This window comes from Nicotiana tabacum, chromosome 7 (genome assembly GCF_000715075.1).
Source record: "Nicotiana tabacum cultivar K326 chromosome 7, ASM71507v2, whole genome shotgun sequence".
NCBI lineage: Eukaryota > Viridiplantae > Streptophyta > Magnoliopsida > Solanales > Solanaceae > Nicotiana > Nicotiana tabacum.
In genome coordinates, this window is record NC_134086.1 from 32,023,006 (window position 1) to 32,095,094 (window position 72,089).

Consider the following 72,089-nt stretch of genomic DNA (forward strand, 5'->3'; position numbering starts at 1 on the left):
TAATAAAAGGGGAACTGCTTTTTATTGGATGATGAAAGATAACAAGGTTTTGCACACTTCAAACAAACTGTAAGATAAGCTTTGGGATTACAACCCTGAAGTAACCCAAACAAACTGAAAGAAAATCAAAATAAACTACCAAGACTCCTTTCGAATTGGGAGAGGAGTGGCTTTCCAATTACTGAGCTTTGTTTCTGGCCCAACGAATTGAACTTCTGCGTTGCTACACCCTTCTCCGCTTTCCAACATATTCACATCACTAAATAATTTCTCGAATCTTTCAATTAATTCCTCCTCAGGATTGACCTGGGACTTAGGAATTGTTGTTATCAGGCGATTTTTAGCACCGATCTTGACAAAAGACTTTGACAGATGTGGGACTGGTTTTGGAAGAACCCATGCTTGGTGTTTCAGCTTCCTAGCCCTTATCACGTCATTGGCAGTGGGTATGAATCCCAAACCGAATGTTCCCCAGTTCTCAGAGAGAGATACTGGTTGTATAATTCCTTGCAAAGATAAACCCAGACCTTTGCCGGGTATAAAGTCATTCTTTAACATTTCATAAGCTACCATGACTGATGCAGAGGATATCTTTGGATTTGGAAGGTATTTCCCCTCTGGAATTTTCTCTATCGACACTGTGTCGGTCACTTGGTATACCCATGGTCCCTGGTCATTTTCTGTTCCCTCGACCGGTACAATGGTACTGCTGTGAGCATTTAAACTTTCTTCTCCATGCACAACTACTTCTTGATGATCCCATTCAAACTTGACAGCTTGATGTAGTGTTGACGGGACTGCTTTAGCAGCATGGATCCATGGTCGACCCAACAACAAGTTGTAAGAAACAGTTATGTCCAACACTTGGAATTCCATTGTGAATTCAACTGGCCCTATTGTTAGTTCTAACACTATGTCGCCAAATGAATCTCTGCTTCCACCGTCAAATCCCCGTACGCAAATACTATTCTTCTGGATCCTCTCCTCTTTAATTGTTAATGTGCTTAAAGTGGAGAGAGGGCAGATATTTGCACTTGACCCATTGTCAACCAATACTCGGGTTACTACGGAGTTTTCACATTTCACGGTGAGGTGAAGAGCTCTGTTGTGCTTAGTACCTTCCACAGGTAATTCGTCATCAACAAATGTAATTCTGTTTGTCTCAAAGATTCTGTTGGCTATTTTTCCCAAATGATTTACAGAGATCTTTTCAGGAACATGAGCCTCATTCAGGATTTTCATCAAAGCCAGACGGTGCTCCTCTGAATGGATCAGTAATGACAATAATGAAATTTGAGCGGGGGTCTTCTTTAATTGATCCACAACAGAATAATCATGGAGTTTCATTTTTCTTAAAAAATCTTCCGCCTCTTCTTCCGTCACAGCTCTCTTTGTTGGCGTTGGATTGTTTTTAGTTTTTCTTAACTCTTCGGGAGTAAAACATCTTCCCGAACGAGTCAAGCCTTGCACCTCACACACTTCTTCCTTGATTTCTTTGCCCTTGTACATTACAGTCACCCGTTCATAGTTCCATGGGATGGCTTTGTTGTTGATGACCGGCAGCTGGATTACAGGTGCAATAATAACCCGATCTGTACGGGCTCCTTCCACGAATACAATGGGTTTGTTAGCAACCCCTGGTACTATCACTTTCGGCCTTTCTTGTTTTGCAGCAACTTTGCTCGATGATCCCTCATCGACTATCATAGATGGTTCATCACCATTTTTGTTCTGCTTAGACACCGGCTTCTCCTCTATTAACTGCTTATCTGGCTTGGTTTCATGAGACTTGATCATCATGACAGTTTGTGACGGCTTCTTTGTCTCCCCATCAGCTTGTATGATTTCTATCATATTAGCCTCTTGATGGGCTGGCATTGGATTTCTATTGATATTTGGGGCTTCGGGGGTTTGAACCTCGATTTTATTAGTATCAATCAGCTCTTGTATTGCATTTTTCAAATGCCAGCATTTCTCCGTATCATGGCCTGATGCACCGGAGCAATATTCACAGCTAATGGTGTAATCCAGATTCTTTGGAGGAGGATTGGGTAGTTTGGATTGTATTGGTCTCAGCATGTCTAGCTGTCTCAGCCTGTGGAACAGACTAGTGTAAGACTCTCCCAATGGAGTGTAAGTTTTCTTTTTCTGTTCCCTTTCTCCCCTGAATGCTGGCCTAGGCCTGAAACCTGGTCCGGGATAGGCTCGTGGGTAAGTATTTGGTGTGACAGGAGCACGCCAATTGGTGTGAATAGGTGGCTGATTGTATGCTTGAGCATGGTTAATGGAAAAATGAGGCTCTGAAGGGTGATAATAGTGTTGGGATGAATCATGGTGGTAAGCTGATTGGCGAGGTCGTTGTTGATTATAGTAAAGCGGTGAACCTCTGGGTCCCGGCCAAATTCCTGAATCAACTACTGCTGCTTCCTCCCTCTTCTTTCTTCTCGATTCCTCCTACCCCGCCTTGAATAGCTTGAGTAGTTGCCTTAATTGCTGAATAGCTCATGATTTTATTTGTCTTGAGGCCTTCTTCCACCATACCTCCCAACTTCACTACTTCGTTGAATGATTTCCCAACTGCTGAAACCAAATGTGCATAGTAAGTCGGTTCCAAGGCTTGGAGGAAGTAGTCTACCATTTCGCTCTCCTTCATAGGAGGATCCACTCTTGCTTCCTGTTCTCTCCACCGAAAACCATACTCTCTAAAACTTTCATTGTGTTTCTTCTCAAATTTTGTCAAAGATAATCGATCTGGGATGATTTCCAGATTGTATTGGAAATGGTATGCGAATGCCTGTGCCAGGTCATCCCAGGTGTACCATCTCCCATGGTCCTGGCGTGTATACCACTCCAAAGCTGATCCGTTTAAACTTTGACTGAAGTAAGCCATCAATAATTCATCCTTTCCCCCAGCTCCTCGCATCTTGCTACAGAAACCCCTTAAGTGGGCTACTGGGTCGCCGTGCCCGCTGTATAGGTCAAATTTGGGCATCTTGAAGCCAACTGACAATTGTACATTGGGGAATAAGCATAAATCTTTGTATGCTACACTGACTTACCCGCCTAATCCTCGCATGTCTCTGAACGATTGTTCTAGACTCTTGACCTTCCTGAACATCTCTTCTTGTTCAACATTTTTAGCTGGCTTGTCAATTTCGGTTGGGAGATCAAAACGAGGAGTAGTTGAATGAATTTCGGAAGCTTTGAGGGTGGGCTCCGGGGGGCAATATTGGTTGTCCTGGGCCTGGAATGTAGGCTCACTAGGAGATTTGTGGAATGTAGCAAGGGGAGGTGCTACGAAAACAGGAGTCATAGGTGGAGGAAAGTATGGAACTGGTTTCGGAGGTGGAGACTGTGGTGTCTGAGAGGTGGTGCCTCGGTAGTGCTGGTAAATGGGGAAGTTTGGGGATAATTCAGTGGTAATATTATCCTGAGTTTGGGTCATTGATGGAGCAGGGTTATTTGGGTAAGATGGGGGTAACTGTCCTGTAGACCAGGCTTGGTACATCTCAGCCATTTGCTGCTTGAGCTTAAACATCTCTTCTTTCATTTTCCCGACATCCATCTCCTCTATCTCCATACCTGTGTCAACATCTGGGATAGACATACTTTCGGGTATTGGTCCTTTTGATCTTGTGTGATAGTGATAATATGCCAGTATACTCTTTAGAGAAACTAACTGCTTGAATTCTGAAAATGAACAAACTTGTTAGTTTTGAGAGTTTAACATATATATAATCACACGTTGAGATGCAATGCTCCTAGACAAATAATCCCTTTCTATTATGCATTTGCTCGGCTGCTTGTGTCGTCCCAGCTTTCTTGAAATTTTTATTGTCATTCACTTTTATTTATTATATATATCTTTTATCGTGGTGGTCGAATCTTAGAGATTGCCTACGTATCATGCCTTACATGAATCAGACCTTGCGTAGTTCGGACTAAAGGCAATCACTTTTATTCATTACACAAAGATGGAATTACATTTGAAAACTTTAAGAAAATGGCTTGAAACACACACACTTAAATCAAAATAAAAGATACAATTCTTAACATCTCACAACGTGCCCCACTTTCCACTTGTGTTGTATATTATTAGACTATTTGTTCAATGTGGAGCTTGACCTGGATGTCCTCCCAGCGTACGATACATCCTTTCCAATTCCAATGCTAGATGACGGGCAAAAGTGGGTGCATGTTCTGTAAACTTTTCATAGTCCATTCCCTGACAGTTTACGTAACTCTGAGAAGTGTAGACTGCCAAGTCGTGGATTTGTGCCCTGAAATCTTGGAGACGTTGGTCTTGGTTCTGCAATTGCTGCTGACGAGTGGTGGCTATATCTCTAACATGATTTTCCCGATCTAGAGCTGATTCTAATAGAGCTCGGAGTCTGGCCTGCTCTAATCTTGCTTGCGCTCTTTCCCTGTCGAGGTCTGCTTGTTGGTGTTCTCTGTTGCATCTTCTTGCCTCTTCTAGTTGTGCACGAAGCTGGTCTTCTGATTGCATCCAATAGTCTTTTTCCTTCTTGAATTGTGCCTTGTCTTTTTCGGATTGCCTATCTTGGCGTTCCTTGTTAGATCTGGCTTCTTCGTTTAATTGTTGGATCCGTTCTTTTTCTTTGCTCAATGCCCTTTCGTTTTCCGCAAGAATGGAATCATAATCTTGCATTCTTTCAAAGAGATTGGCGATGGTTTTTTGATCCTTCCAGCTCCTCTTTGGCGTTTCAGAAACTCTTTTCATTTTTTGGAATCGGGCATGAAGACTTTCATTTTCCCAAGCTAGACTCTTCTTCTCGCCTTTGGCTTCTTGTGTTTGCAGATCTTTCTCCAAACTGAGGCTTCTTAGATTTTCTTTTAGGGCATGGATAGTTTCTTTGTACCCTTTTTCCTTTTCTCCCCAGATCAACCGATCTTGGATTTTATCATTGAAGTTTTGAACATGGGGTCTTTTTGTTGGCCTTCTTAGCTCAGGCTCTGGTACATCATCCACGCGAGACCGTTTTTCAAACCACCTTGCATATCTAGGATTTATCTCACCCTTTGTAGCGTCTGGGACTTGAGTATCACTTTTCAAGTATCGGCACCCATTCCACATCTGCTGAAGTAGAGCCTCGGGAATAGTGGCTTCTGGGTGTAATTCGATTACTTGCACACTCAAATCTTCATCATCAGGAACTATTTGATATCTCCCTAATTGCCTTAGGACTCTCAGTGGTGCATACGGCTGAATGCTTCTCAATCCTAATAGTAGTAGATAACTATTTGAGGTTGACATGTGTATTACTTCCCTCATCGGGAGCCATCCCAGAGTCCATTCAATTTGATTTGCCGTTAAAGCCTTTAGATGAGATACCCATGCTTCTATCCCTTCTGGAGCTTGATAATTTTTTGTTCTTTCCTCATAGCTCTCGATGCAATTATCATTGTTTGACCCATACTGTATGACCTTGGGCTGTTGTTGGAGATGCTCCATCACCCACATTTGCAACAAAATTTTACATCCTTCGAAGACCTTTGCTCCTGATTTACATAAAGTTAAAGCCCGATAAATATCTGATAGAATGATGGGGACAAGGGTGTGATTTTCTTTGGTCGTGAGGATTTGCACAATTTTTGCGGTGCGAATATCAATTGTTCGCTCTTTGTTTGGAAAGACCATGACTCCTAGAAAAGCCATCATGAAAGCAAAGTGACGGTGAATCTGCCAAGTGTCTTTGTTTTGCTTATTGGTAAGGCCTTTCTCATGAATTTCGAACCCATCTGACTTTCCGAACCTTGAATACAAAAAGTTGAAGGAACAACATCCATTGATGACATTGCTTTTCCTGATTTGACTGTTGATGTTCAGAAGACCGAAGAATCGATGTACCGAAGGAGCTTTTGTGAATATCAAGCTTTGATTTCTTAGACTTCCGTCAAAACCAGCATATCCAACTATCTCCTCTAATGTAGGAGTAAGCTCGAAGTCAGAGAAACGAAAGACATTGTGAGCAGGGTCCCAAAAAGTTACTAACGCTGCAATCAGATCATTACGGGGTTTAACTTTCATAATGTCCGTGAGATTTCCCAAATGCTTGACGACCCATTTTTGACCATCTTCGCCTAAATCATACCACCACATTTGAAGTTGAAATAGAAATTCTTCTGTACTCGTGGATGAGGGGCTTTGTGTGGTGCTCATTTTGTATCTGAAATTTAATTTTAATAAAGTCAAAATTCATTTTGAAAATTTATACTAAAAAAAATCATTTTCGAATTTTTTATTTATTTATTAAATACCTTTATTTCAAGATTTAAAACTATTTTTTTTTTGAATTTTTTTGATTTTTTTTTTAAAACAACCCATTTTATTCTTCTCTTCTCACCATGATTTCATTTAAGCTGGTCAACAAGCATGTTCGAGGCAAATGAATGCACAAGTAGCAAGTAGGATGCATCATGATGGTCTTTTTATTTCGGGTTCACCTGTCCTAGACAGACCCAACCCCTGTGTTGAGTCTCCAAGGCCAAATGTACATGATGCAAATATACGTTCCTACTAGGGATCCGGTACATGGCTGAGTTATTCTAAGTGAAAAACCTGAGGTTGATTGTTCTAAACCTGGCTTACCCAAACGGACAGTTTGAGCCGAAGCGGGGGAAACGTACCGGGAGCACGAAAGTCTGCCCGGCCTAGTTACTTGTCCCAACTCCATCTTATTTGGTATGACTTTAACAGAAAGGTGGGTCACGTGCACGTGTACACCATAAATTCAGAAGACTCAGAAAGAAGGGGGTTTCGTAGCAGTTGTATATATTCACAATTCAAATAATATTAAAGCGGTAAAAAGCAACATTTAGCATATTAGCATATAAACAGTTGAAAATCATATAGTAAATAAAGCCAATTAACACAGATATTTTAAGCTCGAATTCTTTAAACCCTGAACCAATGGTTCTGGGTTACAGTAACAGTTGATCCCCAGCAGAGTCGCCAGAGCTGTCGCACCTCCTTTTTACCGCGCCCGCGAGGGTACAAGGGAGTTTTCTCCAATTGAAGGACAGTCGAAACGGGATTTATTTAATTACTTCAGAGTCGCCACCTGGGAATTTTAATGCGTCCCAAGTCACCTGTTTTAATCCCTGAATCGAGGAGAATATGACTCTGTTTATTATTCTGCGAACCAAAATCCTGAGTAAGGAATTCTGTTAATCTGGAAGAAGGTGTTAGGCATTTCCGAATTCCGTGGTTCTAGCACGGTCGCTTAACTGTTTTTATTATTGGCTTAATTATCTTTGACTTTTACTAAATGCGTCCTTATTGCATGATTTTTACTACCGCTTTTATTTATATTGCTTGTGATTAAAGGCCCTTCTTTGAATCGAATCACGCGTACGTATATTCGTGTTATAAATTAAAAAAAATGCGGAATTGTGTCACGCGCACGTGTACACGATAATCTTGAAAATATATTTATTAAAAAACAATGATTTTTCAAAATTGTGTTGAATCAAGAATATTCGTCTTTCTTAAATAGTGAACCGCACATCTCGGGTTTTATGAAATAAATTTAATATTTTTTCAAAGAAATTCGTTTTTTTATTAAATATTCACTCGAAATTGCGCGTACGCATAATCCGAATTTTTGCTTTTAAAAATATAATCAGGGTGCGCGAACGCATCCCTGATTGCGTAAAATCTTTGTTAATAATATTATGGATTTTCCACAAAATTGTTTATTATATCTACACATTTTTTATATGAAATTCCTGTAAAATTCATATTTTAGGGGATGCCTTTAAATTCTTAAAAGAATTCACGATTTATTAAATATTGCCCGTTGACTATAATTTCCGGGTATTAATTATGTTCATCCCAAGACTATTCAAATTCAAAGTAAAATAAGAACATGATAAAAAATTAATACTATTCTTCACAAATACAACATATACATACACCAAAGGATGAATGCCATATGAAACTCACAAAAATAATTTATGAAGGAAAGAAGTATTTTTTTTTGAACAATTTTTATTTATCTTAATTAATGCAAATTCTACTTTTATTTACCATTGATATAAAGTGTTGCGATTTTGTTCTTATACGTCTCATCTCATGTACTTGTTTTTAATCTAATAGGCGAATTTTTTTTTTATTAAATTGTTTACGGTGGCAGATAAGCACCAAATTGCTAAGAAAGGGAATTATTATGCAAATCGATTAATAATATTGCCTTACATGCAACATAGTTGAACGTTTGAAACATCCATAGTATTTTAACATCGTAATGAGCTGTTCAACTCAACTCACCATCCATTAATGGTTCTGTATATACCTGCTATCTTATACATGAAAATAATACCAACACCATTTTTACGTTATTTAACAATAGATATCACTACTGTAGTTTTCTTGATACTTCTACATCACTTCTTACTTAGCTAACAACAAAAATTAAATAATGACCAACATTCATGCCATATTCCCTACTTTGACAATTTAATTATATCTTCCGCTAATGAAAATTTAGAAATTAACCTTATTACAACATTTCGAGCAACTTCAAGAAATGACATTTAATTTACAGTCGTTACGTCAAAATATACTACTATTAAACCAACGCGAAACAAAGCTGAAATTTAAACTAATGAACTTGAGCGAATAGAAGACAGAATTACAATTCGAGCTTCATCTTTGTTATACTCAAGGCTCTTCACAACATGAGTTTTAAGAATATGTACCTGAAAACGAGGGAATAAGAAGTGAATTTCAGCAGTAATGGCAGCAAAAAATAGGCAGAAAATGCCAAATAACGCAGTTGATTTTGAGCACAATCAACGAGTCCCGTGAAACTAGACCAATAGTAACAGAGATTTGAGAAAAAATTTCAGATTTAAACCACACAGTATTAATAAACAAACACGGACAGATTCCAGGAAAAATATGTTTCGGGTTTTTCTTTCCTTTTTCTATATCTGTTTCAGATTCACTGTGTGTGTGTGTGTGTGCGAATACTCTCTTTTGGTTTCTTTTCTGTTTCTTCTTCCTCTTCAGATTCCAAGAGGAATCTGATTTTTCTGCTTGATTTTCTCTTTTATCTCTCTCTAGGTGTATTTTTCTTAAATTCTCTTTCAAAATCTGTTCTAAAAATCTGATTTTTTCTTCTTTCAAAATCTGTCTCTCTAAGCTCTCTTTGAAAACTGATCTCTCTTTCAAAATCTCTCTGAAAACTCCTCCAAACTCTCCTAAAGTCTGCCTCTAAATCAGTCCAGCTCCCTGTATTTATACAGGCCTGTCCCTTTCTTTTTTCCTGGACCCCCTTTTTGTTATCTAAGGCAGATTTTCCCTTAAAATCTGCCACTGAACTGTTTTTTCTTATTCAAACAGCACTAAAGATACCTTTACTTTATTTTCAGCCCCTCCACTTCCTTTGGTTTCCTATTATCCTATTAGATTAACAGCCACTAACATTCCACTTCCAGCACACTAGCACTAACACGGTTTTTTACTGTTTCATTCCCAGAAATGCCCTGAAATCCTACTGTTATTACTGCCCATTAATACAAGATCAAAATCTATTATGAAACAGATTTAAAAATCTGTTCAAACCTAATTATCAACCTGATTTAAAACAGCTAATACCAATTCTCTTAAGTTCCTAACACAGTTGTATCTACCCAACAATTGTGAAATTGAATTTATCTAACATCTCAACAACATTATACTGAATTTCATCATAACAAATTACACTGAACTTCAACTTTGAACTAAAATCAAACAAACTCAGGAGCACTGTCAATATATTGACAATGCCCTGAAACTCAATGCTCAGAAATCAACACTCATACATCATCCATTTGATGGATTTTATTGAACTATAAACAAAGATGATTTAATTGACGAGTATTAATTAAACTGATTATCAAATAAGAATCAACTGATTACAACAAAATAATCCATCCAAAACAGGTTGTTTCAGTCAACATTTTCAGAAACAAGATTTATAATACAACTAATCGACGAACTTAATCGAGTCGATTACACACATTGTAATTAATCACAACCAACAGAAACAATTCACATTCGGATCAAGTAGATGGGTAGGAGGCAGAATCACGGAATTAAACAAAAATATGCAACATTACACAGGTTACTGAAACAAACATATAGAATACAAAAAGGAAATAGAAAAAGCATACCTCTGAATCTTTAAATTTAACCGGACTCAAACTCAACTTGGATTCGGATTTTTTTGAAATCAAACAGACCTTAGTCGAAGTATTTTCAACTGAAAATACTTCGACTAAGGTCGATTAAACCTCAATCCTTCGTTTGAATTGAAAAAATCCCAAGATTGGAAATTTTTTAGGGTTTCAGAATTTGGATCTTAAATCCGAACACTTCTGGGCAGATTCGAATCAAACCAACGGTATTCTAGGCACGAGGGAGGTCAGGGGGGTAACTGGTGTGAGTTTGAGGTAGGTTGGGATAGGGTCAGGTTTTACTCGAATCTTCAAATGAAGATTCGAGTAGTTCTAGTAGGATTCGAGCCATGCAACCAACAGATCCGTGGTGAGGGTATTTAGGGGAAGCTATGGTGTTATTTTGGGGGTCATCGGAGAAAGTTGATTTTTCAGGCCAACCTTCAATCGAAGATTCGAGACATTGGGGCCTGATTCAAGGTATATGGGTTATGGAATTGGAACGGGGAGGTTGAGAGGAGTCGAGGGTGTTAAGGTGGGGTGGTTTGGACTACCGGAACCGCCGTGAGGCGATTTTCGGTAGGCGGTGTACGGTGGTGAAGGGCGGAGTTCATCAGATCTCTTTGAAAGAGATGATGAACAGGACCGGGGGTGGGGTGTTTGGTTTGGGGGGCTGGGGTGTGGATTAGAGTTATATACGAGTGGGGTGGATTGATCTCATCCGTTGGATCAATTAAGATGCACGGTTGAGATCAATTCACTTAACCAAACGACATCGTTTGGTTTAAGTTGGGGGAAAGGGGTCAGCCCGGGGGTGATATGGATCGGGTTTGGATGAGTTCCTGAGGCCGTTGGATCAAGATAGATGAACGGTTCAGATCTAGTTGCCCTAAACGTCGTCGTTTCATTTATGCAGGGGATGAACTGGACCGTTTGATTGCAATGAATCAACGACCCAGATTAAAAATCCAGAAGCGACGTCGTTTGAGTCCCGTATGGGACTGGTTGACATGGACCGGGTCCTTTGCGTGATTGGGCCTGATGTTTTTTTTAAGAAAAAATCTTTGGCCCAGGTCCGTTTTTTCATCATTTCCCATTCTTTTATTTTCTAATTAAATTCCTAATTGTTGAATTCCTAAAAATTATAAAAAATAAAATTATCCTTGCAAAGATAAATTACCTATTAATACATAGACAACACATTAATCACACATTGAAATATTAAAACTAGAACAGACACATATTTTTGTGATTTTATTTTTTCGAATCAATTATTAAATGCATAATCAAATCCTAGATATGCATGCAACATATATTTTTATTTTTATTTTCATTTTGTTATGACAAAGTAAACATTTACGGATATAAGACAAATATTTAACAAACATCACGCAAATTCAAAAATTGCACAGTAAAAGAAATTTATTTTATTTTTGATTTATTTTGGAGTAGTTTTTCGTAATGCAAAAATCACGTGCTCACAGCTGCCCCTCTTTGTGCGGAAACTCGAAGAGTTTTCGTGCAAAGATAAAGTGAGCGGACACGAGCGATTTTTGCCCGTTCAAATACTCCGTGGGAAGCATTTTTTGAAAGATTTGACCGAACCTCTGCTTCAAAGGTTTCCTACATATCCTTGGCTATAAAGGAATCAGGTCAATGTAGTTCGGGAAGTTTTTGGTAGCTGGGACTACCGTGGGACTGTGATGTTACTGATGCTTCGAAACATTGCGACCAACTTTGGTCGCTATTTTGGTCAAATAGTCAAAACTTATATAGCTACCAAAATGACGACCAAAGTTGGTCGCTAGTTTTAAATCCAGAGTCAAAATCGGGTTTCCTTTCCCATTCTCTTATTTTCTTCCCAATATTTTCCCAAACTCTCTCTAAACATATTTTCCTCCCCTTCTCTATTTCCCTGACACAAATCAATTCCCCCACCCCTTGCCACCACTGTGACCGCGCGCCACCACGCCGGAGCTGCTGCTAAATCTGTCGCCGAAGCCGTTGTCCGCAGCTAGCACTGTCGCCGGAGCCGCTGTCCCCCACCCCTTGCCACCACTGCTTTTTAATCCTCCTTTTAATATACCAAGGTTAGTAATCTACCTTATTAGCTTTTTAATTTTTAATTTTTGCTATATAATTTTATGTAATTTTTTAGAGTTTTTGTCTATTTAGTATTAGGGTTTTTGGTTTGAACTACATTAGATTTATGAACTTAAGGTAGAAATTATGATCTTTTGGTTCTTGTATTAATTTATATTGAGTTCAATTGTGAAAAGAAACAATTCATACATTAGCAATACCTAAATAAGAGTACTTGTAAATTCATTGTCTTAGAAGAGGAGCAATACCTAAATAAGTACCTAAATTCATGCTTTAAACTATGCATTATACATTTATAAGATAAGAAAAAAGAATTAAAGGAAGGAGTTTATTAATGTATTAATTATGAACTTAAGGTCATATTGGACTTTTAGGATATGAATTGGAATTTTAGTTAACTAAAAAAAGATTAAGATATGAATTAAATAAATTAATTTGTTCTTGCTTTATTTATATAGATGGAACATCGTACTTGGATGTACAATAGGAATTATCCTAATTGGCGGGGATTGCGGGAAGATTTTGTAGAAGGGGTTGATGGCTTTATTAGACATGCAATGTCACTTCCGCCATACCGAAATGAAGGAGTAATTAGGTGCCCTTATGTTAGGTGTGACTGTATGAAGTTTGGAAAACCGGAGGAAGTTAAGGTTCATCCTTATAGTAAGGGGTTTATAGCGAATTACTTTGTGTGGACTAATCATGGAGAGATCGATGGTAGCCATGGGATATTTCATAACATGGTTGTTGGTGAAAGTAGTAGGTCGGTGGAGAATATAAATCACGATTCCAGAATTCATGATATGGTTGCGGATGCTTTTGGAATGAACTTAGGGGGTGAGCCCAATGAAAATGTTGAACAAACTCCTAATGATGAAGCAAAATATTTTTATGAACAGTTAGAGGAAGCTAGTCTTCCACTATGTAAAGGAAGTCCGCACTCTGAGTTGTCTGTTGCAGTTAGATTACTAAGTATCAAATCTGATTGGAATATTTCTCAAGGAGCCATGGACTCTTTCATTGACCTTATGTGTGAACTAGTTGACTCCGATATTGAATTACCTGGTGATTTCTATAAGGCAAAGAGATTAGTTTCTAAGTTATGACTTTCGTCAATGAGAATTGATTGTTGTGAAGATGGTTGCATGCTATATTATAAAGATGATGCAAATTTAAGCAGTTGTAAATTTTGCGAAAAGCCTCGTTTCAAGAGGCTTTCCAGTGGGAAGATGGTCGTTATCAAGACGATGCATTATTTACCTCTTATACCTAGGCTAAAGAGGTTATATGCGTCGATGAGTTCTGCTCCTCATATGAGATGACACTTTGAAAATAGAAGACCACCTGGTGTTATGTGTCATCCTTCAGATGGAGAAGCTTAGAAGCACTTTGATAGGACATATCCAGATTTTGCTAGTGAACCAAGGACTTCATCTGGGACTCTAGAAGCTTGGAAGCACTTTCATCTGGGACTCCACCTATTTCAGGCCTTCGCCTGTGAGATACTAGCTCTGACCCCCTACACCTTCCACACATGCCTCTGATATACATGCTTCGGACGGTGACGCTGATGATGACGAGGAGGTGCATTATGATCAATATGGCAAGATCATCATAGTCCCTGAGGGTGATGAGTAAGAGTTATTTGTTATTTTTACGTTTATTGTTTTGTACAGTTTTACTAAGATATTAATGTGTTTTTTTTTATTAAATTGCAGGTTCATCCCTAGTAATATTACTACAAGAATAATCACCAAAGCCACCAGAAAGCTTTATGATGGCCCTTATGCGACTTGGAGTGATTTTCCATTCGCGCTGGAGGAGCAAATTTTCAATCAATTTAAGGTATAAATGTTCTTTTAAGCAGTACAATTATTTATATTTATGATATTTCCATCTAAATATGTATTATAGAATATAGCTTATATATATATACTTACACTATACTATGCACTAAGTATTAGTGCATTAGCTAATATTATATCGAATATAGTTTATATATATCGAATATAACTTTTATATATATATTCGATAAAAGCTTAGTGCATTAATACATAATTATTCAAAAGTCAAGTGCATTAATACTTAGCTTTTATTAGCTAATATTATATTCGATATAATATTAGCTAATGCACTAATACTTAGTGCATAGTATATATATATGCACTAATATACTATATACTATATTATAAGCAGTTAATGCACTTAACATTTGAATAATTATTAGCTAATAAAAGTTAAGTATAATATATCGAATATAGCTTTTATGATATTTCCATCTAAATATGATATTTCCATATAATACTTAACTTTTGAAATACAGAGCAAGTGTGTATGGGAACACCGCTATAGCACGGATGTGGCTGCAAATTTTCATCTCAAAGCTCGCAAGCGGTTGTCGCATTGTTTCTCCAAAGCTAGAAAGTTGAACCAGAAGACTGGCTGGTTGCTTCAAAATTTATGGGAGGATTTGCAAAGGCAATGGCTTACTGCAGAGTTCTTAAAGAAGAGTGAAAAAGGAAAGAAAGCTCATGCATTTGAGAAGGGAGGATCCTTGCACACTGGAGGTGCGATCAGCCTAGGGACAATAAAGAGAAGAATGGTTCGTAATTGCTTAATTTATTTTAATTTTCAAAGTATATCTATTCTGTTTATTAACTAAAATTTATGAGTTTTCAGGAGAAGAAGTTGGGGCGTCGATGAACCAAGATGAGCTATTCAAGGATCATATTGTAAAGAAGAAGAAAGAGACAGATCAAGAAAGGTGGGTTGAGGGCCGAGCCTCGACTGTACATGTAAGTTTTCACTTTTCATTAAGTATTTTGATTTACTTTTATATAAATTTTGAAATACTAATTCAATGTAATTTTTCTTATAGGGTCGCTTCACAGTTGAAGTGGAGGAATTCATACGCAGTCAGCCACCTAATGAGTCGGGCGACCCAATCCAACCTTCGGACGAGGATGCTGAAAGAATCTGGATGCAGGCTGCTGGCGGTCCAAAATGGGGGAAGGTATACGGGCTTCCTACTAATAAATTCCATCGCTATAAGTGTGGAATGCAAGGAATAGGGGCTTCCTCGCAAGCCGAGCAACTTGATGGGGAGAGCCTCTCCTCTATGCGGGAGACTGTGACAAAGCTCACATCCGAGTTAGAAGTCGCCAAGGAAAGAGAAAAGATTAGAGATGCTCAGTACATTGGCATGCAAGAGCAGATCAAATCTCTCCTAGCTTCTGGCAGTTTTCCGATTCCCCGGTCTCGTGAGTCATCGCCAGAGGCTCGCCTTCCCCGTGCTCGTTCCTCCCGTCCTCTCCTTGATCGTTCTTCCCATCCTAGACAAGTACACCCTTTTGGATACCGTCTTGTTGATGAAAGTTCATCAGACGGTGATGATAATGATGTAGAAAACAATCCTTGACTTTTATACACTTTCAACTAGACAAATACAATCGGTTTTCGAATGGACTTGTAATAACAGTTAACTTAGTTTGGTTAGCTTAATGTGTTAGTTCTATTGAACTTTATAGTTTGTTAGTTTTAATGTTGTTGTTGTTGCTTTTTATTGTTGTTGTTGTTGTTGGCATAAAATGCCTGTTTAGGATTTTTGGTAAGCTGGCAGGTGGTGTAGTTGCCAAAACAGGCATTTTCTGCCAAAAATATACCAAAAAAAGCGACCAACTTTGGTCGTTAGTTGGTCGCTTATCCCTTAAAAAAATAATTTTCTGGGCAATAGCGACCAACCTTGGTCGCTCTTGAACCCAGATTTCTCAAAAGCAACCAACATTGGTCGCTATTTCATTTAAAAAAAATAATTTCTGGAAATATAGCGACCAAAGTTGGTCGCTTATAATTAAAAAAAAAATTGGTCGCTTATTTTAAAAATAATTAAAAAAATTAATAATAAAGCGACCAACGTTGGTCTCTAATTTTCAGATTAAAAATATAATATTTCCTTAATAGACCAAATTTGGTCGCTTTTTTTGATTAATAATAAATAAAACAAAACGTAATTTACATGTGGAGACCAACTTTGGTCGCCAAAATTATATTATTAAAATATTAAAGCGACCAAAGTTGGTCGCCATTTTCTTTACCCGAAATTTTTGGTCCTTTTACCTTAGAGACTAAAGTTGGTAACTTTGGTCCCTAAGGTAAATGGACCAGCTTAATATCAACCAGGCCTGTTTGGTCGCTTTTTGGCCAATAAGCGATTAACTTTGGTCGCTTTTCTTGGTCGTTTTTTTACGAATTTTTAGTAGTGTCATACCATGTTAATGGTATCTTTGGGCCGTTGTAGCCCAACAACAAAGACGTGAGTCAACGGCAAAGATTAAAAGCTGGCTCTACAAAGAAAGTCCCAGTCAACTAACTAAAACCTTCACACGAGCCTCGAGAAAACATGACCATGTAAACTGTTTTCTCCAATATTTTGCTGAATTAATATTTTATTACTACTATTTTTCGTCAAATTTTATATTTATTTATATTCAGATGCTGAAAGAACAACAAACCTTAATTATCTAATATTCAAATTTAAAGTAAATATCTTAGGTATTAAATATGTATAAATTCCGATATCTTAATCTTATAAATTCAGGAATACCAAACAAATACTACTACATTATTTTAATTACAAAACTTTGATATATATGCATGCATACCTTCAAATTACCAAACTATGGAGAACCGTAACTAATAAAAACGTCAGAAAGAATGAGGAGCAAGATATCATTCGTAAAATGTTTTCTACTATATCCCATTCATTAGTTTCTGCATTTGGAAATTCATTCATAAGTTTTCCTTGTTAGATTATTGAGGAATATGGTTACAAATTCCCCTTTTAATCATATTAAGTGACAAGTACAGACTAACATGTATTGTCCGTAGTATGGATAATATTGAACCAGCTAAGATTGTCCGTATGTTTTGAGGTGGCTGCATTAGGGGCGGTGAAGAAGGTAGATGAAACCACCAAATATTTGTCCGAACACAAATGCATGTGGTTGTTAAATCGCAGTGAATAAGGTAGATGAAGCCACCAAATATTTGTCTGAACACAAATGCATGGGGTTTCGTATCAAACTTTGACTTACATTAATCTTTTAATAAAATTAGGCTTATTTCCATGCATCATTAACCTAACAGGTGAGACAGAAGAGTTTGCGATTTTTATTCAATATTCATAAATGACACCACATTGATCATACTGTTGACTATTGAAGTTAAACACTTAGCTTGTAGATAAGTTGTTAAGGTATTGTTTGGTACACATATTAGCCATGTGAGGATTATCATGCAGAAATTGTTTTACGTTGGATAATATGAAAGGATTGTTATTATTCGGTGAACAACAAGGTAAAAACTGTTGTTGTGTTGTAAATAATATAATACATGAAATTATGAAATATACTAATTACTTATTTTAAAGGTCATTTTTGTCTTCAGGTACTTTTATATCATCGTATAGCTAATATACATGTATTCTTATTCTACATTTTAACTCAACATATAAAACGAGAAGCTATGTATGACACCATGACAGACTAACAATACATTACAACGAATAAGCAAACAATTTCAAAAGAAGATTACACAAGTTCTTATACGAATACAGGAAGCGCTAATACAGTGATCAAGGAGCTTATTTCCATTGTTGATATCATAATGAGTGATTAGAAAGAACTTTATACATTAAACATTACATACACATACAGCAGAAATGCTTTTGAAAATGATTTGATGGAACAACGTACAAAATTACAAAAGCAAGGCGTAGTTCTATGCATCTCACCAAGTTACAATCAAGGCCTTCTACTCCTTATTGACTTCGAATTCTTTCTGAGCCGTTCTTGCTACAAATTTTGGGACAAATAGTTGTACCTGCGGTACTACTGCTTATACCGTGATAGCTTCTTGTCTTGACTATTTCTATGGACAGTAGTGCTACAAAATATGAAAATGGTTATTTTTTGTCACGACTCAAAATTCCACTGCATGCGTCGTGATGCACTTAGTCTCTATGACTAAGTAAGCTGATTATAATAACAACTCAAGCCATTTTTTTTTATAGAATTTAATACAAGTGTCAAAACCAACAGTGAAAATAGTGATACAACCTCCCAAGACTGGTAATACTGAGCCACGAACTCTAACCGAATACATGTACTGATCTCAAGGATCGAATATACAATACTATTCGAATAAAAGTTGACAGTACAATAAAATGGAAAGACTCCAAGGAACTGCAACAACCAAGCAACTCTACCTTAAGTCCTTGCTATCAAACTCTAACTCTGTCCGAGTCCGATATCTCCAATATCTGGCTTTGCACAAAAATATGCAGAAGTGTAGTATGAGTACACCACATGAATCAGTACCTAGTAAGCATCAAGACTAATCTAGGTGGAGTAGTGACGAGGTATATTCAAGACACTCACTAGTCTAATAACCGTGCAATATAACATAAAAATAATAGGAAGCTAATAGCAGTGATAACAACAAAAATCAACCAGTGATATAAACAGCAAGGCAACAAGAACATCATAAATATTGCTCAAACGAACAAGGAACACAGATACAACCAATTAATCAAGTCCCTCAAATATACGTCTTTCAAATGTAAGTACTTCAAGTATAAATCTTTTAAATATAAGTTTTTCAGATAAAATTCTTTAGAATATAATCCTTTCAAATGAATATATATATTTCGAACATACTCCCTTCAAATAAATATCTTTCGAATATAATTCTTTCCAATAAATATCCTTCACACTATGATTCTTTCAAATTATGTTTTTGAATATAATTCTTACAAATAAAAGTCACCTTGTGACACCTCATTTCATAATCATAAAAATACGGGTTTCAGCCCAATTTTATATTTCTATCATAACCGCACGGACAACTCACATTCAAAAAATAGCAATATATAAAATTCGCACGTTCAATTTATTTTCAATAAAGTAAAGTTACAATTTTTAAATCAACAAAGAAATGAATTTATTTTTGAAATAGTTTGAGTGAAGAAAATGACATTTCAATTAAAATAAAGCATCTGATAACCTACTAATTTGGATGTAAAACTTATTAAATTAAAACATAATAGTAATTTCTTTTATTTAAAAAAACTCATTCATCGAAAACAAGTACAAACCAAAACAACAAATCCTCAGAGTCTCGTACAAAAAACCAACACAATTCAACTGGAATAAAAAATAAGGGCAATCCCGAGGTATCGTCTCGTAGTCCCAAAAGTAAATGCACGACAGGGGAGCTCCCGAGGTACCACCTAGTTGTCTCAAAAGTAAATATGCAAGACGGGGGAGCTCCCGAGGTACCGCCTCGTAGTCCCAAAAGTAAATATGCAAAACATGGGGAGCTCCCGAGGTACCGCCTCGTAGTCCCAAAAGTAAATATCACATCATAATATAGCTTGCACCTCAAGTGCTCAAATATCACAACCCATCACAAATTGCACATCAAATGCTCAAATATTACAACATGTCACAAATTGCACATCAAGTGCTCAAATATTACAATATGTCACAAATTGCCCGCCGGCCACAACCAATTCCAAAGATACTATAAAATTAATTAATTCCACAGCAATTAGCCCAAGACTCCACACAACGTATATAAAACCTCAAAAACAACAAAAAGATGGAAAAGTAACTCAGCATAGGACAACGCCTTCTTTAATTCAAATTTCCGATAAATATATAATGCCTCTTTTTAAACTTATTTACTTAATTATTTGCAGATAGTAAAATCCATAATATAATTATTTCCGGGGAATATTGAATCAACAAACATAGAGAATTCACATAAAAATTCAAGTAGCAATCACACCAATTTATCATATAAAAACAAATTCGACAAATAAGGATTTGAGGCATGGCAAATAGAGGATTAAATAAATGTCCACAATTATTCAGTTTAATACGTAAAAATGCTTAAGACTTTAAACCAATAAGCTTTTCACATATAAGCCCGAGTACGTGCTCGTCACCTCGCGTGCACAACTTTTTACATTTCACAAATGGCACATAATACTCAATGCCTAAGGGGTAATTTTCACACTCAAGGTTAGGCAAGATTCTTACCTTTATGGATTTAGTCTTATATTCCAAAATAGCCTTATCGCTTGAATTAACCTCCGGACAGCTCAAATCTATCCAAATTAATTGTATAACTTCATTAAAATTCATCGAAAAATTCCGGATAATAAAATGTTGACATAAAGTTTCACATTAAAAAGTCAATCAAAAGTCAATGCAGGCCCCGCCTCTCGAAACCCGACATAATTTTCACGAAATCCAAATAGTCATTCCAGTACGAGTTCAACCATACTAATTTTATCAAATTCCAATAACAACTTGACCTCCAAATCTTAAATTTTCGTTCTTGAAAAGCTTTGCAAAAATCTTTATTTCTTCCATTTAAATCCGAAATAAATGAGGAATATAATGATAGAATCATGAACTATAATCACTTTCGGATATAGAACACTTACCCAATCCATATGATGAAAATCGCCTGAAAAATCGCTTCAATTCGAGCTCAATAGTTCCAAATATGTTAAAAATAGCCGAAACCTCGAAATATAGCTACTGCCATGTATTTACACTTCACAATTGCAAAAAATACTTCGCGATCGTGAAACACAACTTTTTTCAGCCCAAAATGTTCCCTTTGTGCTCGCGAAAAATGCTCCGCGATCGTGAAGAATAAGTGCCCAGTTCTTCCAGATAGCCTCTAGTATAATAGTCATAAAATTTTATACAAAACTCCAAATTCCATATGGGTTAACCTTTTGAAAACTAGACACCAAGGCCAACACTTTTCATGCTTTGCTCATCTCCCAGTTCCTTATATATTGCGAGATATAAGCTGCCAAAGTTAGCCTTGTTCACTACAAATTTCTTCTTCATGATTTCCAAATACATAACATTCTGTCCACAACTACAAATGCCAAATAGTTTGCTTTTATGAAAATTAGACATAAAGTTCTACAACTTTTATTTTTGGATCATCTCCAAATTTCTTATAGATTACAAGATATAAGCTTCCAAAGTCGGGTCAGTGCAGTAGAACGTTTCCTCTACGCAATCGTGAATGGCCTTCCGCAATCGCGAATCACTGGCCAATATTTTCCATACTCACAGCGATCGCGGTTAATTCCACGAGATCGTATACCACACTACTATATCCAAAAATCAACACCTACAAATGGAATAGAAATGGTCTGAAACCACCTCGAAACTCACCCGAGCCCCTCGGGACCCCGTCCGAACATACCAACAAGTCTCAAAACATATCACGGACTTAGTCGAGGCCTAAAATCACATCAAACAATGCTAAAAACATGAATCACACCCCAATTCAAGCCTAATGAAACTTGAAATTTCAACTTCTACATTCGATGCCGAAACCTATCAAATCAAGTTTGATTGACCTTAAATTTTGCACACAAGTCATAAATGACATAACAGACCTGTTCCAATTTCCAGAATCGTATTCCGACCCCGATATCAAAAAGTCAATTCTCGGTCAAACTTTTGAATTCCCTTTTTTCAACTTTCGCCAAAATGCTTCAATTTATTATACGGACCTCCAAATCTAATTTCGGACGCACGCCTAAGTCCGAAATCACCATGCTAAGATATTGGAATCATCAAAACTCCATTCCGGAGTCGTTTGCTCAAAAGTCAAAATTCGGTCAACTCTTTTCATTTAAGCTTCAAAAATGAGAATTGTTCTTTCAATCTAATTCTGAATCTTCCAAAAATCAATCTCGACTGCAGACGCAAGTCATAATACGTATTATGATTTTCTCGGGACCTTAAGTCGCTGAATGAGGCGTTAATTCTTAAAACGACAAGTCGGGTTGTTATATATTCTCTCTCTTAAAATATACGTTCGTCCTCGAACGTGCCAAGAGTTATTCTGAGGACATTAAATTACTGAGTGTATTCTTACACACATACTCGTGGGTGATTCTACGTCACTGCAATTTAACATGGATCCGATAACACTATCTCAGTTGAGATTATTCCTTTTATCCTCATTTATAAACTTTAAACCCAATTTCTTACACTCCAATAAATTTCAAAAAGGCCTAATTTTTATATTATCACATTGTGTTAATCTCAACCGGCTGTAGCAATTTCTTGTTTACACTCGCACACATCATACATATGCCCATAACCACATCTCTGATCATAATAGCTATTCATAATCAATTATAGCACATGCAATTAATCTCATATTAACCAAAACCTCATTTCGAATTTTCACAACACTGACAGCAACACGCAAGGCATGAAGACCTCATAATTATTTACCCGAATTAACGAGTCACATTTAACACCACCTGAGCACTCATCTTGTAGGCTAAAACTAAATATTCATAGCACGAATATGGATAAATATATACAGAAATACATATAAGAATTTATCAAATAAGCCTAACATGCATGACTCCTTATTAATACTATAGTACAAATTTTAATTTCACAGAGGGAGAATTTAAATACATAAAATTTTCACCACAAGGACCTCGTCCTTATATAACTTCCACCATGGCTTGTAGCTAGTTTTAAATATATCACATCATATAAAAATGCGAGAATCTCGTCCTCAACTTTGAATCACAAGTATTTTTCACATAGTGCCACTGAAATTTCCCATTTCTTGTTCTTCTTTTCATAAATTCCAATAAAAAAATTCACAATGCACAATAAACCCCCATACCAGTAGGGATTATAATTCATAAAATTGAAATTAATTATTTCGAAATCACATCAAAACCCACTATAGTAATGAGTAATAGAGAGTCATTTTTGGACTCATAGCCCTTAATAGTGTACACAACAAAATGATAGTGTCACGACCCGGACTTCCCACCATCGGGTATCGTGATGACGCCTACTATCGGAGCTATACAAGCCAAATATTTAAAACACCTTTTCTGCTTTCTTTCAACCAATATAATATACGAGACAAAATTTAAGCGGAAGACTTTAAATCTAAAGCAACTGAAAACCAAAAGTGCGGGAGTTAATACACATCACTACCCAAGGTCTGGTGTCACTAGCTCACGGACTACTACAGAATACTACAAACAATGTCTGAAAGGAAATACATCATGTTTGCCTGATACAAGATGAACAAACGAAAAACACGGAAAGGGACTTCGACCTGCGAACGCCAGCTAGGCTACCTCGAGAGTCCATGGACTGAAGATAGCCCCTAGAAGTCCTACTGTTGTGGCCCGTAAGCTGCTCCCTGATCTGTGCACAAAAATGCACAGAGTGTAGCATCAGCACAACCGATCCCATGTGCTGGTAAGTGCCTGGCCTAACCCCGGCGAAGTAGTGACGAGGCTAGACAGGACCTACCACAATTAACCTGTACAGATATATATACAAGTGCAAGAAAACAATAACAAGATAATACAAAGTAAAGCTAGGAGGGGACATGCTATCGGGGAGTAACAGATAAAAATGAAATATCGGAAATAAACAGAAGAAACTCCAATTCCCATGATATATATGTATATATATATATATACAGTGGACGGCGCGCCACACAATCCCATAATATCATATATAAGTGGACGACGTGCTACACGATCCCAATTTTCATTTACCATGTGGTAGGCATACCACTCGTTCCCATTTCGTAAAATCATACGTGGACGGCGTGCCACACGATCCCATAATATCATATAAAAGTGAACGGCGTGCCACATGATCCCATAATATCATATATAAGTGGACGGCGTGCCACACGATCCCATAATATCATATATAAGTGGACGACGTACCACACGATCCCATAATATCATATATAAGTGGACGGCGTGCCACACGATCTCATAACATCATATATAGGTGGACGGCGTGCCATACGATCCCATAATATCATATATAAGTGAACGGCGTGCTACACGATCCCATAATATCATTCGGAACATCTGATTTTATAAGGAGAGTCCCATTAGGGAAAATCAACAACATGTCACTCTAACCCAGCAAGGGTACAACTAACAGCCCAAAATATCCCGACAAGGGAGAGTATACATATCGGTCTACACATCCCGGCAAGGGAGTAATCACAACACATTCTCTTTTTAAATCCCTTCTTCCTCAACTAACACATTCATATTCGAGCTAACGCTCCAAAAGTACACCAATCACAATTTTACCTCAACCATTCACATTATATGAAACTCATCAAATAACCAAGGAGATTATGTCACGTTATTCGAATTAAAAGCAATTAAGACTCACGGTCATGCTAGACTCCGGTGCATAGATAACCGTCACCATGCCTATACACCGTACTCCACATTAGCAAGTAGCAAATAACATCCTAATCTTATTCCCTCAAGCCAAAGTTAGAACAAACACTTACCTCGAATGCTCCAAACTCAACTCACGCTTCTAGTATAGCTTTACCTCTTGATTCCACCACCAATCCTCTCGAATCTAGTCATAAGTTACTTAATCACATTAATAATTACTAAATGAATCACTCCCCATGCATGAAAATTTTTTTTACAAGGTTTTTCCCAAAATGGTCAAAAATACCCCCAGACCCACATGGTCGAAACTCGAGGTTCGGACCAAAACCCGGTTACCCATTCTCCCACGAATCCAAATATATGATTTGTTTTGAAATCGGACCTCAAATTGAGGACCAACTTCTCAATTTGTAGAAAACCTAGGTTCCACCCAAAACACCCAATTTCCCCCATAAAAATCTTGATTTGAATTTGAAATCATGTTAAAAGATGTCAAGGAATAAAGAAATTAAGTTAGAAATCACTTACTAATCGTTTTGGAGAAGAAAGTTGTTTGGAAAATCGCCTCTTAGGTTTTAGGCTTTTGAAAAGTGGAAAAATGACTGAAAATCCCAAATATATATATTTTTGCTGGGGGCTGGCGCGGACCGAACAGAAATGCACCGCGACCGCGTGACTGCCAGTGCGGACCGCGCGGAAATATACCGCGGCCGCGCCGAGGGAGGGAAGAAGTGGGCTCTCTGAACCCACCCAGCGCGGACCGCACTGATTTGGTGCGCGGCCGCGCTGGTCGACCTGGCTACCGACCCTCTGAACCCCCACCATGCGGATCGAACAGAAAAGCACCGCGGCCGCATGGCTGCCAGCGCGAACCGCGCGAAAACGGCCACGGCCGCGCTGGGTCTGCAATACCTGAACCTGCATTTTTTTAAGTCTAAGACCTCTCGGGCCCCACTTAAAACTCACCCGAACCCTCGGGGCTCCAAACCAAACATACATATGATCTTAAAAATATCTTACGGTCTCATTTGTGCGATCAAATCGCCAAAATAACATCATATACATAGAATCAAACCTCAACACACATGATTTTCTTTCAACTTTCATAAAACTCAAATTCCCCATTTTAAGTTCAAAACACGTCATATGACGTCCATTTTTAGCCAAACTTTACAGATAGTGCTTAAAACATATTTAAGACTCGTACCGGGCGTCGAAACCAAAATATGAGCCCGATACCACAGTTTTATTTCTGATCAATTTTCTTCTTCATTTTCCTTAATTAATTTCAGAAAACATTTTCACACAAAAATTCATTTCTTGGGCTTGGGACCTCGGAATTTACTTCCGGGCACACTCCCAAGTCCCATATTTTTCTACGGACCCTCCGGGACCGTCGAATCACAGGTCCGGGTTCGTTTACCCAAAATGTTGACTGAAGTCAATATTATGCATATTAATATCAAAATTCATCAAAGTTTTCACAAAATTCACATATTCTAACATAAAAACTTTCCGGCTACGCGCCCGAACTACGCACACAAATCGAGGCAACTAAAACCGAGGTTTTCAAGGCCTCGAAAGTGCGGAACAAGGAAGAACTACGGTAAAGGGTCATCGCAGATAGACATGTGCTAATACCATAAAATTGCCCAACAGGGATAAATATATAAATGGGTCACATAATTACGAAGTTCACCCATAAGTGGGGCGTAATAGGAGGACTCGCCTCGATAATCGGAATTGAATCAAAATAAAAATAGTGCTCCTTTATTAAGAATAAAAATCATACTTGGAACGACACCATCTGGTGTAGCGGCCTTAGGCATACCATATCAATTATATCAACGGGTCGGGCCTCCCCCCTCTAGGGCACCCTCTACCCGCCTGTCCTCCACCCATAACTGACTGTGCATGTGAGGTAGTAACTGGAATAGAGCCTGTAGCCTAGGTATTCTGATGAAATTTGCCTCTCTCAAGTTTGAGACAATCTCTCATGATGTGCCTAATATTACCATACTAATAACAACCCCTCTGTAGGTTCGGCTGCTCATACTGAGTTTGTGCTGGATAGATGGAATAACCATTATAGGAACCCCATGCCGGTGGTGCATTAAAAGAATTTACTGGAGCACCCCAAGTATTCTAAAATTATTTCCATGACCATACTGCTACTGAAATGTAGAATTATTAAGGACACGGGAATACCGCAAGTCCCAGCATCATCCCATAAAAATATCCGTTCTTAATCATATACAAGTTTCAGATAAACCTTTCAATACCACATATATACATCGCAGGACAAAATTGATATAATACATGACCCCGCAATCTGATCGTTAATAGTGGACTCCCCTTACTTGGCGCGAAACCATAGGACACAGTCCGATGATCCACAATACTTACCTTTTCCTGCTCGTACGACACTAGTCATAAGACATATCAAGCCATTTATTAGGCGCATGTCATCCTTGTGACAGTCAAAATTGCTTCCTCCAGTGCCTTGACTGCTAGTATGAACCCTTCACTAAATGCAAATCCCATACAAACTACATAGTCTCTAATACCACCAACTATCTTTAGATGTCGTGACCCTACCACGATTGTGACGATTAGGCAACCAAATAAACATTCTTAAGCTTGTATTTATCAACCTGATGTAAGAACCTATTGCACCCCCACGTGCACAACTGAATGATCTCTTGATACTTTCGCATCCTCGATATGGACGACATGTTGTAACAATGGTTGAGTAACCATGTCTCCCTTATAACCCCTTTGTAGTATCATAAACCGTTGGCGCATAGTTGATACCGAGTGCGCAATTTCATATACGAGTGGATGCAAAAGAACATAAGATATATGCTTCAAGCTGAATAAATGTCGTACGGTAAGGAATGAAAGAAGTGAAAATTTTTCCTACTAGTTCTGCAGCCTCTCGAAGATAAGTACAGATATCTTTGTACCGATCCGCAAGACTCTACTAAGCTCGTTCGTGACTCGTAGAACTTATGAACCTAGAGCTCTGATACCAACTTTTCACGACTCAAAATCCAACCATATGTATCGTGATGGCACTTAGTCTCTAAGACTAAGTAAGCCGGTCATAATAACAATTCATGCCTTTTTTTTATATAGAATTTAATAGAAGTGTCAAAACCAACAACGGAAATAGTGATACAACCTCAAAAGACTGGTAATACTGAGTCAAGAACTCTAATCGAAAACATGTACTGATCTCAAGGATCGAATATACAATACTGTTCGAATAAAAGTTGACAGTATAATAAAATGGAAAGACTCCAAGTGACTGCGACGACCAAGCAGCTCTACCTTAAGTCCTTGCGACCACACTCTAACTCTGTCCGAGTCTGATATCTCCAATACCTGACTCTGCACAAAAATGTGCAGAAGTATAGTATGAGTACACCACAATTGGTACCCAGTAAGTATCAAGACTAAACTCGGTGGAGAAGTGACGAGGTACAGTCAAGACACTCACTAGTCTAATAACATGTGCAATATAGCATAAAAATAATGGGAAGTTAATAGCAGTGATATAAACGACAAGGCAACAAGAACACCATAAATATTTCCAAACGAATAAGGAACACAGATACAACCAATTAGTCAAGTCCCTCAAATATACGTCTTTCAAATGTAAGTACTTCAAGTATAAAACTTTCAAATATAAGTTTTTCAAATAAAAATCTTTAGAATATAATCCTTTCAAATGAATATATATTTCGAATATGCTCCCTTCAAATAAATATTTTTCGAATATAATTCTTTCTAATAAATATCCTTCACTATAATTCTTTCAAATGATATTTTTGAATATAATTCTTTCAAATAAAAGTCACCTGATAACACCTCATTTCATAATTGTAAAAATACGGGTCTCAACCCACTTTCATATTTTTACGACACCTCGTGCCCATATTTCTATCATAATCGCACGGACAACTCACGTGCCAAAAATATCAATATATAAAATCCGCACGATCAATTTATTTTCAATAAAGTAAGGTTACAATTTTTAAATCAAGTAAGAAATCAACAAAGAAATGAATTTATTTTTGAAATAGTTTGAGTGAAGAAAATGACATTTCTATTAAAATAAAACATCCGATAAGCTACTAATTTGGATGTAAAACTTATTAAATTAAAACATAATAGTAATTTCTTTTATTTAAAACAACTCATTCATTGAAAACAAGTACAAACCAAAACTACAAATTCTCAGAGTGTCGTACGAAAAGCCAACACAATACAGCTGTAGTAAACAATAGGGGAGCTACCGAGGTACCGCCTCGTAGTCCCAAAAGTAAATGCACGACAGGAGAGCTCCCGAGGTACCGCCTCGTAGTTCCAAAAGTAAATATGCAAGATAGGGGGAGCTCCGAGGTACCGCCTCGTAGTCTCAAAAGTAAATATGCAAGAAAGGGGGAGCTCCCAAGGTACCACTTCGTAGTCCCAAATGTAAATATCACAGCATAATACAACTTGCACCTCAAGCACTCAAATATCACAACACATTACAAATTGCACATCAAGTGCTCAAATATTACAACATGTCACAAATTGCACATCAAGTGCTCAAATATTACAACATGTCACAAATTGCCCATAGGCCACAACCAATTCCAAAGATACGTCAAAATCAATTAATTCCACAACAATTAGCCCAAGGCTCCACACAACGTATATAAAACCTCAAAAATAACAACAAGGATAGAAAAGTAACTCAGTATAGGACAATGCCTTCTTTAATCCAAATATCTGATAAATATATAATGCCTCTTTTTAAACTTATTTACTTAATTATTTGAAGATTGTAAAATCCATAACATAGTTATTTTCGGGGAATATCGAATCAACAAATACAGAGAATTCACATAAAAATTCAAGTAGCAAACATACCAATTTATCATATAAAAACAAATTCGACAAATAAGGATTTGAGGCATAGCAAATAGAGGATTATATAAATGTCCACAATTATTCAGTTTAATATGCAAAAATGCTTAAAACTTTAAACCAATAAGTTTTTCACATATAAGCCTGAGCACGTGCTCGTCATCTCGTGTACACGGCTTTTCACATTTCACAAATGGCACATAATACTCAATGCCTAATGGGTAATTCCTCTACTCAAGGTTAGGCAAGATACTTACCTTTACGGAGTTAGGCCGATATTCCAAAATAGCCTTCTCGCTTGAATTGACCTCCAGACAGGTCATGAACATTTTCACTACTGTACTTATACATCTCCATACACTTTTTTATAATTATATATATATATATATAATTGTACCTTTTTGAATAAAAGTGTATAAGCATCTCTCACGAACTTTTTGTACGATTTTCACTTATAATTCTTGTATAAAACTAGACCAAATCTCCATCAATTGACTTCAAACTTTGTATACAGCCTACTTAGACTATTTCTAATAAGTTCAAACAATACCCACTCCAAATTTCGCGCAAAATTGTATTCGAAATTTAACAAGCATAACATTAAAAGAGATGAAATTTTAGGTTTCTCGCGTCTGTTTTTGCGTTTTTGTAGCTGTGATAGATACGTATAAACTTGAGGAAAAAGGAGAATGGAAACTCACGGATATTTCACCGCATGAATATATAGAGAATAAAATAAACGAAAAAGAAATTCGGATCTAAGCTTATTGATATTTGGCTACACATTTGCAAATTTATAACTGGGCTAAAATACTGCAAGGTTAGCTTATGGAATGCATTATATACACACAAAATATTCCGTTTTTAATATAAACACACACGTATAGTATTGTACTTACTTTTTTTTTTTTTAAGCAAAGTGTCATATGAAACCGTCTAGTTATATCATACATTCATGTGCTTACTGATCCTGAGTAGACTTTGCAGGAGAGGTCATTAATTGGACGGATATTAAATAAGCCTCTATAATACAGTTCTAACTTCTATATAAGGAGAGAGATCTTTAAGAGAAGACGACAGAGGAAGAACAAGGTGGCCAAAACTACAAGTACTTCAATTTGCGAGGAATAAGTATTACATAATATATGTATAACTTACACTATATAATATGTGTATAACCAGTTAATGATGTAGAGATTCCAAAAAAAAAAAAAAAGGAAATGCAAGTTGAAAGAGAAAAATAAGTATCACACTGTCATTAGTAGAACAAACGTGTATACTTATCTCTAGACAGAGGCGGACCCACCTTGTGGGTTAAGGGGTCACGGGATCCCGCTAGCCTCGGCAAAAATTCCGTATATATATCTATACATATATATGGGACCCCTTAAATAATTTACTTGTGCCCCCAAATATAAAATGTTGTACGGGAGAAGTGGTGTTCCGCGCTAAAGTTCCCTGCTTAGCTTGATGGACGCGTGATCGAAACCAGCTTCCGCTTTTCTCCTCCTCTCTATTTTAGTTCTTACTTTTTCTTCTATTTTATATTTTAATTCTTTGAATACAAGGTAATTTATAGTTAGCAAATTACTTTATTTTATACTTTTATATTTTTTTGGAATTTAATTATAGTTTAGCTCTAACACATAATAGTCTACTTAATTAATTTTTCTTTTTCAAATTCCTCCCTTAAAATTAAAACCCTCAAATTGATTATTAACATGCCCTTAATATTGATTTCTTTAGTAAGTTTTTGATAATTTAAAGTTTGAACGTCCTTTTGATCACTAACCCCTTCTTTAATTAAAACTAGAAATTTTAAAGTGTGAGACATGCTTAATCAAATACCTTCCTTTTTTATAGCACCCATTTTGACTTTATTTTGTTTATATTTGGATGATAAGTCATCATAATAATTAAGTTTTAAAAGAGTTTCACATCGAATTTTATCGTTAGTAATTAACATACAGTGATGTCACCGTTGTACTTAAATCCTGGGTCCGCCTCTGTCTCTAGACCAATTGTTCCATGCGAATCTATTTGGCTGCACATGTGCCTTAGTCTATGGAGTGTCGTCAAGTTCAAGTGATGAACTCCTTGTCAACATGTGCTTGTGCTCCTTGGGGGTGGGGGTGGGGGACTTTTGCACGAAAGGCCATTAATTGGACGGTTATTAGATGTAATAGAGTTCTCTATAGAAGCAAAGGCTTTTAAGAGAAGACAGAGGAAGAACAAAACTACAAAGACTTTATTTTGCGAGGAAGAAGCTGTACAAAACCATGGCTTCTAAACCAGGCATTCTTACTGAATGGCCATGGACATTTCTTGGAAATTTCAAGGTACTATTTCTTGGATTCCCCAACTATTTTCCACGTTTCTTTTGCAGTCAAAACATCAGGAGGTCAGGTAAGATTGCGTACGATAGACCCTTGTGGTCCGGACCTTCATAGCGGGAGCTTAGTGCACCGAGCTGCCCTTTTTTTATTTTATTTTTTATATTCGAGAGCATGTGGCTTTCTTGATGTATCTTAACAATTTGTTTATCTTCTTTCTTCTACGGTATTGCTCTGACTTTTGCAGTCCGACCTATGTCTTTGTTTCGTTTTTCATGTTCTTTTCCTTCTTTCTTTGGAAAAATGGAGTATTACTAATATGGAGCTAGGGAGATGTACGGTTGGCCAAAAGAGAAACTAAAGAGAGAAAAGGAATTCTTTTGAGCTTAATTTCCCCCCTACAGATTTAATAAATGTGACATGTTCCAGGAAAATATGCCTTTCTTTTAATAAGAGTAAGTACGTAGTTAGTGTTTTAAGAAGTTCTACGGAATAATTGCGGTCTTTTGGAATTCTCTCATAGTATTGGCAACTCATTACCTTTTGTATCTTTTTCTTTTAAAGGTTTATGTAACTAATTAGCTTCATGCAACGCTACTTCTTTGTCATGAATCTTTTTTTCCCCCTTAAAGTATGAAGTTATTATATCTAGGATTCTGCTGACTTTTTACAATGTAAATGTCTGGGATGAAGTACTTGGTTTATGCACCATTTGTGGGTCATAGCATATACACATACTTTACGAGCAAAGATGAAAGCCAGAGGGACGTTGTATACATAATTATACTCCCACTCCTACTATCGAGAGTGATTCAAAACCAGATATGGATATCTCTATCTCGCTACAGGACTGGCTTATCATTCCCATCATCACTCCTCCATTGTTACTGAGCCCATCACTTGTAAGTTGTCCTCTCAAAAACGTTTTTTATCATTTTTCTATATTTGTGATGAGGACTTACAACGTACTTATTGTATTTAATTTGGCAGCTGTAATTCATCCATTTGCTGAGCACTTATCATATTTCACGCTCTTTGCCATACCATTGCTCGCAACTGTATTCACTGGGACTGTCTCTATAGCTGCAGTTGGTGCTTATGTCACCTATATTGATTTCATGAACAACATGGGTCATTGCAACTTTGAGCTCTTTCCTAAGTGGATGTTCTCTGTATTTCCCTTTCTCAAGTACTTGATGTATACGCCCTCGTGAGTTTTCTTCGCCCTATATTTCAATGATTTTAATTCTATGCAATATATTTGGCACAATCAAGTCATTTATAAGTTAATTATAACTATGACATTTTGTAATAAGCAATGTAAAATTCCTATAAATTATTGGGCACGTTAGTGATCACTGAAGTTTTGTATTTGAGAAAATTTTGTTTGTTGTTTCGCCACTAAAATCAATTCTGTTGATGGCATCTACAGTATCACTCATTACATCACACTCAATTCAAGACAAATTATTCTCTTTTCATGCCAATGTATGACTATCTGTATGGTACAACACAAGTACTCAGATACATTGTATGAAAAGTTACTTGAAAGGGAAGCTGAATTGCCTGACGTGGTGCACCTAACACATATAACAACGTAACCCCTGAATCCATCTACCATCTTCGACTAGGGTTTGTGTCATTGGCCTCGAAGCCTCACACCTCTAAGTGGTATTTCTGGTTAATGTGGCCAATCACACTATGGTCTATAATGATTACTTGGATTTATGGGCACACATTTATTGTCGAGAGAAATTTTGTTCAAGAATCTCAAGTTACAAACTTGGGCTATCCCAAAGTATCGCATACAAGTAAAGAAATATTATTCTAGATTGTTTTCATATTTTGGATCCGGCAATTATTTATCCTGATTCTTGATTTTGTTGCAGTACTTTATGAAATGGCAAAGAGAGACTATTAACAATTTGATCGAGGAAGCAATCATGGAAGCAGATCAGAAAGGCATAAAAGTTTTGAGCCTTGGATTCTTAAATCAGGCAAGTCAAAGTATGTCTAAAAAGATTTAGTCATCCTTAACGTGTAAAAAGATTTAAAGAAAATTCACCCCTCACTCGATATCAAGGGCTGTAGGCTGAACCAAAATGAGCAGCTGATGCTTACGCTTTCATGCAAATGTAACTTTCTAGGAAGAGAAGCGGATGGTGAACTTTACATAAGGAGAAATCCTCGGCTGAAAGTGAAGGTGGTTGATGGAAGTAGCCTAGCTTCTGCTGTGGTCGTAAATTCAATTCCTAAAGGAACTTCCCAATTTGTCCTTCGAGGCCATTTATCCAAAGTTGCTTACTCTATTGCCTTAGCCTGCCAAGGAGGAATTCAGGTATATTTGATTATTAATCTACTCAACAATATTCGTTTTCCCTTCTCTCGTTTTGAATGTAACTTTTGTATATAAGTTGTCGCGTTAGACGAAGAAGAGTACAAGAGACTTAACACAAAGCTAACCCCTGAGGCTGCAACTAAGTTGGTCCTGTCGAAATCTTATAATGTTTCAAAGGTATAAACCAATATAAATCCAAAAGTATATTGTCCTGAATCTTGATAATTCGTAACAATCAAAAGAGGTTCTTGATTATGCTGCAGATATGGCTAGTAGGGGATGGATTGAGTGAAGATGAACAATTGAAAGCACCAAAAGGAACATTATTCATTCCTTTTTCACAATTCCCACCAAGGAAAGCTCGCAAGGATTGCTTCTATTTCACCACCCCAGCTATTATTACTCCAAAACATCTTGAAAATGTAGACTCTTGTGAGGTTAGAGACGGTTATGCAATATCTTTAGTGATGTTTTATACTTCAATACCACACAAGATGGGGGAGGTGATTTTTGTGGTGTCTAATTTTTCGCTTAAACTGATTATGGAAGGACCTGGTTCTTCTAAGTGTTCCTTAACCTACTATTGCAGAAATAGTAAATGCGGAAAGTAAAGAACACAAGTATTTTACGTTGAAAACACCTAGCTCAAAAGGTGAAAAATCTACGACCTAATTTCCAGTAGGATTTTTTCAAACTCTCCACTAAATCACTAAGCCAACTGTATTTACAAAAACTCTTTTGTAAACCTAGGACTAACTCTAATCCCGTTGTAGCAAACATCCTCTAACTGTTGCGATAACTTCAAATTAACTCTAACTTGAATACTCTAAATACCTATTACAATTGCCTCTAGATAAAGCTGAGAGGTACAATATGAAAACACCTACTACATCTGAACTAGAATAAAAGACAAACACTTGGAACTGGTTCTTCTATCTGGTTCATGTAGCTTCAGGTTTGCACACTTGAATCTCACACACGAACTGCTTGCAAAATGCCTTGCTATTATGCTCTCAATTCCTATTTAACTTCTGCGTTTGTGCATACATGTAAAATGAGAACATCCTACAATATATAGATTTAGTAGATGAAGAAATAACTGGAGTTCTAATGCTACTCTTCCTTGGTGGAAGAGTCAACTTCTAACTCCTTCCCTATCTTGGATAATGTTCTATTTGAGTAAGGAGTCCTTATCCTTATCAATTATGCAACATTTTCGATCAGGAGATATATCAAATATACCAAGTTAAGTTTACCTTCTTCACGTGCATCCCACATGCTTGAATCTGCCCGTCTTTAGGCACCTGAGTAATGGACCTGGTTCATGCCTGAGCTTTCTTTGTCAATCTTCAAAACTAACTTTCACTTGGGCCAACAAATTCCCCCTTTTGATGATGACGAACTCTATGCTTTACATAAGCTTAGGCTCTACTTCAACTTAACTCGACATCAACACAATGTTAGAAAATATTTTCCTTTTTATCACTTATCATGAAGGACCAAGTTCATTAGGTTATAAACATCATTGTTCAAAGCTAAACATTTCTTTTCTTGTTTAAAGCACAACCTATTTTCCCACATTTGGCATCATCGAAAAGTTGCATAAAAATTGTGCAATACCCAGATTTTAAAACTTACTCATGTCCACTGAGGCTATCCCAAATGCAATCATGGATTAATCATCATTGATCAAGCTAAGAATTTCAACTATCAAAGAAATATAAACAGATAGTTAGAGCAAAAACCAGCAGATTTTATTGATTTCATTGATAGGTGATATGATTCTTCCACAAAGCATAAAAGGAAATAAAAATACTGAAAACATGAGAAAATAGAAAAATATCCTGAACTGGGTCACTGAAGGAACTACACCAGGCTAGGAAGTTAAGGCTTGGAAGAGCTAGGTGTTGCGTTATTGGCTTAGAGAAGTTTCAGCATGTCTTGAAGAATTCCATCATTCTTCTCCTTTTCCTTTGCAAGTTTAGTTCTGAGAGCATCTCTCTCAGATTCTACCTCAGCCAATCGTATATTCAGCCTTGCTATCTCATCCTCCTTTGCCTTACTCTCCTGCGCCAAGGATCTGACCTTACTATTAACTGGTGCCTTCTTGGATGAACCAGGTTCATCAGGAGTGACAAGGACCTCATAGTCACAAGCAATCAGAGTTTTGCCCTAAAGTAATCTTTGCTTGTAGCCACTTCTCATTTTTTCAGAGGCACCTTAAAATGTGCTAGCACAGCTGTGAGAATGAAGCCATAGAGAATGGAATGAAACTTAGTTCCATTGACAACCCTGTCAAGAAGCTGGATTACGAAACCAGACCAGTTAATATGTGTCCCACCATCCAAACACTGCATCGGTACCAAGTCCATGAAGTTGGCAATGTGCCTCCTTTCCTGCCTTGGAAGAACACATTTGATGACAAATTCAAATAACACCTTGTGATATGGCGTCATTGCACTCTTGTACACAGCCTTGGGTTGAGTTTTCTCCTTATGATCACTGAATTTTCTAATGATTTCAAGGGCAGTAGGAAGATTTTCTAGGCTTGGCCACTTAAGCTTTTTGTAGTCGTTGTACCCCTCAGCAGATACACCTAGAATTTCACCCAACTCCTTCATATCAAAAGAGATTTGTACCCCTTTCACAAAGCTGGTAACCCTTCCATCCTTCACCACAACATTCGCCATAAACTCAACTATTTCATCCCTAGCCAACCTGCCATCCATCTGAAGGACTATGTCCTTCCAGCCTTGCACTTCTAATTTTTCCAACAGCAGCACCATCCCTTCCTCCTCCAAATCCTTGAGGAGTCTGACCTTCAGAATAGTTCTTTTTCCAAACTTGGCCATCTTGTCCACTTCACAGTCTGGTTCATCATCCTCTTCTCCACTCCATTCCTCTTCTTCAAAAATTTGTACTTGTTTGGGTTTCACAGCAGACGTGGTCCTCTTTGCCACGGAGGATGGTTTAGCAGACTTAGAAGTAGACTTCTTAGTGGAAGTCTTGGCTTTCTTGAGATTTGGAGCCTGAACCTCCACTTCAGCATTGTCATCTTCATCTTGATGGACCAGGTCCATCTCATCCACAACAACAGCCTCAAAAGGCTCTCCCACTTGCTTATTCCCTTTATCCATCAGTTTCTTTTTACTTTCTGTTAATGTTTTTTGCATCTCTTCCTCATTCTGCTTCAACGTGCTTCTTGTGTCTCTTCCTCTTGTGGGAGGAATTTCAATAGGGTCAGAAAGAGCATCCTTCCTTTTCTTGTTAGCTCTTGTTGTGCTAGGGGTCTTTGTTGTAGGAGTTCTCCTTTCCTTAGGGTTATAACTGTCACCTACCTTTTTCAAAAAATCTGCTAGGGTTTCTCCAACGGATGAACTAGGTTCATCTGTATGCTTTCCAAGATTAACCAGCCCTTCAGTGGCTTCTCCTGATTCATTTCCCCTTATTTTCCTGCCACTTTCCTCCACCTTTTCTGACTTTGCTCAACAGATAGCCAATCGACCAGTTTCAGAAGTGGGTGAAGAATCAGCCACTTCTTTCCCTTTTCCCCTCTCATCACTTCGCACACCCTCACTCTCCTTTTCTTTTTCTCTTTTATTTTTACCCCCTCTCCTTCTGGACTCAGGCATTTCCACATCCACCACAGACCCAACTAATATAAATCTATTTTCTAAATTTTTAGCCAAATCAGAGATGACCTTAGTAGAAGGGTTTGGAACCGATGTTACCTTCTTAGAGTCGAAAGACCCAGTTTCTTCCCCCTCAGTCATAGCCTCGAATGAGTCATCAGAATTTTGGGGTTCTTGGTCTTGACTTGCCTGTAACTGCGCGTTTAATTTCCTTGAAAGCGCACCTGTAGCCACGGTTTTTCGAGCAAGCATTTTTACTCGTCGTCTCCTGGGTTGAAGGATAGTAGAAGATTAGTAACATGGTGGGGGTGTACCAGGGTTATCATCAGGGTTAGTCATTTTTTTTGATTCTGTAAGGAAGGAGATGGGTAGGTTGAATTTTGGAAGAAGAGAGAAGAGAAAAATTTCGGCAGTTTTGGGAATTATGAAAGAATGTGAGGGGTGATGATGAATGATTTAAAGGAAGGGGTAATTAATGAGTAACGACAGGTTTAGCAGTCAATTAGAAGTCTAATCAAACTGAAATTTCAGTTTTGAATAGAAGGTTGAGACTTCCCTAGAAACTAGGTGATTTAATTTGGGTGGGAGTCTTTGAATGGAACTGGTTCACTTATTAGATAATTTCAAAAAAGAAATAGCTTAGGTAGGACTCTGCTCATGATTCAAATATTATTATTTCAAAATATGCAGAGTGTAAAAAGCATACCGTGCTATCTTGATAAACCGGGTTCTTCACTGATAATTCTCTTGTGTAAGCCTAAATTTGCAAAAATAGAGGAAATATCACTAGAGATTAATGAGTCATTTTAACACATGGAACAAGAGTATATTATTGAAAGTATGAGACTGAGCAAGATTTAATCTACTTATGTACAATTTACAGACTTTCTAACCAAAAAAAATATTTTCATTTTTTCCTGTTTAACCTTGAACTGGCCTTTTTTAGGTGATCTTAATCATCCCTAATTCCAACCTGTTCCTCTTAAAGTGATCTCTACTTTAGGCTTTTGTGGAGATGTCAGCAATTTGCTTGTTAGCAGCACAAAATTCCATAGTAATCAAGCATTTCTCATAGTTGTCCCTAAAAAAATGATGTCTAACATCTATGTGCTTAGTTTTCTTATGATGGACCGGATTCTTTGTTATACTTATTGCACTAGTGTTATCACAAAAATAGGGATACAACCAACATCAATTCCAAAGTCCAATAATTGCTCTTTGATCTACATCAATTGGGCACAACATAAAGCAGCAACAACATACTCAGTTTCAGCAGTAGATAAGGCCACTGAATTTTGCTTTTTGGTAGACCATGACATAAGACATGAACCAAGAAAGTGTGTCATACCTGAGGTGTTCTTCCTATCCACAAGGAAACCTGCATAATCAGTGTCAACATATCTCACTAAGTTAAAATTACTACCTTTTGGATACCAAATGCAAAGGTCAGTGGTGCCTTTTAAGTATCTCAATATTCTCTTGACAACAGTCAAGTGGGACTCCTTTGGATTTGCCTGAAATCGAGCACAAAGATCTACACGGAAAACAATGTCAAGTCTGCTAGCAGTAAGATACAAAAGTGAATCAATCATTCCCCTATACAACTTCTGATCAACAGATGAACCAGGTTCATTTATATCCAATTTTGTGGCTGTTGCAATAGAAGTATCGATTACCTTTGATTCTTCCATTTTAAACCTTTTAAGTAACTCTTTCACATATTTCTGCTGATGGATCAAAGTTCCATTTGAGTTTTGTTTAATTTGTAAGCCTAAAAAGAAATTAAGCTCACCCATCATACTCATTTCAAATTCACTCCCCATTAGTTTAGCAAATTCCTTAGTTTATCAGTAGTTGCTCCAAAGATTATGTCATCAACATATATCTGTACTACTAGAAGATCTTTACCTTTTTCCTTTAAAAATAGAGTGTTATCGATTTTACCTCTCTTGTAGTCATGCTAAAGCAGAAATTTTGATAATCTTTCATACCATGCTCTAGGAGCTTGCTTGAGCCCACAGAGTGCCTTGTCAAGTTTGTACACATGATCATGACTCTCCTTGCTTTCAAACACTAGAGGTTGCTTGACAAACACTTCTTCTTTCAAGTAGCCATTGAGGAAGGCACTCTTGACGTCCATCTGGTGAAGAGTGAATTCTATGTAAGTAGCAAAGTTTATGAGGAGTCTTATTGCTTCCAACCTTGCAATTAGAGCAAAGGTCTCATCATAGTCTATACCCTCCTCTTGGCTATATCCTTGAACCACCAATCTTGCCTTGTTCCTTGTAACTTTTCCATCTTCATCAAGTTTGTTTCTGAAGACCTATTTGTGCCAATTACTAATCTGTCCTTGGTTCATGGAACCAGATGCCAAACTTGACTCCTTTCAAATTGGTTGAGTTCATCTTGCATTGCATTTACCCAGTCTGTATCCTACAAAGACTCAACAACATTTTTAGGTTAAATAAGAGATAAGAAAGCATCAAAAGCATAAAGATTCTTTAATGAAGATCTGGTTTTAATTTCAAAGGTTGGATCAGTAATTAAGTTCTTAATGGGATGAGAACTTTGGTACTTGTAAGGTTTTATAACCAACTGGCTTCCTCTTGATGTTTCTCCAATGTTTTGTTGCTGAGGAACATGTTCATGGGCAGGTTCCATCGAGGTATGAGATTCAGTTCCTCTTTGTTCAGTTCCCCCTATCAGGTTGCCCTGAGTAGAAGAACCTATTCCATCGCATGTTCTTTCTTCTGGTGCAGCTTCAGCATAAGGTATGATTTCATTTAAATTTCTTACCAGCCCAATTGCTTCATCTTCATGTTCCTGTCTCTCAGAAAGAATGTTAGTTTCATCAAAAACCATATGTACACTTTCTTCTACACACATAGTTCTTTTATTGTATATCTTGTAAGCTTTACTATGTGAAGAATATCTCAAGAATACTCCCTTATCACTTTTGGGATCAAACTTACCTAGGGAGTCTCTACCATTGTTGTGCACAAAGCACTTGCATCCAAATGCCCTAAGATGGGATATATTTGGTTTTCTCCCTTTAAGTAACTCATAGGGAGTCTTCTCTATAAGAGGTCTAGTCATGCACCTATTGATGATATAGCATGCAGTATTTACAGCTTCTAGCCAGAAGCTATGGGGCAGTTTACTAGAAAGAAGCATAGTCCTAGCCATATCTTCAAGTGTCCTATTCTTTCTTTCAACTACTCAATTTTGTTGTAGAGTCCTAGGAGCAGAAAAATTATGATTTATACCATGCGCGTCACAAAATTCAGCAAATTTAGCATTTTCAAATTTAGTTCCATGATCAGACCTAATTGATGCAAGTTGATTACCTAGTTGTTTCTCCGTTTTTCTAACAAAAGAAGTGAACAAGTCAAATGCTTCATCTTTAGATGTCAAAACAATGTCCAGGTAAACCTAGAGTAACCATCAACAATCACCATCACATATCTTTTACCACTTCTACTTAATGTTCTCATTGGACCACAAAGATCCATATAGACCAGTTACATCGATCTTGTGGTGCTTATCACTTTCTTGCATTTAAAGGAGGATCTTACCTGCTTCTCCTTGCACAAGCCTCACAAACTTTATCTTCCTTGAACTTGATGTTAGACAGTCATATCACCAGGTATTTGGAGACTAATTTGTTGAGTTGACTTAGACTTGCATGTACAAGTCACTTGTGCCACAAGAGGGGATCATTGTCCAACATACTTAAGCAAGTGAGTTCATTTTCTGAGACTGTAGACAGATCTACAATGTAAATATTGTTTACTCTTTTTCCCTGCAAAACAATCTTGTCAGTGGTAAGATTTATCATAAAACATCTGGTAGAGATGAATGCTACCAAGTTATCTCTATCACACAGTTGTGATACAATGATTAGACTGTATTTCAAGCCATCTATCAAGTAGACATTTTCAATAGAGTGAGAGCCTGTCTTACCTACCTTTCTAACCCCAATGATCTCACCTTTCTTTCCATTTCCAAAGGAGACATTACCTCCTTTGAGGTCCTCAAGTAAAAGGAACTGGTTCATGCTTCTTGTCATGTGCTTTGAGCAGCCACTATCCATGTACCATATTTGGTTGTTCCCCTTCACTTGGACCTGCAAAAGGAAATCAGGGGTAAGTCTTAGGAACCCAAACTAGTTTGGGTCCCTTTCTATAGGCAAAAGGGTGAATCAAATTCTTTTTGGCCCATCTTGGCAGTCTACTTTCCCTTGAACAAATATTTTATTCTTTTGACTAGTCTTTTCTTTTGCATTACATTCACTTTTGTAGTGACCAGTCTTACCACAATGTGTGTAGATTTTGTTCTCAAGAAGTATAAGGTACTTGCTTTTGGGATCCCACTTAGGTGCAGGGATCCCGTAGCCAAGTCCTTTCTTATTGCTACTGTGGTGTTCTTGTAGCCATGAAAGTGCATCAGAGGACCTGTTCCATTTACAGGTTCTGTCTAACTCGTTTTTGAACTTGCTTAGAACCTATTTTAGAACTCTTATATGCTCATCTCTTTTGTACAACTCATCTTTTATTTTTCCTAGGTTTTCTTCTAAAGTGAGTTATGTATGATCAACTTTCCTTTTACCTGTTCCTAATTTCAGTTTTAGATTTTCATATCTAAGCTCTAGGAAAAGGGTGTCAAGTTCAAGAACCTGATTCTTTAACTCAGTATTTTTACTTTCACTTTCACTAGCCCTAAGTTTTAGATTTTTGCACTTAGATTTCAAGATTACACATTCCTTAGATAGATGTTCCTTTTCATTGTTTATGACCTCGAATTCATCAATGAAATCTAGAATTAACTCAGATAGCCTTTGTTTAGACAAAAAACTTAATCTTGTCTTTGAGATGAATTATACTTACCTCAGATTCCTCATCGGATTCTCCAATTGCCATAAGTGCTTGTTCATCTCCATTGTCATCCTCTGAATCCTCATCTGAGCTTTCTCCCCCGGCAGCAACCATGGCCTTTGTTGATCATTTGTTCTTCTTGGGATGAATCTGTTCCCTCTTCCTGTTTCTTCATTCAGCTCTTTTCTTCTTCCATTCAATTTCTCACTGAGGACAGTTTTTGATGTGGCGATCAGTCTTCCCACACTTGTAGCAGCCCTCGTTGGTCTGTTTTTCAGGAGCTCTTGGTTTGTTGTAGCTTGCACCTCTTAAGGAACCCTTTCCTATCATTAGATACTTCTTAAAGTCTTTTGTGATCATAGTCATTTCATCCTCTTCTAGATCAGCACCTTCAGTGATTCTGAGTGCCAAACTACTTTCCTTCTTGGGGTGCATCCATCTTCATGGTTTACCTTCTAAGTTCATAGATAGTGAAATTTCCAATTAGCTCATCCAACTTAAGAGTGTCAATGTTCTTTGATTCATGAATTGCAGTGATTTTGCTTTCCCAAGTGACTGGCAGAACCCTTGTCAAAATTTTCTCAACTTTGTCTTCTTCAAGAATAAACCTTCCAAGAGACTTAAGTTTATTTGTTAGTGTGGTGAACCTTGTATACATATCTTGGATGGTTTCGCCTTCCTTCATAGTAAAATTATCATATTGATAATACAACAATGTTCCTCTGGACCTCTTCACTTGAGGTGTTCCTTCATGGGCCACTTGCAAAGTGTCCCAGATTTCCTTAGCAGTTGTACAGCTTTGAATTCTAATGTACTCATCTGGACCAAGTCCACACACAAGCCATTTCTTGGCCTTAACATTCTTTTCCCATATCCTCAAGTCCTTAGCATTGCAGTCAGCTCTTATTTTTGTCATATCTACTCCTTCAGCATTCTTATTCATGGTAGCCAGGGAACCATCAATGACAATGTCCCATTGCTCATAGTCTTCTCCGAGGATGTGATCTCTCTTCCTGTTTTTCCACTAAGAGCAGTACTGGCCATTAAAGAGTGGAGGCCTAGCAGTGGATTGCCCTTCCCAGTTTTCAGATGGTGCACTCATCTTGATCTGTTCCTAAGGTGTTAGCCTCTTCAAGGATAACCCGATCTGATACCAATTGATGTTTTATATTTCAATAGCACACAAGATGGGGGGAGGTGATGTGTGGTGTCTAGTTTTTTGCTTAAACTGATTATGGAAAGACCTGGTTCTTCTAAGTGTTCCTTAACCTACTATTGCCGAAATAGTAAATGCGGAAAGTAAAGAACACAAGTATTTTACGTGGAAAACACTTGGCTCAAAAGGTAAAAAAAACCATGACCTACTTCCCAGTAAGATTTTTCCAAACTCTCCACTAAATCACTGAGCCAAAAACTACATTTAAAAAAACTCTTTTGTAAACCTAGGACTAACTCTAATCCTGTTGTAGCAAACAACCTCTAACTGTTGCGACAACTTCAAGTTAACTCTAACTTGAATACTACTGAGTACCTATTACAATTGCATCTAGATAAAGCTAAAATGTACAATATGAAAACGCCTACTACAACTAAACTAGAATAAAAGACAGACACTTAGAACTGGTTCTTCTATCTGGTTCATGTAGCTTCAGGTTTGAACACTTGAATCTCACACGAACTGCTTGCAAAATGCCTTGCTATTTTGCTCTCAATTCCTGTTTAACTTCTGCGTTTGTGCATACCTGTAAAATGAGAATATCCTACAATATATAGAGTTAGTAGATGAAGAAATAACTAGAGTTCTAATGCTACTCTCGGCTCAATGATATTTGTGACCTAAAGCCAAATTTCAATGAGGGGCCCTAAGATTTTTGTTGTAGAAGAAAACTCATAAATTTATTTGAAATTTATTTTTCTAGCTTTTTGAGATGCAAAATTATATTTATAATCGATTTCTTCTAATAATTCTTTTTTAATTGATAATATAGCTAATCCATTTAATATCTCTTGAGACATTGTTGATCTTAACTAAGATTTTATTAATTTTAATTTTGAAAATTTCTTTCCGCTGAGGCAACTGTTACTGAAATTGTTAACATTATTCTATAAGCAATATAAGCATTTGGAAAAGAATCAAGTCTTTTTATATGATTAAGTATATCGATTAGAGTATCATCTTCTACATGAATTATTTCCCTTATAACTTTTAATTAAGAAAATAAGTCTAAACCATCAATATCAAAAAGACTATTATGTTTCAAAGAACATTCAAGGTTAAGACAATTTTTCTTTAAGTTCTCATCATCTAGAGATCTCAATTTTTTGCCACCAAATAGGAAACCAAAAATATTTTCATACGCTTCAAATTGTTCAAATCTAGTTTGAAGTGAAAAAATAGCTTGCTCTGCTATGTATAAGAAGTAATCAACTCTAAAAGATTCTTCAAGAGACTTTGTAATTTCATTATCAACATTCTCATCAAATTGTTTCTTTCCATATATTACATGTTTATTACGAAATTCAGATTCTATATTCAACTCATATGCAATTTCCTTAGCAGAAATCATCGCAGTTGCAAATCCTTCTTCTCTATATTTTTTGAAAAAAGAAATCAAACCCCTAAGTTGATCTATGGCAACATCAATATGCATATCTTTTGATTGTAAATGTTTGCTAACTGAATTAACTGCAAATAGTATATCATACCAAATAGTCATACCCTCTCATAAGTTGCTAAACTACTAGCTTCACTTTTAGTTTTTGGATCCTCACTAACTTCTACTAATTTCAATAAAGCATTTCTTATTTGTGGAGTTTGAAATCGTATTGCTTTAATACTTTCAATACGACTTTCCCAACGCGTTTGTGATAATGATTTAAGAGTTAGGCAGGGTATATTATCTTTTAAAATTTTCCATCGCTTAGTAGAAGAAGAAAATAGTGAATTTATGTGTTGTACTAATCCAAAAAATGATATAGCTTTGGTACAAGAATTAACCATATCACAAAGTACCAAATTTAGATTATAACAACCACATGGTGTATAAAATGATCTAGGACTTATGTCGAGTAGTCCTTTTTGCACTCCTTGGTGTTTTCCCTTCATATTGGATCCATTATCATATCCTTGTCCTCTTAAACTATCAATATCAAGTCTGATATTTTTTATCTCATCTACAATAACTTCAAAAAAACCTTTTCCACTTGTATCATCCACTTTTAAAAACTCTAAAAAATATTCAGTAATTTTTACTGGAGTTACAATGATGTCGACACTCCGTAATATAAAAGACATTTGTTCTTGATGACTTGCATCTGGAGTGCAATCAAGTATGATTGAGAAGTACTTTGTTTCTATAATTTTGTCAATAATTTTATTCTTAATTTCGCTAGCTAATAAATTTATCAATTCATTTTGTATATTATGTCCAAGGTAATGATTATGGATTTCATTATGCTTAATTCGAAGAACATGTTCATGCATGATTGGATAAAATTCTGCAATCATTTCAATTAGACTCAAAAAAGTTCCGTTACTTTCTTGATAGATCTTTTCATTTTTTCCCCTAAATGCCAAATTATTTTTTTCAAGAGTTTTTATCAAGGCAATAATTCTTGATAATACATTTTCCCAGTGCTCTCTATCTCTATTGATTTGTTCTTGAACATCTTTATCAATTATTTTACTTTTGTGCAATCTCATTTCTAAAATCAATCCATGAACCCATATTTATAATATGCTCTTTTGATGTTTCATGAGCTTTGAGCTTAGCACTTATATTTCTCCAATCATTACTACCATCACTAGCTAATTTACTGCTACAAAAGCTAGAAGTCGTATTAAACAACTTACAACAAAAACAAAATACCTTATCCAAATCTTTAGAGTAAACTAACCATCTTCTTTCATGTCTTTCTCCATTAGCCAATTTTTGAATATAATTTCTGGTAGAAAAATGTCTAAAGAATTTATCCTTTGGAAAATCTATGTTAGTAATTTTAATTGGCCCTTTTTCTACTAATAGATCTCTCAACTTTGTATCTATACTAGTCCATTGACTAGGATCATATATGTTTCTAGGAGTATAATTATCCAACTTATTTCGAACTTCTTGTTTTTCTTGAGGATATATGTTAGGTTAGGTTTCTCGCCAACTTCTCCTCCTTCCTCTTCTTCTTGAATTTTATTATTGTCTATCTCAATTTTATTAGTGATTTGTTCATCTATCATAAAATCTTCCACATTTTTTGATTTAGAATTTTTACTATTCGCTATAAATTTATCAAGTGCTCCTCAGATTGTATAAGAGTTTCAATCATTTTCCTTTTTTAACGTTTTGAACATCCGAATTCATATTTTCTAGTTGACATATTAAAACTCTAATAAATAACTAAAAAGACAATAAATACTTACAAAGAAATATATCGAAAAAATTAAAAAATAGATGCAAATAATAAAATAAAGAACAATCAAAACTGATTCAACAAAGATAATTTGATAAGCTTTTGCTACTTCAAAATTCTTGATGAAATGCCAAAATAATTGAGAACTAAAAAAACAGATGGTACTTGTAACTGGTGTTCTACTCTTTTTATTTGTGATAGTGACTCAATAAGATTGGAATGTAAAAAGACCAAAGGAACAATAGAAGAGTAAAGTAAGGGTCTTTATCGGGCTGGCTGGGACGGGCTGAACGGGAAAAACCCTAGCCCGTTTGGTTAGCGGGCGAGCTGTTAGCGGGCTAAGGATAGCGGGATAGCGGGCTCTTAGTGGGCTGGGTTTTTTCGGATTTTTGTGGGCCCGTACGTGTTAGGGATAAAACGGGCTCGGGCGGGCCAAGCTCCAGTTTTTTTTTTTATTTAAATTTTATTTTTCTTATTCAATGTTATTGATAGTTAAATATTTGCAAACTTTTAAGGGTTAGAATTAAACTTTGAAGTTTGAAGTTTAAAGTTTTAAATTTGAAATTTGTATTTTAAAATTATAAAATTGAAATTAGAAAGTAAGTGGCTACAAAAAATTATTTAATAAGAGTATAAGACCAATAGGCAATGTAAGGAACAAACTCCAAAGGCTTTCATGTAACGACCCGACCGGTCGTTTTAAGCTCTAGCGCATCGTTCAGCAGTTGGAAGTCATGAACAACTTCATTTTAGGTATATTGACTTGTACGTATGGTCAGAATTGAATTTCAAGAAATTCGGAGTCAAATTGGAAAGAAACTTTTCGTTGCGGCAACCTTAAGTTGAAGAAAATGGCTAAGATTGGAATTTTGAGTAAATGACCTCGGAATTGGGATCTGAAAGTTCCAGCATGTTCGAATGATGATTTCGGACTTGGGCGTATGTCCGGATTTGGTTTTGGATAACCCGTGAGCATTTCGGCGTGTATTGTGGAACTTAGTATTTTAGAATAATTTCATAAACTTGGGTTGGAAGGCATTTCAGAGTTATAGATGTCTGTTTGGGATTCCGAGTCTGGGAATAGCTCTGTATGGTGATTCTGGAGTTGGGAGCGCGATCGGAAGTGAATTCGGATGTCCGGAGGTCATTTTGAAGTCATTTGGCTAAATGTAGGAGTTTGAAGGGTTTTGAGAAAATTCGACCGGAAGTGAAAATTTTGATATCGGGGTCGGAATGTGATTCTGAAAGTTGGTGCAAGTCCGTAATATCGAATGTGACTTGTGTGCAAAATTTGAAGTCATTCGGACTAGTTTTGGTAAGGTTTGAGACACTTAGTCTCTTTTAAGGAAGCTTAAGTTGGAAAAGTCAACCGGATATTGACTTATGTGTTAGAGGGCTCGAAATGCAAATTTTATGGTTCGGATAGGTGTCCAGAATATCCGAACATGTTTCGGATTTTATGGTTCAAATCTTATGTGTTAGGTGATTTGGAACTTAGGAGTGTGTCCAGAATATTTTTGTGATGACCGAGGTAGAATTAAGCTTGAATTGGCAAAGTTAGTATTTTGGCGAATTCCGGTTGATAGGTGAGATTTTGATCCGGGAGTCGGAATTGAATTCCGAGAGTTGATGTAGCTTTGTTATGTCATTTGTGATGTGTGTGCAAAATTTCAGGTTATTCGGACATCCTTTGGTCGGGTTTTTGATCGAAAGTGTATTTTCGGAAGTTTTTGGAAACTTAGGCTTGAATTCGATGAGTTTTGGATAATTTGATATTGTTTGAGGTGTTTTGATGATTGGAGCAGGTTTTAATGATGTTATGAATTATGTGGGCATGATTGGTTGAGGTCCCACTGGCCTCGGGTGTGTTTCGGATGCCCAACGGGTCATTTTTGGTAGATTTTTGTCGTTTTGAGCATAAATGTAATGATCTAAAGGTTCATTTGTAGTTTTAGAGATCCAAATTTGATTTCGAAACTTCCAGAATTTAAATCATGAATTATAGGACTGATCTAGAAATTTTTGTTTAATTTCATCAAGTCGCGATTGGGTTTTTGACGTGAAATGTGAGTTAATCGTTTAACGAGCGAAATGGGTATTGAACTGGCCAACGAGCTCCGAATTGAATTTCGATTAAAGGGTTGTGTTCGTATTATTATTTGTGACTCATAGGAATAAGAATCGTCTAATTACGAGTTCGTATGATGGAGTTAGAGCCATTTTAGTTAACAATGGTTGTGCTGCAAATTTCATAAAAAGCTATTGTATTTTCTACAGCAGTGAACAGTAACCGCGCGGGTGAACAGTGAACAGTACTTCCGTGAACAGTGAACAGTGTCGTGAATAGTGATCCGTGAACAGTACTTCCGAAATATTAACATTTCATCCGCGAACCCAACCCATTTTTCCACCATTTTTGAGCAACCTTGAGAGCTTTTGGACGGGAATTGAAGGGGTTTTGACGGGAAGTGATTGGAGGTAAGTCCTATAAACTAAATACATGATTATATTGTGCAATTATCCTTGAAATTCATGAAAATATAGCCAAATTGTAAGAAAATAGGGCTTGAAATTGAAATTCTAAATTTGGGATTTGAGGGGTCAAATGGACTCCGATTCTTGTGAATTTGGTATGTATAGACTCGTGGCGATATAAGGAACATTTTGATGTAAATATTTCTGGATTTTGAGAAGTGGGCCCGAGGCTCGGGTTTTGCAAATTTCGTGAATTTCAATATTTTTCGATTGCTTTCGATTGGGTATTGTCCCTTTAGCATAATGCAACATATTCGTTGCGATTTTGGGCAGATTCGATGCACGTGGAGGCCAATTCGAGGGGCAAAAGGCGTCGCGAGCTAAAGAAGTAGCCGGTTCGAGGTGAATAATTGATGCAACTATTGTTCTGAGGGTTTGAAACCCCGGACTTTCACATAGTAACGCTATATTGAGGCGAGACACGCATACCATGGCAGGTGCAGGGTCGTATATGATTGGGGATTGTGACTTGGTCCATCCCAAGTGATAATTATAGTATATTGGCGACTGATTCGCACATTGTATTGATACTTATAATATGTTGGTGACTGATACACATATGTATTAATGATATTTAGGCTTAATTCCACGTTTGGGGGCCTTGTGCCGACTTGTAGAATCCTTCGGGGATTAATATCATTTAATTTCAGTCCAAGGTTTTAATTACTGTTTTGCAAACTTAGCCGTAATTCTAAATGTTGAAAACTCAAATGACATTTTAAATGTATTTCGGGCTGGAAACTTCTATTTTGTAAATGCCCAAGGGGCTTATTATATTATTTTCTGGAGTGATTATAAAGTGACTTGAAACAGTGGTAACAATGACACTATATTATGTAAATTGGTCAAGTAACAATGGGCTGACCGGTCAGGTAACAATGACTGACCAAGATATTGCACTTGGGCTGTAGGAGCCCCTCCGGAGTCCAATGACACTGTATGATATACTTGAAACAGTGGTAACAATGACACTGTATGATATACTTGAAACAATGGTAACAATGGCACTGTATGATGTAAATTGGTCAGGTAACAATAGGCTGACCGGTCAGGTAACAATGACTGACCAAGATATTGCGCTTGGGCTGTAGGAGCCCCTCCGGAGTCTGTACACACCCCCAGTGAGCGTCGTCGACGATAAATAAATATGGATGGCTCGGGCTGCACGCCGCAGTGGGTACTGGAATGTACCATCATATGCATTGCATTGCATTCATGTATTTGTATTTATACTGGTGTTTAGCTGCTCAGTTCCATATGTTGCTGTATATTTGGATTTTAGCTTACTTTGTGTATTTACTGGATTTTCTTATCTTCGGACTGTAGTTACATTTATTACTCACTGGGTCGGAGTACTCACTTTACTCCCTGCACCTCGCGTGTAGCTGCAGGTATTGATCACCCGGTAGCGGGATATTAGCTCATTGAAGGTATTACTATTGTAGCTGAGCAAGGTTACCGCCAGCGTTCGCGGCACCGGACATTGTCTTTAGAATTTCAGAATTTAATTTTGTATATTATTGGCCCTGTAGTTGTGTTCAGGATTTCTTTAGATGCTCATGACTTGTGACACCCCGGTCGGGTTATGTTGGGCTTTAAACACTGGTTATTATTGTCGTTAAGTTGTATTTATTTATTCATTTATGTTTAATAATTGTTAAAGATACGATTTGGGTTAGTTGGCTGGCCTTGTCTTCACGAGAGGCGCTATCACGACCGGGTTAGAAAATCGGGTCGTGACATTTCATTTATATTTTTAATACTTCAAATTAATTTGCAAGTTCTTTTTTGATTTTTTGATTTTTGAACTTGCAAATTAAAAGTTTACAATAATTATAAAAAATAAGAAATAGTACATCACATGCTTTGCATCATTTTTGTAATTTCTTCCATGTCAACATGAGGTTCTTGGTTTCCAGCATTGGTTGAATCGGAACCATAAACCATTATATCTCCAATTTCTTGGTCTTCCTCTTCGTCTACCTCATCATGCCCTTGATTTCGCCATTCTGTTCTTATCCAATCTCTAAAGTATACTAGAATTTGCAAAGTGTTGTTGCCCAATGAATGACAGGTATCTCCTAGCTGCTGCCTTGCTTGGCTAAATGCGCTCTCTGATGCGACTGTTGAAATCGACACATTTAGCACGTCTCGAGACATGGCCGAAAGAATAGGAAATTGATTTGAGTTGCTCCTCCACCAACCCAGCGGTAGAAAATCCTTTGTGAGGGGCTCTGATGACTTTTGCAAGTAGAATTGTAGTTCATCAATATTCCTGCTACTGGGTTGTTGATGCTCTCCTAGTGTAGACCAAATCTGATAATCTTGAACATAATCATCATCATCCATAGTTGTTCTAGATGTTGAAGGATTAGTTGAAGGAATATTTGCATCTACAACTAAAGAAGCATCAACAATGTTAGCATAATAATTATATAAAGTTTGTAAATGTGTGTGTAGCTCAGAAATACAAGTGTCAATATCAGGAGTTTCAGTTGGGCCAATATCCATATAAGTATATAAAGCTCTCATTAATTGGCGACACTTTATCATTTTAACAGTAGGATTTCAAATAGCACCTATTAGGTAAATATAGGGAATTGGGTAGAAATACCTTTTAAACTTATCTATCATAGATTCAACAACAGTAGCATATCCTTCTTTCTGCTTCAAATTATGTAGTAAAAGAGAAATTTCAGCAATATGAACTAAACCATTTGAAATGGTAGGATAGTAAACTCCAGAAAACTCAAGTGTAGCCACATAAAATTTTTGTAAAAATTGTACAACATCATGAATGACTTCCCAATTTCTAGATGTTAACAAACGGTTAGGATCGGTACAATGAGAATTAGCAACTTCAGTTATAGGCATTCTACATTTATAACAATATCTTAAGAACAAATAAGTATAATTCCACCTAGTAACTATTTCTTCAGGCATGAGTTTCGGTTTTAGTCCATAGTGTACACATTTTTCCTTAAATGCATTTAATCTAGCACTTCTATTATTTCCTTGAATTACACCAACAACTCTCCTAACTAAAGTAACTTCATTTTTAAATAATTCAAGGCCACTCTTCACAATCAAGTTATAAATATGACATGCACATCTAACATGAAATATTTCAGGAAGTGATGGTTGTAGATGCAATTTTAATATTGTAATAGCAGCATTGTTGTTAGAAGCATTATCAAATAACATACACAAAACTTTTTCTGCAAGATTATAAAATATAGCAACTCCATGTATGGTATTACTTATAAATGCACCAGTATGATTTTGATCTTCATCATATTTAAAAGCAATAATACGTTTTTGCATACAAAAATTATCATCTATCCAATGGCATGTAACAGTCAAATAATCATTTCCATTCACAGCACGACCAATATCAGAAGTAAGAGAAACTTTACAAGGAAGACTTGCGAACAAATAACGTATATATGTCTAATATTGTCCAAAAAGCCTAAAGATATCAGCTCTACAAGTACTTCTAGGAATACCTTTAAACATAGGGTTATAAAACCTTTGAATATAAGTAACAAGATACAATGAAGAAGCAAAACTAAAAGGTAAACAACCTAAAACAATCATTTTAGCTAATTCTTCCCGATCTTTCTTATTATCGTATTTCCCAAATAACCCCCAGTACTCAGGTTAAGTCTTTGTTGCCCAGATGACTCATCCACTCCCCAATCAAGAGGGTGTTTCTCTTCCATATGCCTACGAAGTTGACCCGTTCTCCCTCCTTTACCGGGCTCATGTTTAAAATGTTCACTACAAATTTTACATTTTACATAATTTTTTTGATCTTCTAGTCTTTCAAAAAACATCCAACACTTACTTCTTAATCGTCGATTCTTCTTAATAGGGAAAGGAGGCCTACTTGTTGCACTCCTAACATTTTGAGTTTGACTAGCATTACCAGGTGTAGGTGGTGGTGTTTCAAGATTATCAGGTGATTGAATATCATCTAACAAAGCATCTAAATCATCATCTACACCATAATTTTCTTGCATTCGCTCATAATCTACATTTAAATTTTCAGGTGAACTTTCAGAAATATGTGTAAAGCTACTAGAAGAACCAACACCACCTCTTGTTCTTTCTGAAGTTTTCTTACTACCAACTTGTCACGACCCTAACCCCGAACTCGGTCTTGATGGCGCCTCTCTTGAAGACAAGGCCAGCCAATTGAACCAAACTCTGATTTTAAACAGTTAAATAGCATAAATATAGTCTAAACATGGTTTAATAGCACTAAATAGCGGAAATATAGATACAATGCGGAAATCCCACCCGACACAGCCCTAACCGGGGTGTCACAAGTCACAGGCATCTACTAGGGTATTAATACAACTGAAGGTATGAAGTGTACAAATATAGTCTAATGAAATAAAGAGAGAGAAAAGCAATGCTGCGAACGCCGGCTGCTACCTTGCTAAACTCTGATGACTCTGCCTCCGATCAGCCAAAATATACCTGAATCTGCACACAAGGTGCATGGAGTAATGTGAGTACTCCATCTCAGCGAGTAATAATAATAAATAAAGACTGAAGGCAAGAAATTATGTAAAACATACCAAGATGTTATATAGAAGCAGTCCAAAATCAGTAAGAAAGCAGTGAAGTTGTAAAAATCTCTTAAAATATCTTAGCTCAGTTTAAACTTCTTTGAAAATGGGTTTTTCAACGGTTACGCAATGAATGCAAAATAGTTATTGCAGAGAAGCACAGAAATTCGCCCCTCGGGCACAAATACCATAGCTTAACAGGTAAAATGGCAAGTAAATATGAAAGATAAACAAATAAAGGTTCGCCCCTCGGGCACAATGTTAACAAATCTGCCCCTCGGGCAATATCTCAGAACAATACCAGCCCCTTGGGCAAATCACATAGAACAATACCAGCCCCGAGGGCTATCACATAGAACAATATCAGCCCCTCGGGCAATCACATAGAATAATATCAGCCCATCGGGCTATCACATAGAACAATATCAGCCACTCGGGCTATCACATATAACAATATCAGCCCCTCAGGCTATCACATAGAACAATATCAGCCCTTCGGGCTATATCTCACATCACAATGAGTACTCGTGCTCACTGGGGGTATACAGACTCTGGGAGGGGCCCCTTACGGCCCAAGTGCAATATCAAGCCATCTCGTAGCATAAAATCTAGGCCCTCGGCCTTATATCAGTCAAGCCACCTCGTGGCGTATATATGTATCTCAGGCCCTCGTCCTTATAAACAATATCAACAAGCCACCTCGTGGCGTACATATCTCAGGCCCTCGGCCTCAATCAGTATCAGTGTTTCCTCACAACTAGGCCATCGACCTTACTTAGTCAAAAATACTCACAAGCCCCTCGGGCATTAGTAAAACAGTATTTCTCTGTCCAAAACATCATTCAAAATATCATTTAAGTCTCAAAACGAAGTAAAAATGGCTGACTGGTAAAATAGTGGAAAATAGCATGACTGAGTTCAATTAATAAGTCAAAGCAGTGAGGAAATAGTACTAAAAATCCCCGAAGGGTTCAAATAGTTGGCATGAAGCCCAAATATGGTAATCGGCCCAAATCATGATGATAACAAATAAGTTTCAGTCAAATACGCAGTAAAATCATCAATCGGGACGGACCAAGTCACAATCCCCAATAGTACACGACCCCACGCTCGTCATCAAGCGTGTGTCTCACCTCAATATAGCACTACGATGTGCAATCTGGGGTTTCAAACCCTTAGAGCATCATTTACAATCATTACTCACCTCTATCCTTATACTCTCACGAGTCTAACCATACAAAAATTATCCAATTACGATACCATTTGGTCCTTCAAATCATCATTTTACATTTTTGAAAGATTCCACAATTTTCTTCCCAAATTCCATCCCAAATCACGAATTAAATGATGAATTCAATGATGGATACATGTACTCTAGCCAAATCTGAGTTAGAATCACTTACCCCGATGAATTTCTTGAAAAACCTTTGAAAAATTGCCAAAATCCGAGCTCTCTAGGTCAAAATATAAAATAAAACCCAAAACCTCATTTTTATAGAGTACCCCCAGATTTCCACCCCCGCGGACTGCACAAAAACGACCGTGGTCCGCACAAAAATGACCGCGGCCGCACAAGTTTCCCTCTACAGTGAAAGGCTTCAGTATTTTGGTCATAACTTTCTACAGATGTCCAAATGCCTATTATAATATTTTTCTAAAAATTAGATTCAAAGAGCTACACCTTTTATTTTTGAATCATCTCAATATTCCTTGTGGATCAAAAGATATGAGCTTCCGAAGTGGGACCAGTGGAATGTTCTTCACCGCGGCCGCACACTATTTTGTGCGGTCCGCACAACACTCACCGTGGACACACTTGTTTTTGTGCGGACCGCGCGGGTGAGTTTCGAGGATTGCAACCCTTCTAGACCTGCTACAGCTATGATTTTCGACCTAAAACATCCCGGAACCTACCCAAAACTCCCGGAACTTCAAACCAATTGTACCAACACATCCCATGACATCGTTCAAACTTGTTCAAAACTTCGGAACGCTCACAACAACATCAAATTACCAATTTAACATGGGATTCAAGCCTATGAACTCCAAGAACTCTTAAATTATACTTTCGATCAGAAAGTCTATCAAACCTCGTCCGAATGACCAGAAATTTTGTACACGCATCCCAAATGATACAACGAAGCTACTGCAACTCTCGGAATTCCATTCCGGCCTCTATATCAAAATCTCACCTATCAACTGGGAAAATGCCGAAATCTCAATTTCGCCAATTCAAGCCTAAATCTTCTCTACAACTTCAAAACCCATTCCGATCGCGCTCCTAAGTCACAAATCACCTAACGGAGCTAACCAAATCATAAAAATTCCGATCCGAGATCATATACAAACAAGTCAAATCTTGGTCAAACCTTTCAAATTTCAAGCTTTCAACTGAGACTGTTCTTCCAAATTCATTCTGATTAACTTGAAACCCAACACCAACGATTTACATAAGTCATAATACACCACACGAGGCAAGTCATGCCCAAGAGCTGACGATCAAAGTGCAAAAGTTCAAAACGACCGGTCGGGTCGTTACATCCTCCCCCACTTAAACATACGTTCGTCCGCGAATGTGCCCAGAGTTGTTCTAAAAGCCAACCAATCGCTGAATAACCTTACCATGCATATACCCAGGGGTGATCCCACGTCACCATATCTCATATAGGTCCGATAACACATTGTAACTGAAATTTTCTTAGTCCAACCTATCCCATAAACCATAGAACCACATTTCCACTTCTAAAATCATCGATACGATCAGAATCTCACATTTATACTGTGAATAAGTCCGAACAAGCTGTAACAAACCATATCTGCTATCTCAGGTGTGATCACATGATATACCACATAACTCAAACACTTGTAGTGATAACTTCTAAACACAGCAGTTGCACACAACACCTGAATACCGATAGAAAAATTCTAATCAACTAAAGTCTCATTACAATACTTTCATATACTGCCAACACTTTTTTTTTCTCAAATCAACCATTCATGAAGCCACTTCTCCTTTGGAAAAAGCCATAGCAAATTTCTAAGTTGAACCTCGATATTATCCTCCCAACATGCTAAAATCAAATCCGTTTGCAGTCATTAAAGACCCCGACGGTCTCATCTAATCCAACACAACTACTCTTGTGACATTGACACCTCAATATATACTAAAGCCACGATTTGTGCAATCCGTGCACCAATAAGCCATAATCCGAACCTACTCAATTCCTGAAAAATGACTCAAATGAAAGAGTTGTACCGCAAGCTCACTAGTACCACCACACACAATGCCGAGAACTCGTATCACATCATAAAATAGAACACACAAATCTAACCCGCAGGATCATAGCTTCGCTCCAATGCGCGACCTCATCCAAACACTGATCCACGTGAAAACACCTTAAGTCACTCTGCTCAAAATCGACAATTGTGCGCAATATGATGTCTAAAACCAAAGAAATCATCATAACCACCGCGAAGCAATTGATATAACATTACACATACCCGAAGGGACACAACCGATACGCTACCCGCCGAGAAATACCCAATACTCTACCCGCTCGAATTCCACTGAGAGGACATAATAACGCCGCACCACATGTGCCTATAACCAACAAACCTTAACGCCTCGCAACACGGAAAGATAACTCATAGATCCCCCTGATTACTAATAACTCAATAACAACTGAATCAACACATCCCTCACCATTGGCAACTCGAAGTTAACCAAGCCGTCGTGATACAGAACACACATCCATATAGGTCTACCAATGAACTACACATCACGTCTAGTCACACACAACAGATAAATAATCCTCTGAAGGTTCACAACGACTGAATCATAGCACATACTACCCTCTGACCAACCTTAGCTATTTTCTCTTAGTCCATAACCGCAATACCTATGATGTATTATTAAATCAATCATATTTCCCTCTTTCTGAAGTGCATACCGTTATCAAGACACACCATTTAGTAATATCAATTACCTAGTCATCTGAAACTGTCTGTGCTGTCTAAGAATTTATGACCTTCCTTTCAAAACTGAATTGCGACCTTACATATGCCAATCTCCGCCCTACACAACATACCATATATAACATGCCATCCTATGATAAATATAAGAACTTTAAAATCCCTTTCCGAGCCACAATCAACTACATACTCAACTAGTCAAAAAAATTCCATTAGATCCCATCTAAGAGAAAATCACTATACATCTCATGCTCCTTATGCCAACAGAAATTAAACATCTCTATCGTGGTAGAAATTATTAAAAACTCTACAAATCCCCCTTTCCATAAAACCAAACCACCAATACTGACTCATTTTAACTCAACCAAGATACACAAGCCATCCAAAACCTAAGAGCATTGCCACGAAACACATGCGGAAACTCATTACCTTGTAAACACCCAAAGAACTATTCATATCCTTACCATACCGATATGGCCTACTACCAAGCTATCCCATCTATCCGAGCTCCCTTTTGATTTACCTTCACTTGATACTCCTTCTTGCTATAACATCACATTTCCTCAACCCAAACTTACCACACGAGACCCAAGCATAACACCACATAGCCTAAGGCTCATCACCCGCTGAATACTCTTTTTAATGTTTCCCCAAAGCACCATATTCAAGATACCTACTCTGAAAGGACTTACTGTGAATCCGAAGCCATTACCTTCACCTTCCCGATACTGATATATGGAATCCCATAATTAACATAGAAAATACCACAAGTCTTGCCATCTTCCACTGAAAAAACTTAGTTTCTAGCCATAAGTACAACTTGAAAGCCTCCAATCATTGCATGTAAAAATTTGAACACAATAGGACCATTCTCTAGAGTCATTCACTCTACTCAAACCGCAGTTAGATTGATTAAACGAACCGAATAGCCTGTGCTTCATTAGCATTCCAACACTGCAGAATGTGACTTCATTCCAATATAACCAAGCAACTTCCTGCCTTATGCGCCGAGGATTCCTTACCAACCACAACTCAAGTCATTCCCAGATTCTCATACACCATAAAGCATAACATAACCTTTATTGAAATTTTGTTTACTCGAGCTATAATTGATTCACAAATACACCTCAAACTGGAACCATTAGAGCACATAATCGTGCAATCAACTATTCAATAACGGACTCTCCTACTTGACTCGAAGCCATAGATCAAAACATGCACCATAACTCATAACGTATATACTTTATTGCTGCCATAATACCATAGTGAGATTAGACTCAGTCCTTCATAAGCTCTTGAAACACCGACCATCTGGTACTTTAAATCTTATGCAAATCTCGCATTCACTCTCGTAACAGTTAAGCCCACTCTATTAAGCGGCCCAAATTTAAATTTCAACACATATGTTTCACTTGTGAATGAGATCTTCTAACAGACAGCATAAGGATCACACAATCTCAGAACACCGCAGGAGACAACCCACCTGCTTTACCTCAAACTAGCATTCCTGTATACCGTCCATCATTATACACATTACGCAGTCACTTAATCTTCCTGAGTCTGAACTCTTATCGCTATATGAAATTTACTTCCTTCCCAATAAGGACACATGAAAAGATTTTTTTTTCACACACCCAAAACTCGGGCTATACATCCAAATCACAATGGAAATCAAACACCAAATAGTCCTCCTGCCCCAAAGAAGACCCTTCTTGCCTCATTCGGTTCATATGAACAAATCTCGCAGTCACCACATACTCATCATGTAGCTATCCAGTCATTACTTCCACCAATAGGGACATTACCGAACACATAAGTTCAAAACACATGCTCACACAATTAGCACCTCGGTGCTCAAGCTATAGGCAAAAATCCGGCCTCAAGTCCTCCAGAATGGCCCAGCATCAACTCACCGAGATCACATCTTACCCCTCGATCAGGGAATCACAAGCCATTAATGCATATCTGATACTGAGCGCTCATGCGCGCATACGAACACGTGAAAGGAATTTCAAAAGTTATTTTTCAAGCTGAATCAAGGACGCACGATAAGAATTCAAGAATGTAAAGTTTTTCCTAAAGTTTATGCAGCCTCTCGAGGATAAATATAGACGTCTCCGTACCAATCCGCGAGACTCTACTAAACCTGCTCATGACTCATGTGACCTATGTAAACTAGGCTCTGATACTAACTTGTCACGGCCCTAACCCCAAACCCGGTCATGATGGCGCCTCTCGTGAAGACAAGGCCAGCCAATTGAACAAAATTCGCATTTTAAAACAATTAAATAGCATAAATATAGTCTAAACATGGTTTAATAGCACTAAATAGTGGAAATATAGATAACAAGGCAGAAATCCAACCCGATACAGCCCTAACCGGGGTGTCACAAGTCACGAGCATCTACTAGAGTATTAATACAACTTAAGGTCTGAAGTGCACACATACAATCTAATGAAATGAAGAGAGAGAAAAGCAATACTGCGAACGCCGACAGCTACCTTGCTAAACTCTGATGACTCTGCCTCCGATCAACCAAAACATACCTGAATCTGCACACAAGGTGCAGGGAGTAATGTGAGTACTCCGACTTAGTGAGTAATAATAATAAATAAATACTGAAGGCAAGAAATCATGTAAAACATACCAAGATGTTGTATAGAAGCAGTCCAAAACCAGTAAGAAAGCAGTGAAGCTGTAAAAATCTCTTAAAATATTTTAGCTCAGTTTAAACTTCTTTGAAAATGGCTTTTTCAACGGTTACGCAATAAATGCAAAATAGTTAGTGCAGAGAAGCACAAAAATTCTCCCCTCGGGCAAAAATACCATAGTTTAACAGGTAAAATGACAAGTAAATATGAAAGATAAACAAATAAAGGTTCGCCCCTTGGGCATAATGTCAACAAGTCCGCCCCTTGGGCAATATCTCAGAACAATACCAGCCCCTCGGGCAATCACATAGAACGGTACCAGCCCCTTGGGCAAATCACATAGAACAATACCAGCCCCGAGGGCTATCACATAGATCATCAGCCTATCACATAGAACAATATCAGCCCATCGGGCTATTACATAGAACAATATCAGCCCCTCGGGCTATCACATAGAACAATATCAGCCCCTCGGGCTATCACATAGAACAATATCAGCCCTTCGGGCTATATCTCATATCACAATGGGTACCCGCGCTCACTGGGGGGTATACAGACTCCGGGAGGGCCCCCTTACGGCCCAAGCGCAATATCAAGCCATCTCGTGGCATAAAATCTAGGCCCTCGGCCTCATATCAGTCAAGCCACCTCGTGGCGTATATATGTATCTCAGGCCCTCGTCCTCATAAACAATATCAATAAGCCACCTCGTAGCGTACATATCTCAGGCCCTCGGCCTCAATCAGTATCAGTGTTTTCTCACAACTAGGCCATCGGCCTTACTCAATCAAAAATACTCACAAGCCCCTCGGGCATTAGTAAAACAGTATTTCTCTGTCCAAAACATCATTTAAAATATCATTTAAGTCTCAAAATGGAGTAATAATGGCTGACTGGTAAAATAGTGGAAAATAGCATGACTGAGTTCAATTAATAAGTCAAAGCAGTGAGGAAACAGTACTAAAAATCCCCGAAGGGTTCAAATAGTTGGCACGAAGCCCAAATATGGCAATCGGCCCAAATCATGATGATAACAAATAAGTTTCAGTCAAATACGCGGTAAAATCATCAATCGGGATGGACCAAGTCACAATCCCCAATAGTACACGAACCCACGCTCGTCATCAAGCATGTGCCTCACCTCAATATAGCACTACGATGTGCAACCCGGGGTTTCAAACCCTCAGAGCATCATTTACAATCATTACTCACCTCTATCCTTATACTCTCACGAGTCTAACCATATCCAATTATGATACCATTTGGTCCTTCAAATCATCATTTTACATTTTCGAAAGATTCCACAATTTTCTTCCCAAATTCCATCCCAAATCACGAATTAAATGATGAATTCAATGATGGATTCATGTACTCTAGCCAAATCTGAGTTAGAATCACTTACCCCGATGAATTTCTTGAAAAACCTTTGAAAATTGTCAAAATCCGAGCTTTCTAGGTCAAAATATCAAATAAAACCCAAAACCTTATTTTATGGAGTACCCCCCAGATTTCCACCTCCACGGACCGCACAAAAACAACCGCGGTCCGCACAAAAACGACCGCGGCCGCACAGGTTTTCCTCTACAGTAACATGCTTCAGTATTTTGGCCATAACTTTCGCTACAGATGTCCAAATGCCTATTATAATATGTTTCGGAAAACTAGATTTAAAGAGCTATAACTTTCATTTTTGACTCATCTCAAAATGCCTTGTGGATTAAAAGATATGAGCTTCTGAAGTATGACCAGCGGAATGTTCTTCACCGCGGCCACACACCATTTTGTGTGGTCCGTACAACACTCACCGCAGACGCACTTGTTTTTGTGTGGACCGCGCGGGTGGGTTCCGAGGTCTGCAACCCTTCTGGACCTACTACAGCTATGATTTTTGGCCTAAAATATCCCGGAACCTGCCCGGAACTCCCGGGACTTCAAACCAATTGTACCAACACATCCCATGACATTGTTCAAACTTGTTCAAAACTTCGGAACACTCACAACAACATCAAATCACCAATTTAACATGGGATTCAAGCCTAAGAACTCCAAGAACTCTTAAATTATGCTTTCGATCAGAAAGTCTATCAAACCTCGTCTGAATGACCTGAAATTTTGCACACACATCCCAAATGATACAACGAAGCTACTGCAACTCTCGGAATTCCATTCCGGCCTCTATATCAAAATCTCACCTATCAACCGGAAAAACGCCGAAATCTCAATTTCGCCAATTCAAGCCTAAATCTTCTCTACAAGTCCAAAATCCATTCCGATCGCGCTCCTAAGTCACAAATCACCTAACGGAGCTAACCAAATCATAAAAATTCCTACCCGAGATCATATACAAACAAGTCAAATCTTGGTCAAAACTTTCAAATTTCAAGCTTTCAAGTGAGACTGTTCTTCCAAATTCATTGTGATTAACCTGAAACCCAACACCAACGATTTACATAAGTCATAATACACCACACGGGGCAAGTCATGCCCAAGAGATGACGATCGAAGTGCAAAAGTTCAAAACGACCGGTCGGGTCGTTACACACCTCTACTAGTGCATGCTTTTTTGGCCGCTCTAAGTAAATCCATTATATAAATTAAACTATTAAAGTAAGAAATCAAATTCAAAAATTCAATTAAGAAACTAAATTTATAATTCTAAATAATAAAATAAGTGTACACCAAATTAGAGAAAGAGATGGAACGAGTGTACCGGGATTCCTTATGCCGCACTAATTTTGAATTTTTGATATCAAAATTCAAACTTCAATTGATAGACTGAAACTTGATAGTTGATAATACTTGAATACTTGATACCATACTTCACTTGAATAATTGATATTTGATAATAATAATTTTGTAATGGCTAAACTAAATAATTGATGAAACTTGAAATAATAAATAATTGAGAATTTAAGAACTATAATATCAATAGAGAATTGAGACTTGAGAGAGAACTAGAGTAGTAAGAGTGAATTGTGAGAAAAAATAAAGAAGAAGGGGGGCTATTCATAGATTTTAAAGGGTTAAAAAAGTAATTTTACAATTATTAGGGGTGGGATGGCTATATTTTTAATTTGGGGGGGGGGGGGGCGAAATTGGCCATATTTGCAAAATCTGGCCGTTCCCCAACGGTCATTTCTCAATTTGACCGTTGGGAAAGGTCCAATTAAATTAAAAAAAAATTCAACGGTAACTGGGTTGCTAACGGGTTCAACCCGTTAAGAAATTTCGGGTTAGGCGGGTTAGGTGCACCGTTAAGCTAAACGTGAACGTCCACAACCCGCCCCCCTAAATAACCCGTCCCAAGCCGTCCAATAGTGAACAGTAATAGACTGAACCGGATTGAACCGGGCTGACCCGGGTTGAAGCGGGCTGAAAACGAGTCAGCCCGGCCCGATTAACAGGTTTAAGTAAAGTTAATAGACTTTTGCAGAGAAAGATAAAAGGAGATAAAAAGAATATGGGCCCATTTATAATAATGATGGTGCATAAATGAGGCAAGATGGTGGAATGTTCACATGTAAATTAGGCATGGATCCCAAAAATATATTTCTTTTCCAATTGTTCTCCAACGGGCCCCTTTCCTTGAAACTTGCATTTTTTTTCTTTTCAAATAATTAATATTGTTAAAGAAAATGGGCAAATACATTAACGGCTACAAAATTTTGGGGCCCTTACAAATAAGGGGCCCTAAGCAAGTGCTTTACTTGCTCGGCCATTAGGCTGGCCCTGGTTCTAATGCTATTCTTCCTTAGTGGAAGAGTTCTAGTGATCTCAACTTCTAACTCCTTCCCTATCTTGGATAATGTTTTCTTTGAGTAAGGAGTCTGTCTCCTTATCAATTATGCAACCTTTTCGATCAGGAGATATATCAAATATACCAAGTTAAGTTTATCTCCTTCACAATATAATTCCAGAATTGGCTGCCACGAAGAGTGATGAGTGCGTGGAGAATAGCTGGGATTTTGCATGCCTTGGAAGGTTGGAACGAGCACGAGTGTGGCAACATGATGTTTGATATTGGCAAAGTATGGAAAGCTAGTCTTGATCATGGTTTTTCACCATTAACCATGGCTTCTGCTACTGAATCAAGACCTAGAAATATAGATCGTTTTGATATATGATCATATATTGGATCCATGGTCAAGTATATCAGCCTTTAGAGTTCGGTATGCAATATATAAATTGTAATATGAACCATTTGGGAGCATTAGTGATGACTTCTATTGAACAAGATAGATCTTCCCCGGAAGAGCTTTGTATCTATGCATTTAACTATTTTCCAGTTGATTTCTTCGAGGATTTTTCACCTGACTGTTGTCACTACTTTCACAAATGGATCAGTGACTTACCGCAGGTTGAACAAGCTTATGGAAATCAACTAGAGCCTTAAGTTTTTAAGGATGCTTATGAATACAGGACGTATAAATACATTAATCAAGGAGCTTATTGATTTCGAATTAATCCTGAACCATTTATGTAACTCCGAATTGGACAAGGACTCAAACCAAAGCACCTTGCGATTGGCTGCTCTGTCTTTTATATCTGTTGCGACAGATTCTGCAAAAAAATTGAACCTGTGATACTATTCTTCTGATGCAACCTGGCATGTACTTCTCTTGACTATTTGTATGGCCAGCAGTGCTACAAAATATCAAATTGTTTCACGTAGACGAATTAAGATAAGTTAACATAACTAAAGCGAGAAACAAAGGACCCTGAAAGAAATTTGGGAGCAAACGTAAATCTGCATCTTCAGAAGTGCTGAATTCCATATTATAGTAAGTTTAAAACAGCAAATGCCGCTTTTCCATTTCCAGGAATTGACCAAAAAGGCAACCCGATGCACTAACCTCCCGTTATGCACACGGTCCAAGGAAGAATCGGACCACAAGTGTCTATTATAATTTCAAAAAATTTTGAGCATCATTATAAAAGTTAAAACAACTTAACTTTCAACCATATGAGGTCAATTCATAACTAAGCTTATGTACAAAGTAAAGCTGGTTCAACAGTCAGATAAAGTTGGAGTTTGTGTAAAAAATAGTCCTACTTGATGCAACCTCTCAAAAAGTGAAAATAGGATGGCCTAGTTAGTTAAAAATAGCCAGCTTTTGCAAAGTCATTGAAAAATAGCCACTATTTTGCTGCAATACGAAAAGTTTCAGCATAATATATTGGAGATTGGTGCACTTGTGTATGAACTTCCAGCATATTATGCTGGAACTCCAACACACAGAAAGTTCCAGCATAATATACTGGAGATTGGAGCACTTGTGTATGAACTTCCAGCATATTATATTGGACCAGTATATTATGCTGGAACTCCAGTATATTATGCAGGAACTCCGGTATATCATGCTAGAACTCTAGCATATTATGCTGGAAATCCAGTATATTATACTAGAACTCCGGTATATTATGCTGGAATATTTTCGGATTTTAAACAGTGTTTTCATTCAGATCTATCTTTATATGAAAAGTGGCTAAATTTCGATTATTTTGAAACTGTGGCTATTTTTCAATTACCATTTGTAAATCTGGTTATTTTTGAATCTCTAAAACATTTATATAACCGAACCAACTAATTTGGTATCGGGGCAATGTTGATTATTTATTGATCTTGGTAAAAAAGTAGTATGTTTGGATTAGCTATTTCACTTTAACATATTGTGTTAGAATATGTTATCAACTTTGAGGCAATAGTAGAATTTTTACCTCTTGCAAGTTCTTATCTTTTATTAGTTTTGTTTAGATAGGGAGCGATTTGTGTTAGTAAAAAAAGGTTTTACCTTCCTTAATTGTACTTTTCTTTTTGAGGTTTATTGATAAAAATCTATATAGGTACTATGGCTGAGTGATTTATTATATTGAATAATAAGTTGGAAAATTTCTTCTTGGCTCCAGAAAAAAAATTGTTTAACACGTTATTCTTATCTTCCACAAAATGACTCCTCACAAACAGGCAAGCTTAGTTGAAGTTTAATGTGCTCAGACAAATAACACGAGCTTTAAAAACGAATTTAACATAATAATTCACCGACCAAAATTCATATTTTCTTAAATAATATTTTTCTTTTTGTTTTGTTGTATTATGTGTTGTCTTCTTTACCCTTACTAGTATATTAAAAGAACACCCGTTATTTAGTGTAATAAAACAACAATCTCTTTTTTTAAAACCATTAACACCCTAGGAGAGAACAAGCTACTACTTGTAAAAGCCAAATCAAAACTTACTTTCCAAAATCACCGTCGATGTCAGAGAACCAATTTCTTGCTTCCACTACTTTCATTGTCTCCTTTTGAACGAGAAACCTGAAATGCCTTTCATTAATTAAGACAAGAAAGTCGGCTTCACCTAACAGGGACCAAATGTCTCCCTACTTTCACTTGAAATTTAATGCTCCATTAAACAACACGGGCACTAAAAACGTGTCTAATTAACACAATAAATCAATGAAAAACAAAATGGAGTCCATTACTTAAATTGTCTCCCAATTATCCTGAATTACTCAGTAAAATCACATTTTTTTTGCTTGAAACATAAAAGTCACTTAAGTCTATAGTGTATGGGTCAAAATTAGATCAGAGAAATTCGGCACGCGGAGATATAAGGTCGAGGTCGGACAGGCTGTGGACGGACAGGTCGAGGTCGGACAGTCATCAATAAGGCCGAGGTCGGACCGTCATCAATAGCCGAGGTCGGACAGTCACCAATAGCCGAGGTCGGACAGTCATCAATAAGGCCGAGGTCGGACAGTGGTGAAATAGCTAGTTTGTTTTGGAATCCTCAAAGGGAATATTCTACTGAATATTCTCTCTAATTGTACTTTTTTAGGATTTTCTATGGATACCCCTTATAAATAGGAAGAGAGGATTTCCAAAGAGGACTGGGCTGACTCGCTCTCTCCCCCTCTCCCTCTCTCTAGAAAATACGTAAACATACCTCTTTAAAGAGATTAGAGGATTTGTGATCCCAGACCTTCATCAGATCCAAAAAGGGTCTTAAGGTTCTTGTATCTGTTATCATTCGTCTTTATCAAATGAAAGAGGATCCGCTCCACTCAAGATTTGGTGAATCTTTTCCTTTATTTATATTTTTTTGCCATTTAATGTTACTTAATGCATCTTTCTTTATGCTATTAAATCTGGCCATAATCAAGGCCAGTATTTATGCTCGGCTATGTTTTTCTATTCATATTATTCATCTCGGATCTAGAGTTAATTATCTTTAACTAGGATTTACCCCTTCATCTTTGATTGATTTGTCCAAAAAGGTTTTAATATCTTGTGAGTCAAAAAAGAAGAGGTCGACCCCTACGACCAAGAGCCATCGCCAAAAAAGAAGAGGTCGACCCCTTCGGCCAAGAGCCATCGCCAAAAAGAGGAGGTCGACCCCTACAGCCATGGGCCATCGCCAAAAAGAAGAGGTCGACCCCAACGGCTAAGGCCATCGCCAAAAAAGAAGAGGTCGACCCGTACGGCCAAGAGCCATCGCCAAAAAGAAGAGGTCGACCCCTACGACCAATAGCCATCGCCAAAAAGAGGAGGTCCACCCCTATGGCCAAGAACCATCGCCAAAAAGAAGAGGTCGACCCCAACTGTCAAGGGCCATCGCCAAAAAGAAGAGGTCGACCCCTACGACCAAGAGCTATCGCCCAAAAGAGGAGGTTGACCCCTACGGCCAAGAGCCATCGCCAAAAAGAGGAGGTCGACCCCTACGGCCAAGAGCCATCGCCAAAAAGAGGAGGTCGACCCCTACAGCCAAGAGCCATCGCCAAAAAGAGGAGGTCGATCCCGTATGGCCAAGAGTCATCGCCAAAAAGAGGAGGTCGACCCCGTACGGCCAAGAGCCATCGCCAAAAAAGAGGTCAACCTCGTTCGAACCACGACGAGTTAACATTTCGACAAGCTCGAATAGCACCCCTACGTCCAAGGGCTATCACCAAAAAGAAGAATTCGGCCCCGTCCGAATCAACACTCGGCCTCGTCCGAATCAACACTCGGCCTCGTCCGAATCAACCTTCGGCCTCGTCCGAATCAACCTTCGGCCTCGTCCAAATCAACGTTCAGTCTCGTTTGAATCAACACTCGGCCTCGACCGAATCAACACTCAGCCTCGTCCGAATCAACATTCGGCCTCGTCCGAACCAACCTTCGACCTCGTCCGAACAAACATTCGGCCTCGACCGAATCAACACTCGGCCTCGTCCGAATCAACCTTCGACCTCACCCGAATTAACCTTCGTCCTACTCGCCCGTCCAGATCCGAGGACGCGAATAACCTCCTCTGATGCTGCCTTCCCGCCCTCGATGGCCTCCCCCAAATCTACCGTCTTCTCGATCGACTCATCACTCGAGTCATTGGCCATGATCGAACTCTGATAAAGTTCAGCCCACGGGGATACCACTATAACCTAAATATCGGCACCCTCAGCTGTGATCCATACTAGTCGACCTCCCCATCTGAATTTCTCGAACTACGATTAATGAAGTCCGCTCACCGAGCTCGACCACGAGACGACCTCAATAAGCGGATGGACTAATTGTATGGGTCAAAATTAGATCAGAGAAATTCGGCACGCGGAGATATGTGGTCGAGTTCGGACAGGCTGTGGACGGACAGCCACCAATAGCCGAGGTCAGACAGTCATCAATAAGGCCGAGGTCAGACAGTGATGAAATAGCTAGTTTGCTTTGGAATCCTCAAAGGGAATATTCTACTGAATATTCCCTCTAATTGTACTTTTTAGGATTTTCTATGGATGCCCTTTATAAATAGGAAGAGAGGACTTCCAAAAATGGGGGGGCTGACTCTCTCCCCCTCTCCCTCTCTCTAGAAAATACGTAAACATACCTCTTTAAAGAGATTAGAGGATCTGTGATCCCAGACCTTCATCAGATCCAAAAAGGGTCTTAAGGTTCTTGTATCTGTTATCATTCGTCTTTATCAAATGAAAGAGGATCCGCTCCACTCAAGATTTGGTGAATCTTTTCCTTTATTTACATTTTATTGTCATTTAATGTTACTTAATGCATCTTTCTTTATGCTATTAAATCTGGCCATAATCACGGCCAATATTTATACTCGACTATGTTTTTCTATTCATATTATTCATCTCGGATCTAGAGTTAATTATCTTTAACTAGGATTTACCCCTTCATCTTTGATTGATTTGCCCAAAAAGGTTTTAATATCTTTTGAGTCAAACATATAGCACTCATAAGTCAATCAACTAGATTTCTAAAAATTTTCGGTGGTCAAATACCTGTTTTACCCTCCAAACTATTAAAATTTATTATTTTTTACTTTTTAAATATTATACTAATATTTTTACCTCTTTGTAATCTATATAATGGACTTAGATATAGAACAAATAAACCTTATTTAAAACGTAAAAAGTTAAAAATATTTTTCAAACATATATATATATATATATATGATAAAATAATTGAGCATAGCACAAAATTTAATTAGAATAATTTATTCGTATCAACAATTTTGATTAAAAAAACTCTCAAAATTTATTTACACAATTGAGAATGAAAAAGAAAAACACTTTTAAAACATATACTCCACGCAAGTAATACAAAAAATAATAATTTAAAATAGATGCATAATTTACAACATACATTATATATGCTTGAAAACTATGCTCAATTTTTTTTTATTCCGCCATTATATATACTTGAAAAATTATGCTTAATTATTTTATATTCCAACTTTATATAAGCTTGGAATATACTTTGAAAAATATATTCCACTTGTTTACTTTATAAATAATATTTATTTGTCGTATAGGTAAGTCATAATATAGATTAGAAGGAGAAAGAAAACCATAAAATTTTAAAAGTAAAAAATTAAAAGACAAAGGATGATAATTTAGTGGGTAAAATAAGTATTCGACCAACGAAAGTTTGAGAAATCTGATAGAGTGATTTTCTGAGTGCTATAAGTATAGTTAAGTGATTTTTCTATTACAGTTAGCTTTACTAGGTAATTTCGAATAGTCAAGTGATTTGACTGGTGGACCCCATAAATGCTATTTTCTTAAATAATAGTATATGAAAATATATTTTGGTCATTTCTTAGATTCATGAACAGCGAACGGTTATCTTTTAAAATAAAAACTTTAATCTAATTCAAATTTAACTCATCTGATTCAGATCATGACCTTGGTAGTACTTAACCTACGTTTTCTTTAAGAGATAATGAGGAAGGAGACGAAGAAATTTACGTTAAAATACTGACGTGCATATAAACAAATTATATGCACATCAAAATGTAGTGCTACTTTCAGACATAAGATATAGCTTAAAAGGAAAGATTATCAGATTCCCGGTAACGGAACCAATTTGTTTAACCAAAAATCTGAGTCCTTGGTCAAAGCTAAAAGAAAAATTCGGGTTACTGATAATCAGGAGACAAAAAATAAAATACTTTTGAGAACAATGGTAGAGGGTAAATAGATAAGTATTTCAGTGTATTCTCAATAGTATTCCGTGTCCTTACAAATGATGATCCTTCTTCCTTTTATAGATCATTCTAGGTAAAGGAATAAAGCCTCAGCTTTAATGATATAATCATGAGCAATAAATGACATTAAATAGGCCGTTACACAATCATTCCTATTAAATACCAACTTTATAACGTATCAGACATTTAATAATGAATTTGGGCTCCTTTCTGTCATCTGATCCTTGCTTTCAATGCCTTCTAATCCGTTGGCTGCAAATAATTTAAATTGGTACGAGACTCGTATCTATACGTCGTCTCGTGCTTATTTAAATTCTTCTTCCCGTGGCTGTTTTCACCGTGCCTCTTAGTCAATTGCTGTTTCTTTGACCATTCAACTAATCCACGTGTCATGCCACATCATTTTTAATATAAATTCAGTTTTTTCCCAATACAGATAGTCCCCCCACTTTCCATTTTTTTATCAATTAAATAATTGGGAAGTGGATCTTCATGTAAAAAGAACTTTTGTCACAATTAATGTTCATGACAGTACTAACGTCTCAGCAATCTTTTCCATTTAATGCTCTGTCCATGTGTAATTTTATAATTGATTCCGCTATTCATTCCTTTCTTCGAGACTTCTTCATTCTCACTATTTACGAAGTGATAGCTGCCTTTATTATAGGCTTTTCATCATTATACTTAAAAAGTTGACGGTTCCTATTTTACACATAACTTTGTCTTCCTTTGTCTTCTTCACTAATCTTCGACACATACCTTCTTCTTGACAATGTCTTCTCC

General features: G+C 37.3%; 1 protein-coding gene and 1 pseudogene across 8 annotated transcripts; one reads left to right on the forward strand and one right to left on the reverse strand.

Moving 5' to 3' along the window:
* The first annotated feature begins 31,719 nt into the window (after positions 1 to 31,719).
* LOC107816068 (very-long-chain aldehyde decarbonylase CER1-like) lies at positions 31,720 to 51,275 on the forward strand. Of its 8 annotated transcripts, XR_012711550.1 has the most exons (9): positions 31,720 to 31,851; positions 32,539 to 32,747; positions 32,836 to 33,055; positions 33,735 to 33,846; positions 33,997 to 34,183; positions 34,260 to 34,360; positions 34,447 to 34,620; positions 40,470 to 40,586; positions 49,902 to 51,274. XR_012711550.1 is itself a non-coding variant. In XM_075257062.1 (7 exons), the coding sequence occupies exons 4-6, from the start codon at positions 33,741 to 33,743 to the stop codon at positions 40,533 to 40,535; spliced, it is 369 nt and encodes a 122-aa protein (XP_075113163.1). In that variant the 5' UTR covers positions 31,720 to 31,851; positions 32,539 to 32,747; positions 32,836 to 33,055; positions 33,735 to 33,740; the 3' UTR covers positions 40,536 to 40,586; positions 49,902 to 51,275. The 8 variants fall into 8 exon arrangements, 6 of the variants coding, with proteins under 6 accessions (XP_075113163.1, XP_075113158.1, XP_075113159.1 ...); XM_075257062.1 differs by lacking the exons at positions 34,260 to 34,360; positions 34,447 to 34,620 and having other exon boundaries at positions 33,735 to 33,852; positions 33,993 to 34,183; positions 49,902 to 51,275; XR_012711551.1 differs by lacking the exons at positions 31,720 to 31,851; positions 32,539 to 32,747; positions 32,836 to 33,055 and adding an exon at positions 33,164 to 33,656.
* On the reverse strand, positions 40,595 to 48,069 carry LOC142182609 (uncharacterized; annotated as a pseudogene).
* Positions 51,276 to 72,089: the final 20,814 nt, after the last annotated feature.

Excerpts from the sequence above, each read along its gene's own strand:
- LOC107816068 (XM_075257057.1), top strand. The coding sequence starts at position 33,573 with ATGGGCACACATTTATTGTCGAGAGAAATTTTGTTCAAGAATCTCAAG. Across the intron at positions 33,853-33,992 it reads CTTAAATCAGGCAAGTCAAA|GAAGAGAAGCGGATGGTGAA; the intron begins GTATGTCTAAAA and ends GTAACTTTCTAG. Across the intron at positions 34,184-40,469 it reads CCTGCCAAGGAGGAATTCAG|GTTCCATCGAGGTATGAGAT; the intron begins GTATATTTGATT and ends GTTCATGGGCAG.